The 72,089-nt window shown below is 34.9% G+C and overlaps 4 protein-coding genes across 7 annotated transcripts; 2 read left to right on the top strand and 2 right to left on the bottom strand.

The window, feature by feature from the left end:
• Positions 1-7,558: 7,558 nt before the first annotated feature.
• LOC112281921 (root phototropism protein 3) lies at positions 7,559-12,329 on the top strand. The gene is made up of 5 exons (XM_024518956.3): positions 7,559-8,070; positions 8,163-9,122; positions 9,258-9,875; positions 9,973-10,101; positions 10,272-12,329. Exons 1-5 carry the CDS (start codon positions 7,780-7,782, stop codon positions 11,964-11,966), a joined length of 3,693 nt encoding a protein of 1,230 aa, XP_024374724.1. The 5' UTR covers positions 7,559-7,779; the 3' UTR covers positions 11,967-12,329.
• A 134-nt stretch (positions 12,330-12,463) lies between these two features.
• On the bottom strand, positions 12,464-13,769 carry LOC112281922 (uncharacterized). The gene is made up of 2 exons (XM_024518957.3): positions 13,637-13,769; positions 12,464-12,976 (listed from the first exon to the last, which is right to left on the bottom strand). The coding sequence occupies exons 1-2, from the start codon at positions 13,637-13,639 to the stop codon at positions 12,572-12,574; spliced, it is 408 nt and encodes a 135-aa protein (XP_024374725.1). The 5' UTR covers positions 13,640-13,769; the 3' UTR covers positions 12,464-12,571.
• A 45,018-nt stretch (positions 13,770-58,787) lies between these two features.
• LOC112280906 (uncharacterized) lies at positions 58,788-61,798 on the bottom strand. 2 transcript variants are annotated; one of them, XM_024516846.3, is made up of 8 exons: positions 61,514-61,624; positions 60,845-61,230; positions 60,573-60,710; positions 60,196-60,381; positions 59,937-60,023; positions 59,677-59,817; positions 59,314-59,418; positions 58,788-59,212 (listed from the first exon to the last, which is right to left on the bottom strand). In XM_024516846.3, the coding sequence occupies exons 3-8, from the start codon at positions 60,673-60,675 to the stop codon at positions 59,127-59,129; spliced, it is 708 nt and encodes a 235-aa protein (XP_024372614.1). In that variant the 5' UTR covers positions 60,676-60,710; positions 60,845-61,230; positions 61,514-61,624; the 3' UTR covers positions 58,788-59,126. The 2 variants fall into 2 exon arrangements, with proteins under 2 accessions (XP_024372614.1, XP_073389240.1); XM_073533139.1 differs by lacking the exon at positions 60,845-61,230 and having other exon boundaries at positions 61,514-61,798.
• Positions 61,799-64,416: 2,618 nt separating this feature from the next.
• LOC112280963 (uncharacterized) lies at positions 64,417-66,385 on the top strand. 3 transcript variants are annotated; one of them, XM_024516958.3, is made up of 4 exons: positions 64,417-64,557; positions 65,006-65,203; positions 65,326-65,746; positions 65,884-66,385. In XM_024516958.3, the coding sequence occupies exons 2-4, from the start codon at positions 65,123-65,125 to the stop codon at positions 66,045-66,047; spliced, it is 666 nt and encodes a 221-aa protein (XP_024372726.1). In that variant the 5' UTR covers positions 64,417-64,557; positions 65,006-65,122; the 3' UTR covers positions 66,048-66,385. The 3 variants fall into 3 exon arrangements, with proteins under 3 accessions (XP_024372726.1, XP_024372725.1, XP_073389807.1); XM_024516957.3 differs by having other exon boundaries at positions 64,464-64,604; XM_073533706.2 differs by lacking the exon at positions 64,417-64,557 and adding an exon at positions 64,656-64,731.
• Positions 66,386-72,089: the final 5,704 nt, after the last annotated feature.

Genomic DNA, 72,089 nt, shown 5'->3' on the forward strand with positions numbered 1-72,089 from the left:
AGATCACTCAACTTTTTCAATTTGTAATACTCACATCATGCAAGAAAAAACGATTTAAAGGATAACTAATTATCTTATTAATCTAAGAATGATTATCTATGAAAACTTCTAAAAGACCACACAAGTTACTTAAAGATTGTCTAAGTTTTCAAAAGACTCTTAAACCAAAATAGCATTAGAAGGTTAAAAATAGATTATTATACACAAATACACATGCACAAAAAAATATAAAGTTTTAAAATTCTAAAAAAAATTAAAAATTAAAAATTAAAAAAATTAAAAGTTTTAAAGGTTTGAAGGATTTAAAGATTTTGTGAAAGATTGTAGATGTACCTAAAAGTTTTTGAAGAGTTCTTTTAGTTTCAGCTTATTTGTGTGTCCATGGTAAAGAATTTTAAGTTCCATAAAATTGATTAAATTGCAGAATTACTAATGCTAAAGAGATATTTAACTATTTATAAATAAATAAGTTATATGTAATTATTCTTTAAACTTATTTTCCATATTTGAAGATTGTTATTAATAATCTAATATGCATAAAATCAATAACAATAATAATAATAAAATATGACTTTAATAATTAAAATAATTGATTTAAATTATAAAAATAATTATGGTTTATAAACAGATTTAGCAATATGATTTTTAAAATGCAAATTTGCGTAATTTTGGCAATAAGAATTTTTTTGTTGAATCTTGACTCCAACATATTATAGTCTATTAAAAAAAATTAAACAGCTTTTTCAAATATCTAAAATATATATATTTTTTTAACTTTTAAAAAAATTATTGTTAAGATTAAAAAAAATGAGACTATTAAGAAATTGAAAGAAGAAAAAAATCTCCAATATTTATAAAGTAAGTATATTAAACTGTTTTAATAACTCTTGTTAGTATATATATAAAAATATATATATACACATGTGTGTGTAATAGATTTGATTAAACTTTAAAAGATTTAGTTTATTCATAAAAAAATCATTTTAAACATTTCAATAATTACTAATTCAAATTATAAAAATATTTTTTTTTTACAAAATTTAAATTGCCTCGACTATGACTATAGACTTTATTACTACAACCACTTGTATTATTACTTTGGTAACAAACATACATTTAGAATTTGATAAAACAATACATAATATCATTATGATGGTCTACTTACTTATAGTGGCTTCTTCTCATACTTTTTTGTTCAATCTTCATATGATAATTTGAAATTATAATATATTATAATACTAATTCATTTCTATCTAATTGATATCTTTAAGTCATTTACTATTGCAACACTCAACTTGGTCTTTATCAAGCATATGTTAATGGTTGTTATCAAGTTGATGACCATAATATTTAAATCATTGAACAAATAATTTCTATGAGTGATAACAATAAACTATAATAAGATACTTTATCCACACATTGAGAAAAGAATATATTTCTTAAGAACTTAATGCCATCAAAGTCTATCATACTTTCTTTCTTTGTCATTGATAGTCATGTCTACAAAGGCATGTCTTGATATCTAACTTCTAGTTGTTAGGTGTTCATGTAACTATTTAGCTTTAGAAGAAAATATTTCCTAACCAATTAGCAAAACAAAGCTTGTTTGACTTCCAATCAGCAATACAGATTACTAGAACATGGACTTGCCTATGAAAGTTTTAGAAGGGTAGGAGTTTAAAGCGGTGGCCCTAGTTGCTAGCACTTATTGGAGAATTTTATCTCTTCATAGTTGGCATGGCTTTGATATTTAATATTGTACAATCCATTTGCAAGTGCCACAAACCTTGTCCTTTATTTTCATTTGTAGTAGTACAATATACTCAAATGTAGATAAAACTTGACAAGTAAAAAACTCCACATAAGTAAAGATTTTTGTAGGTGGTTTTCTAAATTTGGGCTCTAACAACACTCAAGGCATTTATTGAGACATATGGTACAAATTTTTGGCTACACTTTCTTGTTTATGATTTGAGAGTTAGCAAAGTTAGTATGAACATGCTCTAATGATATATATGGAGCTCATGAAGTATTTTTTATTTGCTTAGAAAGAAGTAGAGTTTGAGGAACAAGATATTCTTAATCCACTATCATATTATATAAAATCTAGCTTGAGAATGCACTATACATTTGGTTGTAGAAGGAATTTATTTAAATTCTTAAGTCTTCTCATAATCTAAAAATAAATAAGGTGTTAGAAATATGGATAAAAATAGAATAGGGCCATACATCCTACAAGATCTATTTGTATCTCCAAAATAAATTAAGTGTCTAAAATTTTGGATTTAGATACAACAAATTAGTACCTTGGTCTTCCTATAAATTTTGCAAGATTTATATATATATATATATATATATTTATATATAACTTAAATTTTTATTAGTAGTAGTTAGTTCTACAATATAAAATTATTCCAACCTAAAAAAATTATAAAAACTTTATCAACTAACTAGTATCCAATTTAATTTTAACGTTTTTATTATTTATTTTTAAGGTGCAAAACTAGTCAATATATAATACAGTAACTAATTTTAAAGATAAAAAACAACAATGTTTTTTTAAGATTCATATTCTTAGTATATATAGATAAATTATTTAGATTGGTTTATTTATTAAATATATATATATATATATATATATATATATATACATAGTAGATTTTTTTTTCATATTCAAATATTAGAAATATGTTTTATTAATCATAATAAAAAATTAATAATTAATTCAATAAATCCATTTCAATTGTAAAATGTGATAATCATATAGATTGGTTCTTTGGTCTAAGGTTCTTGCTTTAGTATAAACATGTCATAGATTGAACTTAGATTATTTAATAGAAACCAAATATAGTAATGTGTTAGGATTTTAGATTGTTTTTTTATTCTTATAAAGTGCTGACATGTTAATAAGTAGTACTTTTAATTTTATCATTATCAGCAATATTTGTGTGTAATAATAATAAAAAAATTGAATAAAAATTTAAATTTTAAAGATCAAAGATCTAGTAATTTTTTTAATAAAAATTTAAATTTTATTAATTTTTATTTCAAGAATTAATATAATATTGATAAAAATTCAATTTATTGTAGTAGCTCAAAGATTAAACATTTTAACAGTTTATAAATTTATTATTTGATATGTTTAATGAATAGTCTAAAACTTATTGTTTGTTCTAAAGTAAATTATTGTTTTAAGTTTTTGGAAGCTTTTAGTTTTTTAAAGTCATAACTATTACCAATTTTTAAATCAATTATTAGAAATACATGAAGTTAAAAATGCAATGATTGGTTCTTTAAAATTAATTGTGGTGTCAAAATATTATTTGATTTATTTCTTTCTTTCATAATTTATTATAATGTGCTTTCAGCATTTTATTTTTATCATCAGCTTCATTTTGTAGCTAATTTGAATATTTATATCTGTGTTGCTAACTCAAAATTCGCTTTAGTATATTTTATTTCTGTAAAGGAAAACTCGTGTTTAGCACTGCTTCTTGAGCGCAAATTGTTAAGTTCTTTAACACTTTAGGATTTTTTTGTTTTTAGAATATTAATGTTATAACTAAAATATCAAATTAAAATCAACAAAGATGCCGTTGTATGATACTATAATTTCTTCATAAATTTACAAAAATTAGAATATGAATTTTATCCAAATATTATTTAAAAAATCAACTGAATGTCGTCCTACTTCCTTAAACACAAGAAAATTATCATTTCTAGATTGTACCTCAAATCTTAAACTATAAAAAGGCACCTCAGTCACCTTACTAAAAATATAAATATAAATAAGGATGAAAATATTTTAAAGACTGTTTTGAGGGAGTTGATATACCCACATATTCACTCCCTAAACTTTTAATTTTATTAACTAGAATATTTTTATTCTTATTTTTAAGCAACAGTATGGATTAGAGTATACATGGGGTTCAGAGGAGATTTATTCAAAATGAGAAATAAATTGGAATTCTTAGTAACAAAATTTCTTCATTATCACATGAATTTTTGCTACTAATGTAACAAGAAATTAAGATGGCTATAATGAGTAGAATTTTATCAGATCTCCTCTAAACCCCCATGTAAACTCTAGTCAATACTCTTGTTCCAAAAATAGAAAAGTAAAAAAACTTGTAAAAAAATTATCTGATATCATATTTGATAATTTAAAAGAACATTGATTGAGAGAGTAACTGTATAAAAAAATGGGAGTGGATATACCTCATTAATGATTATGATTATTATTATTATGTTTTTTTTTATGATGAATAGATTCTGACATTGATGAAGAGTGGAGTTCGTTAGAAAACAGCTTACCAAATCCCCAAAGCGAATAAATTTTAATTTTAATCATTCTTCGCATTAAAAAATATCCATAAGTGGTAACAGAACGATGTTGGTGCGCCAGAGGCAAAAATTTACACTTTAAAGTAGCCCAACACTTTATGGGGGACTGGGAAAAGGTCACGTAAAGGTGAAGCAGCATGTGCAATAATGGCGCGAGAAAAAGCGCGCCCCCAATGCGCCAGCTAGGCAGGAAAATGCTGACTGGGCTTTGTAAACGCGGGAAACGATGAAAGGAGGGCGGGCGAGCTCGGGGTCTGAGCAGCCCTGAGAATCCAACTGCGAGCTTAATGAGTTCCTGGCACTCTCTGACCTCGATCCACCACTGCTCCCATACAACACCTTCGGAGGATGTGCACTCAGTCATTGGTTACTAGAATCCACACCCAAGTTGCATGAATGCCCCACTTGCTTGTCCACATAGTAGCTCAAGCTTGCACGCACAAATTGTTCGGTAATCTACCCACAGGTGGTATTCGTTTCATTCTGGTTTGTGCACCCTGGCCCTGGAGGGTGCTGTGTTACATCAGGTGCATCCACCAGTTCATTTAGAAAGGGCTGGATTTGGCTTGCTGTGGAACGAGCTGCTGCCTTGGCACACCTTTAACATATCCCAACGGTTAAAGATAAGATGCCAATATTGTGTAGGACTCTTACTCCCTTGGGTCCTAAAACTGGGAAGCGAGCATTACATGTTGCCATTTGGAGGAAAAGAGTTGCGGTGGTGCTGCGGGATTGGGGTGGGCGCCGGGCTGCTCGTTACCTGGCTCACAGCCGTGGCCATGGCTCCGTAGAGAAAGGAGGGCAGATTTAGATCTCTGAAGAACTCTCTGGTGCTTCAGGGATTAGTGGTTTGCTGAAGGGACGGATTTGTGAACTGTGGAAGGCATGGCGTCTGACGATTCAACCCTATTCCTCCTATGGGTCCACCAAAAATCCGGCTGCATTGGGGTTTCATTGCCAGTGTCATTATGAAAGTTCGCATAAAAATAACAGAGTGAGTGGTTTAAGCCAAGACTGCGGACAATTGATCACGTGGATGCAAGATGCGCTAATGGATGAACGGCTCTGCATGCTCGGAAATACCTCGAAAGTCATACCGTTTTTTTACTGAGAAGGTGGAATGACTGTGCCGCCTTTGAAATTTACGCATGTTCGTGTTCCACTGCAGGTAATTGGAATCGAATAGGCCACATCCAGCGTTTCAAGTCGTTTTCATGCCTTTTTGTGCAACAAACTGTGGAATCTATGAGAACATGTTTGTTGCAGTGAATTGGTGAGGTTATAGACGGCGCCAGGTTACAGATAACTATGAACTTACTCGTCGTGCATATCCGGGTTTCCAACGACCATTTTAGTATATCCAAGGTGAAGGTGGGCTGATGAAATCCATTCACATTTAGTTACCAGAAGGAATAGCAAGGCTAAGCTGGAGGGCTAATGTTGGCCCGCAGGTATGCTGGCAAAGCATTACAGAGCACTGAGCTTGTGTTTCCATCAGATGGTGCAATTCTTCGAGCCACTTTCAACCCCTCCTCCAATCTCTTTTGCCAAACTGACCAAACTGACCAGTTTCCAACACATATTCTCAGCTCATATCTTGCCTTTCCTATTGTTAGTGATCAAGTGGATATACATTTCGCTGACTCCACGAGTTCTGCGGATTCACCGTCGTGGTTATTAATTAAAAAGAAAGGTCCAGTTTTCAATTTTAGTGCTTATGAGACAAGTGCATATACAATCTGGGTGTAATCTTGCAACCAGCTTAATTTATTTAGCAATGTCTGAAATTAATAAGGTGGTATACCAGAAATACGTGCTTAAAAATACGTACAGTGTTTAGAGTTGCTTATGTTTCATGTTGATGTGGTAGAAAACTAATTACACAACGATCTGCAGAGTTTCGTTAATTCGACCATTCAAAGGAAACAAAAAAGTTTGAACGATCGCATAGTCCAATTGATGAAAATTTGTGGTGGATGCACAGGGTCGGAACACAGCTTCAGCTTTCCTTCTAAGAATTAATTCCCCTTTTAGTGATACTACTTTTCCTGTTGCAACAGGTAATTTATATTACCTTAAAATATTCTCCTCTCCGCACCAATGCTTCATCACCACTAATAGCGAAGAGAAGGATGTAGCAACAGCTTCGCGCTGCAGCACATCATAACGTACCTATGGAAAAATATATGCATCATCTCCAGCAACCTATGTCGTCAGAAAATGTAAGCAGTATCTTCAACCCGATGTAAATGAAAAGTACCACTCAAATGCGGCAGCTTACCCCTTGGTCTGGTCTGACCTTCTTCATGAGTATCAGGAATTGAATACAGTTGAAGTTCATGTATCATATGACTGAGGCCAGGACCAATGAATCTATCAACGATAGACCCCGCCGCGGGACAGTTTTGGGCTCCACCTCTTTCAATGTCTGTTTTCGCTCTATGTAAGTCTGCTGAAGGTAGCCGAGATCAAAGCTCCATACCTTTATCCTGCCCTCTGCCCCACAAGGCATCAAATTACTAAAAAGGATTGCAAAGATTCAGATAACGAAAAGGGCCCGAAACGTTTCCGAAAACAATAAAGGGACCGAAAATTTTCAGAAAACAAAAAGGATCTGAAAGTAACATAAAACGAAAATTACAGGCTTAGCACAAAACTGCCCAGGGGCGGGCTCCACCGCTGGCACTGACAGGATGCATTATAGCCCTGGCCTATGAATGAATATCACCGCCTGTAATGCCCCTTTAGAACGCGAGAGCTAAGGCTGCATGCTGGAAGAAATTCGACGGAGTGCGTCGGGACAAGGAAAATTTCATCGTATGAACGAGATGCATAAATGGTGTGATTACGTGTCTGTAAGCAATCTCGAATTCCAGATCCATCCACATAATGGCAATGGAATTGCCAGAATTAGGACGAGACTAAAATGAAAATGAAAAGCCAGATGAGAAGGGACCGTGGCGTCCTGTGAACCCACTTTAACCTCAGGAAATCCAACAGCTCTATTCCATGCTTGGGAAAGAAAACAGCGAAGTTCCGGCTCGGACAGACATATTGTAGTCAACTTGGAGTACCACTCTAGGAACCCGGCAGATTCCGCCAGACCCTCTACCACTTTGGCATGTAGTGCTTTGGACGGCGGTGTCATATTTTGCGATGCTTGCAAACCTTTAAGTCTCCGCATAGTCTTGATACATCGAGCATTTACATCAGCAGTAGTTGATGAGATCAATCCGGCCCCAGTCAGAAACTCAGAACACCTAGGTCAACACAAACAAACAGTCCAACGCTGACATCAAAACATTCACGGTTGCAGTCCTCCTTTACACTCACTCAACCAACCCGTGTGGTTGAGGATTCGTGCTGCTGTACGTATTGTAACTATACATGGATTGTGAGGACAGCAGGAGAGAAATTGAGAGCTAGTGAAGTGAGATGATTAGAGAGAGCAGAGAATTAGCAATGCCACCCAGTCAGAGTAGAAGTAGCAAGTCTGCCGAGGATTCGAATTCGGGCGGTAGAGCGAGTAGCGCAAGCGCCAAGTACATAGACATAGACATCGACAACGACATGGTTGTCAAAGCGCTCATAGAGAAGCGATCTTCCCACTCCCGTAACGGACGCCAAGCGCCTCCAGTCGGCGTAGTGCACACCTGGGGTGGCGCGACGGACTTGCATATTAATCTGCAGATTGAAGTGGGAGACCGCAACTTTCTCCTTCACAAGGTTTGTGGGCGATTCGTGCTGGAATTTGAGATTTTTCTGAGTCGGTTTGTTTAAATGAGGAGGTCTTGATGAGTGGATTGTTTTCTTAACAGTTTCCGCTGTTGTCGAGGAGTGGGAAACTCAACCGTCTAGTGTTTGAGTCACGCGATACGGAGAAGGATCGCATAGCACTGTCGGACATTCCAGGGGGAGCCGAGGCCTTTGAATTAATCGCTAGTTTTTTATATGGCGGGAGGCTCGAGCTTAACCCATCCAATGTCGCGACTGTCCGCTGCGCTGCGGAGTATCTCGAAATGTTGGACAATGTCGGAGACGGCAACTTGGTTACGAAGACGGAGAACTACATGAATTATGTCGTGATGGGGTCATGGCGGGACTCCATCGCCGTGCTTAAGACATGCTCTAGCCTTAAGCCCTGGGCTGATGATCTGGAGATTGTGAGGCGGTGTAGCGAATCAATCGCTTGGAAATGTAGCACTGATCCTCAGGGAACCCGGTGGTCATTTAACACCAAAGCGGGCGCCAGGGAGGCGCCGCGCGACTGGTGGTTTGACGATGTCTGCTCGCTGGATATTGATACGTTCAGTAAGGTGATTCATGGCGTGATTTTGAAGGGGATGAACCAGGCACTGGTGGGGGCAGCTATTGAGTACTACGCCGAGAAATGGCTGCAGCTAACCAAGGGCTCAGACATGTCCACAACGTTGAAGCGAAAGGAGGAGTTACAAGCCAGTTTCATGGCATTCACAGGGTTCAATCAGGATATTATTGCCAAGGATGCTAAGCAAGCGCAAACAAAGAATCGAGCCATTGTTCAAGGCATTGTTAACTTGATACCCTCTCAGCCGGATTCTACTTCGGTCAAATTTCTGCTCAAGCTGCTTCGCGTCGCGTGCTTGGTGAACGCTGGGTCCTTCTGCAGGACTGACCTGGCGAAACGGATCGGTTCTCAGCTGGAAAAAGTTTCGTTGGATGACCTGCTCATTCCAGCCTGCGGAGAATCCACTTACGACGTTGACATTGTTCAGCAGATTGTAGAATTCTATTTACAGGCAGGCTCTCGATCCTTAAATTTGAATCGGACAACAGTAATATATCTAGCTAAGGCGATTTCGTATGCTTCTTCTGCATTACATGCATCCGTAAAAACCGCACTGACCTTTTGATGATATTGTAAATGAATGCAGGACCAGAGCTACGGAAACTCTCCACCATTCAGTCCTAGAAGCGTTTTCGGCACCACTAGCACTACAAGCTTGAGTTCAAGCCTCCGAAGCTTATCAAGTGTCTCAACCAGCGACTCGAGTGGCTCCAGCGTGACAACTGAAATTAGCACGAGTTCTCGCAGCATTTCTGGCTCCAGCGCCTCCGATTCGAGCAGCGTCAGGACCAGCGACACAGGCTCTAGCACCAACGGAACCAGCTCAAGTTTGTCATCACGACGCAGCAGCTTAAGTTTCGTAAGTTCATCATCTGAGACGTCTAGCACTTCCACTCGAAGTGATCACAGTCGAACGAGTTCCATTGCATCCAGTGAGACCAGCTCATCAGCACTTTCCAGTGACGAAAGTGTGAAGCTGGAAAAGAAGTTTTATGTCACAGAAGGACCCACCGGTCGTAGATTTCAACTGCCTCTTACCACCATGAATTTCAAAGTGGCTCAACTTTTGGAGACATACCTCGAAGAGGTTGCGAAAGACTCCAGCATTCCACTTGGCAGATTTATCTCGCTCGCTGATCTAGTCGCAGAATTTCCACGCGACTCAGATGACGCTCTTTATAAAGCTATCGACACATTTCTTAGGGTATCCCCTAAACCATATACTATGAGATGTTTTTTTGTTTCAAAATGGTTCAGTGTCTTGAGTTATGATCTAATCCGTTTTTCATTGTGAATGTTAGTCTCACCCGACGCTAACAGAGTTGGAGCGGAAGAAGCTTTGCCGTGTGATCGACACGGGAAATCTCTCGCTAGCGGCGTCTGTGCATGCTGCTTCAAACGAACGACTACCGCTGCGCGTCATCGTCCAGGTAGGACACCCAACCTGCACTCTGAGTTCCGGTCACAAGTTCCAACTTCTGAATCAGTTACTCCCCTCGTTCTTATCGAGAGCTCTGCTTACCAAGAGTTTATGGTTTCTGTCAATCAACTTCTGCAAAGAAGCGCCTTATCTTATCCACAAAAACATTTCTGGATGTAGGTGCTCTTTAGCGAGCAAATCAAGCTACGAAATGCGATGACAGGAAACGATGTGGTCAACGACAAAGAATTGGACAACGGTCTCTCCAGCTTCTCCTCCACAACTTCAAGAACGGAATCTTCCATTGATCCGACCAGCAGTACGAACTCCAGCTCCAGTGTCCCCACAAAATCGCGTTGCAACAGTATTTCCAGTGCTAGCGGATTGAATCTTGGCATTGCAAGTCCAAGCGTCGCCAGTACAGTTAGTTCTCAGTTGCTGGGCGGGTTGTCAATAAAGGAGACGCTGAGGTTTGTACTTGCCGAGGTAGAGTCTTTGCGGAAATCAATTCTAGACATTGAAACTGTTAAGAGCCGCCTCAATGTCATAGATGCGCTTCGAATGGACATGGAAAACCTCTCTTTGAGATTCCACGAAATGTCACACGACTACACTGGGATGACACAGCAGGTGGAGGAGCTTACGCGAGGCTCGAAGTCAAAGTCAGGATGGAGCTCCGGATGGAAGAAAGTGACAAAATCTTTTCAATCGAAGGATCATCATGACAACACTGTGAAGGCAGTAGCAGAGCAACACAAGATAGAGCCACCGCTCCTGCCTCGAATCAAGGTAAGCGAACCCACGGATGGGTCTGGTCTTCCTGCTTTAAAGACATCAAAATCTGATGCTCTGCTCTCGAAGACGCCGAGAGCGGACACAACTCTTCTTTCCAAGACCTCGGGGGCGGATCCCCTCTCAGCTCCCAAGACACCTAAAGCAGCTGACCTCAAGTTACAACTTCCGAAGACGCCGATATCAGATTCCAAACCGACGACGGGGGTTGTAACTCCCAGCGTACCCGTGAAGATCGAAGTGATCGAGACTCTACCACAAAAACACTTGTCGAAGGTGGCTCCGGAAACTCTGAAGGAAGAAGCGCCATTGGTGCCCACCACGCGACCTGAGAAAGATGTAGCACCAGAGACGAATTGCACCAGAGATGGAAGTTACGAGGATCGTCGTAAAGAGGAGTGTGCCATCACTATCCATCGCAGACGAATGAGCCGATCGTTGTCTCTCGATCACGTCCACCCTCGTCGTCGCAACAAGGAATTGGACTCAGTCTCAGTCACTAGCACAAGCTCTCACACTACGACATCAACGACGATAAGCAGTCACAGCGACTACCGACACCGACAATACAGAGATTATTCAGAGGATCGTCATGACAAGATCGCAGGTCACAGAGATTCTTCTCTCAATAGACATCGCTCTCGTCACCACAAAAGTAGTGTCCATAGATCTGAACAGAGCTCAGGGCACGGACGGCATGGGCGGCGAGACGGGTCGGAAGAGCATTCTCGTCGTAATAACCACCATAGCCCGGAGCACTCCCACCGAAAACATCGTCAAAAAGAAGGTCCAGGGCATTACTACGTAGGTCAGAATGGCCACAATCACAAGGACCAACACTCCGTGGATTCCCATCCTCGGCAAAGCAGTAAAGACGCTCCCTCTCCCTCTCCTGTCCATCATAGCAGCCACCCACGTTACAAGGAAACTCCAGATAATCGTTCCAGCCATCGTAGGAGCCACCGCAAGGAATCGAGCAAACACTCGAGCCAGCACCATCGTCACCGCAGACACCGTCCTAAGGAGGTATTCACTGATTCAGATTCTAGCACCGACTCAGGAACTAGGAGAAGACATCGTTGACGTGGTTCTGGATAATTGTTCTCGGATAGAGTCGTTTGTAAGTAGATTCCTGAAGACTCGAGCACAGAATATGATTTGCAAAATGGTAATACCTTGTACATTCTTCTTGTTTGGAGTGCACAACTATTGGGAAGTAGGAAATTAGAGATCAGATTAGTTGAATTCCCGAACTAGGTGCTGACTCTGCGATAACTAGGAGAAGTACCTTTACCATTATTTTGTTCATACAATTGGTTTCATGATTTTAGCGTCGTGATTGATAGTACCCTTGCAGAACATCCAATACTAGATTTTTTACTCCATGACGGGTTTCATCTTCCAATAACATTGTCGATACGAGCTACGACATCATTTACCTTCACCTGTTATTTTTCGTTGAGAATCTTGCATTACTTGCAACTGAATGAGTGTGACTGCTCAGATGCCGGTACAGGCATTGAGGTGGCTAAATCAGACCTAATCTTGTCACACTCAAAGCTTTAGCCCTAGACATCATGTGGAGTGCCTAATAACGTGAACATCTGCATTAGGAAAGTCAGATAGCCATTACATCAATAGAAGGAAATCTCTTTTCAACATAATTTCTTGAAAGGAGGGAGCTAGGTTCACACTCCAGCTAGTGAACAGTAAGGTACACCATCTAGAGGTTTGCCGCTCCTTCCGCAATCTGTTCCAGCTCCCCAATCTGTAACTCCTGATCTTTGAGCACCAACAGTCAAACAAGCTGCGTGCCTCATGCTAGCACTAGCAGGAGCTGTGTCATGTGGTTGATCTTCCTCTAACCCAACCGGAATTCCATGCATATCATTAAAGATCTGAGTGACCCCGCCAGGGTTTTTAAGCAAGGGATCAAGAATCGACTTCTGTGTTGCCGATGCTGTCTCTTCACACTTGTTCTGCCTTGGACCCACGACAGGGTCGTCCGCCATGCAGTCTTGAGCCTTTCCTTCTACCTCCAACTCAACAGGATCAAGGACCTTCACATCGTCATCTGCTGGCCCCAAATTAGCCTGCCATATTTAACAAATAACTTGTAAATGGGGAGCTCCTCTAAAGACATTCGGAGCCAAAAGACGCATAGTGAGTTGCAGAGGCTTTGCACTCTTCCCGTGCATTACATCTCTTTGCGTTTGCATTCCTGAGCACACAGTGTAGCATTTGGGTCCGATGTTATGAACTCTCGGTCTCGCTCGATTCATCAACAAACGTCTCGCCAGAAGTAGGAAAAAGTAACACACACGGCCACACACATATGCACACAGAGAGACACATCTCCTAATAGATGACACAAAATTGAATATCGGTTAAGATGGTTTGAGCGGCCATTTAGTATTTCATCAGTCTAACGAGCAAGTGTAATTCTTCTCCTCATGTTTTCGTTACTTTACAAGCGACCATACTTGGCATCGTCTAGTTTATCTGTGCCAACCCAAATCACTCTATAAAATTTCACGCTGATCTTCTCTGTTCAGATTTCGAGTCCACTGGAGAAAGCGAACCCACAAAATTTCAGATTCTGATAATTCTGTAACATCCAGAGCATAGCAAATGTCACCAGACGTGTTGCACTTCTCCATAATTGGATGCCCACGCTTCTAAAGACAGCAAAACACAACACAACATAACAAAGCAAAATACCAACATTCTGTTACAGCAAGACACCCGCTCACCATAGCCTACCAGCGTTGAACTCCAACTCTTCAGACTCCTCTCACGCTTTACTGCAACTGAAAAAACACTCACAATGACGATCTCCAGCAATCACAATTACAAGTGGATCACACACGGCGACTACAAACAAAAGGCCACGCTGTTGTTCGTTCAAGCTTTCTGCCATGCAGGGTCTTCAGGCTCTGCTTCCTCGTTTCTTCCCGGGCATAATTCCCTAGCGGGCTACGTGTCATCATCTATGTGGCATCATCCACGTGGCATCCCAAAGAAGTACTTGTTAGGGATCGGTGTGGTTTTCTACAAGAAAGTCGCATCGGCTACAAATATTAGAATGTATTTTCAAGATTTTCATGCATAGGCATTACAACATTAAATCTTTAAAAAATTAAATTTATATTTTGTTTGACATTAAAATCTTTTTGGTAAGACAAAAATTGATACATAAGTTTTTAATCTAGAATTGTTGTTACCATAGATATTAAGGTCATTAATATGACTTTGATATTTATCATAGAAATCATGAGGTAGTAATTTATAAATAAACAATACATGCACATCTACAACATTTAATGTATATTGTACTTAATATCACAATACATGTAATCCTTACAAAAATCAAAACTTTTATTTTAATAATCTTAATCAAAGTTTAATATTAGCTCTAATAAATAAGAGAAATTTGATAAAAGTATTATGTATTATTTTAATGTTTTTTAATAATTAGTAGAAATAGAAGAATTTTTTTTCTTTCTTAATAAATATTAATATAAAAAATAGATTATTTAAACACATAGGAATAAATTAAGTAAATAATACCTACATTCAAAAATGTCAAGAAAAATTTTAAGACATGGAATTGGATATTTGTATGTTTTTAGATAAACCATGTAGTTATTTAAACTTCTACTTGAAGTTTTGTACATTTAAAAGCAAGTATTGAAGTATTTTACAATTGAGACACTTTATTTTTGTACTTTAAAAAATTCCACATGGTTTACTTATTAGATAATATATATAAAAAGAAAACCAGGCCATTTTTAATGTTTTCATTGTCTTTTCATTTTTTTGTCTTAATGTAAAACTCTCTAGTCTTTTGCAGATAGCAATAGCAACTTTAGGACCATCTTTTGAAGATTTAGTTATTATTGATATTTTTTTTTGAGTTAAATATAAATAAACTTTCTTTTGATCATTTTTTAGATTTAAATTTGTGACACATACTCGTTATTTAAAAAGAATTTAAATTATATACTATAGCTTAAATTCAATTTATTTTTTCTCTTTTATCAAGTATTATAATTGTACCATATTTTATTACTTTTGTGTAATAATATTTATTAATAAATAACTGAAATTTTGAAATTTTGAAAATAAAAAATAAAGATAAAATAAATATTATGTATAAAATATAATATTATATCTTAAATAAAATAAAAATTAGAGGATTAAAAATATTTTTTATTTTATTTTATAATTATAATTATATTAAAAATTAAAGATTAATTTCTAAATATAATATAAATAAAATATCTTATAGAAGATAAAATTGATATAAAACATGTATTACACATATGCTTTATTTTTTATTTTACTTGAAGATAATATCTATTAAAAATAATTTTTTTGTTAATATTTAAAAATCTTATTATATATATATATATATATATATATATATATATATATATATATATACACATACATACATACATATTTACATATATATATTAAACTTTATAATACAAGTGATTGATAAATTTTTATTTTTAAAATATAAAAAGATATTTTATATTTTGTTAATATTATTTTACCTAAACTACCTATATAGTGTAAAGAAGTGTTAATCTTAGAATAAATACTGCAACATAATTATCTAAAGATTATACTATACAAGTAGACAATTAAATATCATATTGTAATTAAAAAAATAAATTAAGTATATTTATATAACTTTTTTTAGATTTTTAAAAATATAATTGATATTTATGAGTCTTTTAAAAAATATTAATCCAAATGATAAATTTTAGTTTTTATTTGACTAATCTAAAAGTTTTTAGACTAAAACTTCTTATTATTGTAATATTTTTTCAATCATATCCTTATGATATAATTTTTTATAATTTAATTCCAAAGTTATGAATATTACTAATATTAGTGCTAGAAAATGAAGGTTCTATCAATTAATAAGACTAAAAAAAACTTATAAAATTATTTATAAGTTTAATGAATCCAATCTAATAATTTAATTTGAAGTATGGGACAATAATGAATTTATCATGCTTTTAGAATATTAGCCTAGAAATATTTTTTATTTTCTTTTAAATGATGTTAAAAAAAAAAAAAAAATTAATTTATTTTAAAATAATCTAATTATATGTAGAACATACTTAAATATTTTTGAAGACAATTAGCTATAGATTTCATAGAAGATTTGTTTTTAGATGATACTATTTAAAAAACATGAGATAACATATGATTTTATTTTTTTTGTTGTATATGCAATATTTTAATCCACTCTAAAAATACAAAAGATCATGAATTTCATCTTTGTTGTATATTACAAAAAATTAAAGATTTAATACTATACATCAAGATAGAAAAGTACTTATTTCATACAACTTATGTTGACTTCTTAGGATACATCATTTCAAATGATAGCCTTTTAATAGATCTTGAGAATGTTCAAAATATCATGGATTAGAAGGATCCAAAAATAATAAGAAATTATCAAGGACAAGAATTCAAAGAAGATATGTAAACAGTTGAAATAAGAATTAAAAAGAGATGAAAAAATAATAATAAAAAGTATATATATTCAAGAAGAAAATTGAATGGCCATTGCTAAAGACTAGAATTCTAAAGACTCTTGAAACTAGACTAGAAGCAAAAAAGTAATTAACAAGAGTGAAGAAAGTTTTATTCTTGCTCTCAAATATACTATCTAAATAAGAACTAAATGGCAACATTTTATAGGATCTATAATACTTATCTAATTTGCAAGACTTGTATTTTAATTTGCAAGGTAAGTTTTCTATACATGTGCCATATAGTTAGCTTATACCACAAGCTATCAATACGTGCAACACGTGGCTAACTTGTTGGCTAAGTATTTAATCTATTAATCACCTATCAGCATATATAAAAATAAAAACATTTCTATGAAGCTTTTAAAAAGCTTTTCTATAAAATATTATCAAATTAATCTATTTTTATTTATTTTTTATTTATTTTTATTATTTAAATATTTTTATAATAAATATATAAATCTATGATATTATCCCTCTTTTAAGGGACAAGTTTCACAAGGAGCAAGAATCACATGTTAATAAAGTCTAAGAAGCAACAAATTGTATTTGCTACATATTCTAATCTTTATTTCTTTTAAAGGTAGTTGATAGGTTTTATTAATTATTGATAATGTTTCATTTTAAGACGGAAAGACCACCCTAATATTTGATCACTATTGAGGCCTTTCAAATTTTTTTCAATCAAAACATATATAATACTATTAAGAATAGTTCTTACGTCTAATAAAATTAGCCAACATTGAAAATCTCTTCAAAGATTAAAATATCAAATGCGTTATCTTTTGCCATATATTCATGGAAGAAAATGCCATTCTTGAAGGTCTTCATTTTTATTGTGTCAACTTGAAGGTTGTGACAATCACAATGTCTTATTTAATAAGTCAGCAAATGATAACTCTTAAGTTGAATCTGTTGGCTATTGGCTTTCATCTTCTACGTTGTCATGTTGTAACACGAGTATACCGTGAAAATATAAAGAAAGGTGACATTTATTAATGTTCTGTTACCTCGAATATTGGGAGCAACGACCAAGTCCAGTGCAAATACTGAGTGGCCAGGTTCAATCACCCCGTTACAGTCAGCCGGGGCATACTAAAATGCTCCGTTCGATTCCAATAACGAGAGTCAGCAGGAAGAGAAAGGACCAATTCACACGACGGGTGAGCTTGGTTCGAAGAGCTAATTGGATCTAATTTCAAGAATCCAATCTGGGTCCTCTTATCCAATATGAGACTTGAATTGGCCGGGCAACCCAATGTAGTCTAATTACGGGACAATCTAGGTCTTATTACGGGCCTCAGCGAATCTGACGCGAAGGACCAATTTGATCCAATTACGGGGACATCCGGGTCTTACTACTGGACTCTTAGCCAATATGAGACATGAATTGGTCGGGCAACTCAATGTGGTCCCGATTATGGGGTTTCGATTCTATTTCAAGCTGTCCTGTTTTCTGTGCCGTTTCAGGGAACGTTGTTTTCGATAAAAAGATCTCTTAAAGGTAAAAACGGGGGAGAAAGCTCTGACGGCGAGAGCCAATTTCGGATCCAAGCTCTGATGGTGAGAGCCAATTCCGGATCCAAGACGGAAGATTGAAAAAATTCAGAGGATAAGCTTAGGGGAGAGAATAAGTTTTTGGGGAGTTTTTTTTGGAAGAAGGGGAGAGCTAGCTTCATGCTTCGGGCAGAGAAAGAAGACAGAGAATTGGGGTTTTTTTTTTTTTTTTTCTTCATAGGGTTTTGAGAAGACTGAGACAATCGTTGCTGAAGTCAGTGTTGTAATGGTGAATCGGGATTTTTAATGAAGTGAGTTTGATTACTCTTGACTGTTTTGTGAAATCGAGTTACGTTTGTGATGAAGAGTTAAAAGGATGTCTATAGGATTGAGTATGTGGAGTGAATGAAATTTATTGGGTTAATCTAACAAGACAGTCAGTGGATACAAGATCGTGAGTATAAAGCGGTATCGAAGATTAGCAGTTTGGGTTGTTCGGGGTTCTCTGTAACGTCTAGAGATCTACCGGCTGGGACAAAAAGGACTTCGGCGAGCAGTCGAAGGGCATCCGTATATATTTATGGTGTATTCTTGCAATCGTTTATATTCCAACAGTCAAAAATTGATAGACTGCTTGACTATTGGCGAATCTCCATACTACCTTCTACAGCCATACGCCCGGCGCGTTCTCGAGCAGGAAAGCACGTAATACGACAAAAGTGGTGAATCCGACGTGAAAGCTTGAGGTAGAAGGTATTAGATTTCGGTTGATTTTATCTTTATTTTATGAAAAACGAAAATAAAAATTTTGAAGGATTTTTGGGAGGAGTTTCTGCTGGGGAGTCTTCTAAAGGACAAGGTATGCACATGGATCTGTCTATTGCTAGTATGTTTCAAGCCTTCTCATTATCAATGCAACAACAGCAAAGCAATGATCGAAAGAAAGCTTTGGCAACCAAAGCATTGCAAGCAGTGGTCAATAAAATTGATCAATTTGATGGGAGGAATATTTCAAGGTATTTAAGATGTTATGTTCGTGAAATGGAATTAAATCGGGTTTCTCAGAAGAAAATGGTCGAATTATTTGAACTTGCCACGATACCGGAGATAAGAGACAACATTACATCAATTATGGATCGTTATGGGAATTCATGGGAGGATTTTTCACATGCATTGAAAGACGAATATTTCTTGAAAGATGCTGATCGCATTACTAAGAAGCTGTTTCTGGAATGGATTGAACGGCCCAATAAGAATTTGTAAGCAACAGAGCTACTAAGGGAATTTGAGAGGCAGTACTCCCAATTATCGAAGGTAGAAAAATTGACATTGAAGCCAAACAAAGTTGATCTATTTCTTCAAGCTGCTGATGGAGAATTGCATGGGAAATTAGAACTCCTTCTTGAAGACAAAGAAGAAGATGAAGGATTGACAACGAAGTGGAAGAACGTTGAAGATGCGGTGGGGTTGCTTACAAAAAGAGAAAAGAGGAAGGATAGGATCAATATTCCGAAAACAGTTCAAGCACCCAAAGCTCCAGTACGTACAACACCACCAACAATGCCTACAGTTCAACCTTCGACATTCTTATCAAAGAAAGCAGATATGGGGATGGAAGAAATTATACGAGGAATGCGAGATCTTCAAATCAAATTGGCAAGACTTGAAGAGAATACTTCTATAAACAATTCAAAGAATGTTTCAAAACAAGAATATGTACAAAGATGCATTTGGTGTGATGACGCTTCACACACAAGAAAAGATTGCAATGAATTTAATAATATGATACGGCAGGGAATTATTTGCTGGAAAGATGGAAAGATAGCATTGAAAGATAGGGAGGATCTTCTTCAAACCAATTTTAGCAAGGGAGGAATGAGAGCATTGGTTCAATATTATCTAAAAGAGCATGAAACAGCAGCACGAGAAAGTGCAAGTTATGGTGCTAGAGTAGATGATGAAATTGGTGGAAGTACGGAAACTAGTGAGTTTTGGACTTCTGCCGTTTCTATAATGCAAGAAGGGAAATTACCTCGAGAAGTGCTATTGAGGACTGCAGCTACAATACAAGGTAGAACAGGTTGGGAGGATCCTGTTGAGTCTCTTTCAGTTCATGCATATATTGCTAAGAGCCAACATGAAGCTTTGATGGAAGAAAAGAGACGAGGAAATTTTGATGATAATAGAGAAGGAAATTCTTTTAAGAGGCAAACTCGAGGAGACAAGGCTCGGGAGGCAGCTTCACAAGAATTGCCTGTAAAGGTTACCTCAGCATCATTGGGAGAAAAAACAAAGGAGACAAAAGTTAAAGGCAAATCAATTGCTTATAAGCTACTTTCTGACATTGAAGCGGCAACAAATTTGAAAGGGGTGTTGGAAGAACGTATATTAAATGCTAAGGTGGAATTCACATTGAAAGAAGTCTTGGGAATCGCAAAGAAGGAGTTTCATGATGTTATCATTGACAGTATTAAGCGAAAGAGGTAATTAATGGGCGAAACTGGAATGAGTCATGCTATTGATGCAAGAATATGTAGAGATGAAGAAGAGGTTGATATTGGTTACAAGCAACCAACAAATGAAAAGAATGGGTATAATCAGCGAGTATGTTTCGAAGATTCTAGTGACAAGGAAATGGAAACTTTGAGCCATTATACTCGAAAGCATTGGGCAAGGGCAACTACTGAGGTATTGGTGAAGGTAGGAGATATAGAAGAACCAATAGTTGCTTTGGTCGACCATGGTTCTGAAATAAATCTCATGTCTAAAGATCTTTATAAGAAGCAAAAATGGCCAATTGATATGGAACATGGATGGGCAATTCGAGCAGCTAATAACACACGGGGCGAATTATATGGAGCTTGTCCAGATGTCAAAATTCAGATTGGGGATGTTGCTACGGAGCAACATTTCTTTGTTCAAGATATAACGTCTTATCCGTTGATTTTTGGACAACCTTATATCACGGCAACATGGATGGAAACAAAAGTACTTGACGATGGTTCTGCTTATGCAAGGGTACGGAGCGAAGATGGGAGGAAAGCTGTACAATTTCTAACAGTACCTCCTAACCATGAACGGAATCGAGATAGGTTGAGGGAGAAACCATTGCCAAAGATTGTTGAAGGATTTAAGGATTTTGGGGAGGTACCACTGTAAAGCGAGATTATGGAGGTACAAAAGAAGAGGTACTCTCGCGAGATGAAGGTGCCTTTGATGCGAGTTTTATTGGTATATTGGAGAATGGAAATATTATGTATAAGAAAGTTGATGATTTTAAAAGAAAAGAAAGAAAAAGATTATATAATATTGAAGGACAATTACGCATGATAGGTACATTGCAAGATGATGAGAGGATTTTGGGTGTTTATGAAGAAAATGGGCTGGAAGATTCATTGAAATTGATTACATCTATTGGGTTAGGGGATAATGATAAGATTGTTGAGATTCATTCAAGAGAGGTTTATACCATGCTTGAATCTTTTCAAGCACCAGAAGTCATAGTAGAGACGAGATATAAAACGACAGATAAGAAGGTAAAGCATGTTGCCGGACCATTACTAGAAGATTCTAAAGAACAAATGGGAGAAGCATCAAAAGAAGCAAGTTTAAGAGATCCAATGAGTATTGGACATCAGTTTACTAAAGAGACTTTTGAAGAATTGAAGATTGATTCTGATGGTTCTTTATTGCCGGAGGAAATTACTTGCTTCAAAAAGATGTTGGCTAAACAAGGTAGATCGTTTGCCTTTGAATCTCATGAAATTGGGTGTGTGGATCCAAATATTATAACACCTATGGTTATCTTCACTGTACCGCATGTGCCTTAGAATCTAAGATCGATTCCAGTACCGAGGGCACATTTACCTAAATTGGTTGAGCTATTAAAAGAAAAGATAAAGATAAAAATATTGGAACCCTCGTTTGCGCCGTATTCTAGTCGATGGTTTATGGTACCTAAGAAGAATGGGTCACTATGGTTTATTCAAGATATGCAACCGGTGAATGCAGTAACTGTAAGGAATGTAGGAATTGAACCTATTGTGGATGAATTTGCTGAGGCATTTGCTGGAAGGGCGATCTATTCAAGGGGTGATTTGTATTCAGGTTATGATCAATTTCAACTTGCCAAAGGAAGTAGAGATATGACAACGATGAGGACACCACTTGGATTGATTAGAATGTGCACTCTTCCTCAAGGCGCGACCAACTCAGTTGCGCATATGATGAATGAGATGAATAAGGTATTGAGAGATTTTATTCCGAAAAAGACTATGCCTTTTCTGGATGATGTTCCTATAAAAGGGTGCAACGAAGGAGACAAGGATGAAACTTTAGATACGAGGGGGTGTCGCAGATATGTTGTTGATCATATACAAGATTGTGAAAAGATTTTAACTCGGCTTGGAGAAATTCATCTTACATTATCGGGTATGAAGTCCGTATTTAGAGCACGAGAGGTTGTAATTGTTGGACATTTATGTGGATCTTACGGAAGAAAACCAGATCCGACTAAAGTTGATGCAATTGGAAGGATGAAAGAGGATTGTGATTCTTTAACAGAGGTTCGCAGGTTTTTGGGTGCATGTATATTTTATCGAATCTGGATCCCTCATTTTGCTCACATAGCGGATCTATTATATGAACTGTTACGCAAGGGTTACCGATTTAAATGGGAAGAAAGGCATATTCAGGCAATGCAAAGATTGAAGAAATTATTGATGTCACCTCCAATATTGAAAAAGGTTGATTATAAGTGTAATTGTCAAGGACAAAGACTCGATGAGGGAAAATATACACCAAAAGGCTATCTCGATATAATAAGTCGAAATATAAACAAGTAGGTATATTAAAAGGAAACTGGAATGGCTATTGCCACAAGACAAGAAACTAAAGACTCTTGAACCTGGACTAGAAGCAAGAAAGGAGTTGATAAGAGTGAAGAAGCCTTCACTCTTGTCTCTATATATACTATCTAACTAGGGGCTACGTGGCGACGTTCTATAGGACCTCCAATATGTGTTGACTTTGTAGGACACATGCCTTGACTTACAAGGCAAGTTTTTCTACATGTGGGCCACATAGTTAGCTTGATATTCAAGCTAACAACATGTGTGGCACATGGCCAACTTGTTGACCACGTTTCTAATCCAAAAAGTCAATTAAAGACACCTATGAAGTCAAAGCAACGTCTAGGAAGTTTCTAAGAAGCTTCTATATTAAATATTATAGAATTAACTTACTTTTATCTACTTTTACTTACTTCTACCTATTTCTATATGTAATTATTAGCTTACATGATTATGGCCGTGACATTACCCCCCCTTCTAGAGACGAGTTCCACGAGGAGCGGTCATCATATGTTGAAGAAATCTATGATGCGACGAATTATATTCACCACATACTCTGATCTCTGTTCTCTTCGAAGATGATTGATAGGGCCTCTCAACCATCGGTAGTGTCCCATACCAGGGCGGGAAGACCACCCAATTATTTGATCTTTGTTGAGGCCTTCGTAACTTCCTTCGAATAGAATATTCGGAACACCATCAGGAGTTGTTCCTACCTCTAGCAAAATCACCAAACATCGAGAGTCCTTTCCCAAATTGTGATACCAAACACATTGTATCTCACCATCTGTTCGAGGAAGAACATGTAGTTCTTGAAGATCTTCATCTCGATTGCGTCGTCTTGAAGGTTGTGACAATCGTAATGTCTCGTCCGACAGGTCAGCAAACGAAGGTTCTTGAGTTGAATCTGCTAGTTGTTGGCTCTCCATCTAATTAGCGTCACAAATGCAAAGAAGTTACAAACAAGGATAAGAAATTGAATGTTATCTTGCCTCAATCTTGTCTCTTTTATAAGAGAGATATTCATCTTGGTTTTGATGGATGTCGTTGATGAAAAACTTTGACTTTAGCTGATGCATTTCCTAGATTCCTGGATGGCTCCCATGTGCGTTCACTAATATCATATCCGCGCCAATGAACAAGATATTCCAGCTTATTTCGGCACCGCCTTGAGTCTAATATCTCTTCCACCTCAAATTCTTCATTATTATCTACTTCTATAGGAGGCGATGGCATTTGTCTTCTTCCTTGTATATCCACTGTCTTATATGGTTCAAGAAGAGACACGTGAAATACAGGATGGATCTTCATTGACTCCGGTAGATGTAACCGATATGCAACTGGGTTGATCTGTTCAGAAACAGAAAAGAAGCCAAGCCTACGATAGTCCAATTTGTCACAAGGTCGAGTAGTCTTGATATTGCGACGAAGTAGCCATACCTTATCACCCACGTTGATTTGTGGTTGCTCCTTACGATATAGATCTGCATTTATCTTTTGTCGTTCTTGAGCTTCCTTCAATTGCGTCTTCATTATTGCATGTAACTCTGACAACCGATTTGCCATATCTTCTGCTGCAGGATTATCAACTTTTGAAAAATCAAAAGTATCAAGTCATGGATGATAGCCATAATTGGCAAAGAAAGGTGTTTGTTGCGTGGAAGAATGTACCGTATTATTATAAGCAAACTCTGCCAATGGCAGAAGGGTTGTCCAATCATCTTGTTGGTAGTTGATAGTACACCTTAAATATTGCTCCAAGACTTGGTTTACGCGCTCTGTTTGTCCATCAGTTTGAAGATGGAAAGCCGAAGATAGCTTTATGTCCACTTTTAAAATCTTGAAAAGGGTCCTCCAAAATCTTGACACAAATTGAGTTCCCCTATCTGATATGATATCTTTAGGTAATCCATGATAGCGATAGATATTATCAATGAAAAGCTTAGCTGTTTCTTCACCTGTGATAGATTTTGTACATGGCACAAAATGTGCCATCTTGGTGAAACGATCTACTATCACAAATATAGAATCATAAGATCTTGAGCTTGGAAGATCTGTGATGAAATCCATAGAAACAGAAGACCATGGTTGTTCTGGTATAGGTAATGGCTGAAGAAGTCCGTAAGGTCGATGACGAGGAATTTTTGATCTTGAACAAATATCACATGATTGTACAAAGTCTTTGACTGACTTCCACATTTGTGGCCACCAAAAATCTCTTGATATGAGTTCCAAAGTCTTATTATATCCAAAGTGCCCTGCTGCTGGAAAGTCATGACGTACTTGAAGAACACGTAAATGTGCTTCTCCTTCTGGAACATATAGGCGTCCTTCAAAATATAATAGATTATTCTTGAACTCGAACTTAGAAGGATCATGAGACTTGGAAGAATTATTCTCGATATTATAAACAAGAGGGTCTGAGGACATACTGGACTGGATTTACTTGAGAAAAGTTGAATCAACAGTCAATGTTGATTTCATTGCTCGGAGATGAAATTGCTTCGGTTTCAAGAGGACCGTTCTTTGTTGCTCAAAAGCTGCATCTCCTTCTTTTGGTACAAAATAAGAACGTCTAGATAGGGCATCAGACAAACCTTGTTGTTTTTCTGGCCGATAAGTGATAATGAACTCGAATCTTGACAAAGACATACTCCAACGAGCTTGACGACGATTCAACACGCGTGCTGACATGAAATACTCGAGGTTCTTGTGATCTGTATACATAGTGACTAGACTAGAAGCGCCTTCTAGATAATGACGCCATTCTTGAAAGGAATCCACGATCGCAAGAAGTTCTTTATCGTGGATCTCATAATTGATCTCGGCTGCTGAGAATTTTCTTGAATGAAAAGCTATCGGATGAAGTTTGTCATCTGTTCCCATTTGTGATAAAACTGCACCCAAGGCAAAATCTGATGCATCTGTTTCCATAAAAAATGCCTTGGAAAAATCAACACGATATAAGACTGGTGCAGAGACAAACGATGTCTTCAAGGCTTCAAATGCTGCTTCCGCTTCTTGATTCCATTGGAATTTATCTTTACTAGTCAAGCGTGTAAGTGGAGCTGCAACTCGTGAGAAATCTTTGATGAAGATCCGATAGTAATTGGCAAATCCCAAGAAACATTGGACATCTCTTACTGTCCTTGGAATCTTCCAATCCATGATTGTTCGGACTTTCTTAGAATCCATCATGAGACCATCATTTGAAATGATGTATCCTAAAAATCAACTTGAGTAGTGTGAAATACACACTTTTTCATCTTGGCGTACAATCCTGCATCTCTAAGTTTTTGTAATACTTGACGAACATGTATTTCATGTTCTTCGACGTTCTTAGAATAGATCAGGATATCGTCTAGATAGCAGACGACAAAATTGTCTAAGAATTCACGAAATACATCATTCATGAGATGTTGAAAAGCAGCTGGTGCATTCGTGAGTCCAAAGGGCATAACATTATATTCGAAATGTCAAACATGGTTCGAAACGCAGTCTTCCATTCATCTCCTTCTTTGATCCGTACTAGATTATATGCTCCTCTAAGATCTATTTTTGTATAGATCTTAGCTTGATTCAACTGGTCAAGGAGTCCTGATATCAAAGGTAATGGATACCTATTCTTGATTGTGATCTTGTTGAGTCCTCGATAATCAACACACATTCGTAAAGATCCATCTTTTTTCTTTACGAATAGAATTGGAGCTCCTGCTGGAGATTTTGAATGGCATATAAAATTCTTCGCTAAATTCTCATCAATATATGTCTTGAGTTCAGCCATCTCATCTTACGATAAACTGTAAATTGGTCCAAATGGTGGCTGAGTTCCTTCCTTGAGGTCGATTGAACAATCATATGGACGATGCTCAGGAAGAATATCTGCATTCTTTTTGTCAAAAACGTCTTGATACTTCTGATATTGACTTGGAATGCCAATTGAAGTCTTTACGTTTTCAGAAATAGGTGCAGCATAAATAGCAAAAGTTGATCCTTCTTTTGTTGCGTGTATAAATACTTTTGCACCTATCAGTACGGGTTTTACTATACTAGACTTATAATTTTTTACTTGGTTGGTAGAACTATTAATAACGCTTTGGGAAAAGTCAAGTTTACGCAAATTCCAATCTATTTGAGGGTTATATTTTTCTAGCCAGGATAAACCTAAAATAACTGGATTGGACGGGGATTTAATTATGTTAAAAGCTATGTAGCTATCATGACCGTCTATTGTTACTTTTATAGGATGAGTTTCATGAGTGACATCTCCAGAAGACAAGGGACGACCATCTATGACTTCTACATGTACTGGTTTAGGTTTCTGTACAAAAGGTATTTTACGACTTTTAACAAATTGTTCATCTAAAAAACATGCTGAGGCTCCCGAATCTAATAAAGCAGAGGCTTTGTAATTCTTAGGTCCTAAATATAAGTCTATTATAAAACAAGGAGAGGGTTCTGAGGAGAGGATAGGACCTTCATTAGGAATTGTACAAGGTTCCAGCTGCACGGTCCCTATTGTAGCTGGACGAATCCGTTTTCCGACATGTTGTCTTCTTTGACCGTCGTACCCCTCATTTTATAGTTGCGTCGTTTCTTTGGACAATGTTGAGCAGTGTGCTTAGGTTCTCCGCAATATAAACATAATCCTTCTTGACGACGACGAATCTTTTCTTGCTCAGTTAGGGGTTTAAAACGTACCGCGTCAATTTGCATGTCTTCTACTTCTGAATATACGTTTGGCAAAGATGTTGATGTTGCCATTGAATAATAACGTTGAGGTTCCCGTGAATGATTCTCGGATCAAAATTCGAAAAGTCGATTATCACATTTTACCGCAAAATCGATTGCTTGACTCAAAGTTTGAGGATTAGGTAAGTTGAGTATCAATTTCTTTACTTCGTATTGCAATCCATAAAGAAATTGACTGATGAGTGCAGCATCATCCCACTTGATGTCAATTGCAAGTTGTCAAAATTGTGAAGCATATACTGTTACTGAGCGATTTTCTTGTCGCAAAATTTGGATCTTATTTGTTACAACACGAGTTGCATCGTGTTCACCATACATAGATCGAAACTCCGCCAAAAAAGCTTCCAAATTGTTCAATATTGGATTTCGTTGTTCAAGAAAAGACGAAAACCACGATAATGCAGAACCAGAAAGTAGAGTGCCAATAAACCTGACTTGTGATCCTGGAGTTGGATAGCTTTGCGGTTGAAGTTCAATTGCCAATTGTACTTGATTGATGAACCCTCGAAACTTTGATCTCGTACCATCAAATTTCTCAGGTAAGGCAATTCTTGGTTCTCTAGTGCTTATAGGGTGTTGTACAATTGGAGAAGAAACGTGATTTGTTGTAGATGTTGAAGCAGCTCCGATCAACTCTATATCTCCACTTTCTGCTATTCTTGTTCTTTCCTGTGTTGGTGAATTGAGTTGATGCATCGCAAGCATTAACTCCCTCATTTGCTCTTGCATTTGTGCCATTGCACTCTTCATTTCAACAAGCTCTGCCATAATGACACTAAGAAGAAAAATTTGTTTGATATTGCTCAAGACAAAAGAAAAGAAAGACTTGATAACAAAGAAGATACTAAGAACAATATCAGTTTAGAAGTGGGTAATCCGCAAACTTCTAATACGCTTATGTCTTGTCAAGAGAAAGGGGTAATCCACTCTTACTCAAGAAAAAACAAAGCTCTGATATTGTAAGTGTACTCTTGTCAATCTTTCAAGGACAAAGACTCGATGAGGGAAAATATACACCAAAAGGCTATCTCGATATAATAAGTCAAAATATAAACAAGTAAGTATATTAAAAGGAAACTAGAATGGCTATTGCCACAAGACAAGAAACTAAAGACTCTTGAACCTGGACTAGAAGCAAGAAAGGAGTTGACAAGAGTGAAGAAGCCTTCACTCTTGTCTCTATATATACTATCTAACTAGGGGCTACGTGGTGACGTTCTATAGGACCTCCAATATGTGTTGACTTTGTAGGACACATGCCTTGACTTACAAGGCAAGTTTTTCTACGTGTGGGCCACATAGTTAGCTTAATCTTCAAGCTAACAACATGTGTGGCACATGGCCAACTTGTTGACCACGTTTCTAATCCAAAAAGTCAATTAAAGACACCTATGAAGTCAAAGTAGCATCTAGGAAGTTTCTAGGAAGCTTCTATATTAAATATTATAGAATTAACTTACTTTTATCTACTTTTACTTACTTCTACCTATTTCTATATGTAATTATTAGCTTACATGATTATAGCCGTGACAGCAGTAGACTAGTGATCCTTACTGTTGACGCTAGTCCAATTGCCGTTGGATGGGCTGTGGGTCAAGATCATTCAAATGGGAGTAGATTTGCAGTTCGATTTGGAGCTAAAGTTTTAAGTATTCGTCAGCGTGCATATTTGCAAGTCAAAAGAGAACTTTGAGAAGTTGTTTCGGCTATGAAAGCTGAAAGGGATTATTTGATTGGGGCAGTAGTAGTAATTGAAACAGATTGCTTGCCATTGCTTGGAATGATTATTAACTGTTCAACGCCAGATATTGCAATGTTGAGATGGATTGCTTATATTAAGTCACTAAATCCAGAATTTAAGCATATCACTGGGAAGGATAATTTTGTAGCAGACATGCTATCTCGAGCAAGATACAAGAGGGAGGACGAAATGGTTGAAGACATTGATGATGTGGGATTGAAATTCTATTCAATATCAAATTTCAATTGAGAAGACAAGCTATTTCTTGAAGAATCTTATGAAGGAGAATTATTGGATATTGGTCATTATTTGAATACCTTGACTAAGCAGAGGAATTGGTCTACAGAAAAATTCAAACAAATAAGAAAAAAAGCATATGGATTTTTACTTTGAGATGGATTCTTATGGAAGAGACCGAAGAAAAGAATTGGGATGCCACAACGAGTGATAGGCAAAAGGGAAGAAAAACTAAAATTATTAAAAGAGTTTCATGATAGTTTATGGGCAGGGCATATAGGAATCTGGGCTACTTTTGCTAAACTCAAGGAACGATATTGGTGGAAAAATATGTATCGAGATGTGCTCTCATTTGTAGAGTCATGTGAAATCTGTCAATCGTATTCTAATATCCGACATCGAGATGGTCTTCATCCTACGTATCCTCTGGCTATTCATTTTAAATGGGTTGTTGATTTGGTTATTATGCCGGTTGGGTTATGGCAGATGAAATATTTGGTTTTAGCTCGTGAAGATTTATCAAATCAAGTAGAAGGAAGAGCATTGAGGACAAAATCTACAGAGGGGATTTGTAGGTTTTTGCTTGAAGATGTCATTTGCCGCTACGGATGCGTAGGAAAAATCACTGCAGATCGTGGAGAATCAAATACACAAGAAGCTCGTAAGTTCTTTGAAAGATGTGGAGTTAAACTATCACTGACTACTGCTTATAATCCAGAAGGGAATGCAAAAAGCGGACGCGGTCATCCACCGATTGTGAAAGCATTGGTTAAAGCTTGTAATAGGAAAGTTAAAGATTGGCCACGGCTTTTGTCATTTGCATTATGGGCTGATCGAACAACACATAGTTCGGTGAAAGGATATATGCCAGTAGAACTTATGACAGGTCGAAAATCAATTATGCCGATTGAAGAAAAGGTACTTACTTGGAGTATGCTACCAAGGGAAGATGGATTGACAAGAGAAGAACTTCTGGCTATTAGGATTCGAGAATTGGAGCATAGAACGGAAGATGTCCAGATAGCATTGGGAAGATTAAAAAGAGCAAGGTTACAAAACAAGGCGCGATTCGATAAGCAACATTGATTGAGACCAAAAGCAATCGAGGAAGGTGACTGGGTACTTGTTTATGACAATAGTCGAGATAATCAACATAGTACTTTGCGGAAATTTTTAAAACGTTGGTTTGGACCATATGTAGTAAGAACTGTTCATGATAATACGACTCACTAATTACGGGGGTTAGATGGTACAAAATTGAAAATACCAATTGCAGGGAAGCGAGTAAAAATATTTAAACGAAGACACGCGGAGATGAATATGGAAGACCTTAATGAAGGTATAGAGATTCCGTAGCTAGAGATTGAAAGTGATTTGGATAATGAAGGTGACGAAGACGAACTGGACAAAGACTTAGAGGATATTTTCTAAATCAAACAGCAATTGGATAAATTGGTGCATACCGGAGGATGCACTGGTTCAGAGGGGGTGGATGTTGTGTTGTAACACGAGTATACCGTGAAAATATAAAGAAAGGTGACTTTTATTAATGTTCAGTTACCTCAAATATTGGGAGCAACGACCAACTCCAGTGCAAATACTGAGTGGTCAGGTTGAGTCACCCCATTACAGTCAGCCGGCGCATATTAAAATGCTCCGTTCGATTCCAATAACGAGAGTCAGCAGGAAGAGAAAGGACCAATTCTCACGACGGGTGAGCTTGGTTCGAAGAGCCAATTGGATCTAATTTCAAGAATCCAATCTGGGTCCTCTTACCCAATATGAGACCTGAATTGGCCGGGCAACCCAATGCAGTTTAATTACGGGACAATCCAGGTCTTACTACGGGCCTCAACCAATCTGACATGAAGGACCAATTTGATCCAATTACGGGGACATCCGGGTTTTACTACTGGACTCTTAGCCAATATGAGACTTGAATTGGTCGGGCGACTCAATGTGGTCTCGATTATGGAGTTTTGATTCTATTTCTGGCTGTCCTGTTCTCTGTGCCGTTTCAGGGAACGTTGTTTTCGGTAAAAAGATCTCTTAAAGGTAAAAACGGGGGAGAAAGCTCTGACGGCGAGAGCCAATTTCGGATCCAAGCTCTGACGGTGGGAGCCAATTCTAGATCCAAGACGGAAGATTGAAGAAATTCAGAGGATAAGGTTAGGGGGGAGTTTTTTTTTTTTTTTTTTTTTTTTTTTTTTTTTTTTTTTTTTTTTTTTGTTTTGGAAGAAGGGGAGAGCTAGCTTCATGCTTTGGGCGGGGAAAGAAGACAGAGAATTGGGGTTTTTTTCTTTTTCTTCATTGGGTTTTGGGAAGACTGAGGCAATCGTTGCTGAAGTCAGTGTTGTAATGGTGAATTGGGATTTTTAATGAAGTGGGTTTGATTACTCTTGACTGTTTTGTGAAATCGAGTTACGTCTGTGATAAAGAATTAAAAGGGTGTCTATAGGATTGAGTATGCGGAGTGAATGAAATTTATTGGGTTAATCTAACAAGACAGTCAGTGGATACAAGATCGTGAATATAAAGCGATATCGAAGATTAGCAGATTGGGTTGTTCGGGGTTCTCTGTAACGTCTAGAGAACTACCGGCTGGGGCAAAAAGGACTTCTACAAGCAGTCGAAGGGCATCCGTATAGATTTATGGTGTATTCTTGCAGTCGTTTATATTCCAGCTGTCAAAAACTGATAGACTGCTTGACTATTAGTAAATCTCCATACTACCTTCTACAGCCAGACGTCCAACGTATTCTCGAGCAAGAAAGCACGTTATACGACAACGGCTTTTGTCATTTGTATTATGGGCTGATCGAACAACACATAGTTTGGTGACAGGATATATGGCAGTAGAACTTATGACAGGTCAAAAACCAATTATGTCGATTGAAGAAAAGATATTTACTTGGAGTATGCTACCATGGGAAGATGGATTGACAAGAGAAGAACTTCTGGCTATTAGGATTTGAGAATTGGAGCAAAGATCGAAAGATGTGTAGATAACATTGAAAAGGTTAAAAAGAGCAAGGTTACGAAACAAGGCGTGATTCGACAAGCAACATCGATTGAGACCTAAAGCAATCGAAGAAGATGATTGGGTACTTGTTTATGACAATAGTCGAGATAATCAACATAGTACTTTGCGGAAATTTTTAAAACGTTGGTTTGGACCATATGTAGTAACAACTGATCATGATAATGCGACTTACTCATTACGGGAGTTAGATGGTACAAAATTGAAAATACCAATTGCAGGGAAGCGAGTAAAAATATTTAAACAAAGACACGCGGAGATGAATATGGAAGACCTTAATGAAGGTATAGAGATTCCGCACCTAGAGATTGAAAGTGATTTGGATAATGAAGGTGACGAAGACGAACTGGACAAAGACTTAGAGGATATTTTCTAAATCAAACAGCAATTGGATAAATTGGTGCATACCGGAGGATGCACTGGTTCAGAGGGGGTGGATGTCGTGTTGTAACACGAGTATACCATGAAAATATAAAGAAAGGTGACTTTTATTAATGTTCAGTTACCTCGAATATTGGGAGCAACGACCAACTCCAGTGCAAATACTGAGTGGTCAGGTTGAGTCACCCCGTTACAGTCAGCCGGGGCATACTAAAATGCTCCTTTCGATTCCAATAACGAGAGTCAGCAGGAAGAGAAAGGACCAATTCACACGACAGGTGAGCTTGGTTCGAAGAGCCAATTGGATCTAATTTCAAGAATCCAATCTGGGTCCTCTTACCCAATATGAGACCTGAATTGGCCGGGCAACCCAATGCAGTTTAATTACGGGACAATCCAGGTCTTACTACGGGCCTCAACCAATCTGACATGAAGGACCAATTTGATCCAATTACGGGGACATCCAAGTCTTACTACTGGACTCTTAGCCAATATGAGACCTGAATTGGTCGGGCGACTCAATGTGGTCTCGATTATGGGGTTTTGATTCTATTTATTTCAGGGAACGTTGTTTTCAGTAAAAAGATCTCTTAAAGGTAAAAACGGGGGAGAAAGCTCTGACGGTAAGAGCCAATTTCGGATCCAAGCTCTGATGGTGGGAGCCAATTCTGGATCCAAGATGGAAGATTGAAGAAATTCAGAGGATAAGGTTAGGGGAGAGAATAAGTTTTTGGGGAGTTTTTTTTGAAGAATCAGAGAGCTAGCTTCATACTTCGGGCGGGAAAAGAAGACAGAGAATTGGATTTTTTTTTCTTCATAGGGTTTTGGGAAGACTGAGGCAATCGTTGCTGAAGTCAGTGTTGTAATGGTGAATTGGGATTTTTAATGAAGTGGGTTTGATTACTCTTGTCTGTTTTGTGAAATCGAGTTGCGTCTGTGATGATGAGTTATAAGGGTGTCTATAGGATTGAGTATGCGGAGTGAATGAAATTTATTGGGTTAATCTAATAAGACAGTTAGTGGATACAAGATCGTGAGTATAAAGCGATATCGAAGATTAGCAGTTTGGGTTGTTCGGGGTTCTCTGTAATGTCTAGAGACCTACCGGCCGGGACAAAAAGGACTTTGGCGAGCAATCGAAGGGCATCTGTATATATTTACGGTATATTCTTGCAGTCATTTATATTCCAACAGTCAAAAACCGATAGACTGCTTGACTATTGGTGAATCTCCATACTACCTTCTATAGCCAGATGCCCGGCGCGTTCTCGAGCAGGAAAGCACGTAATACGACAACGTGCCACTAATATAAAATATTACAATGAAATATAAAAAATATAATACAACCTTCATTGAATATCTTTTTTTTATAGCAAAGATTTGCTCGCTTCTTCATCTTGGTTTTGATGGATATTATTAATGAAAATCTTTGACCTTCATTATTGTATTTATAAGATTTTTTGTTACCTCCTATGTCCATTTACTAATATCATATCCATATCTATAAACAAGATATTCTAACCTATTTCAGTATTGCTTTTAAATTTGACTCCTTCTACCTTGAATTCTTAATTATTGTCTATTTTTATACGAGACAATGGCATTTGTCTTTTTTTTGAGATATTCATTGTCTTTTATGGTTTAAAAAGAAATGTATAATATACAAGATGGATAATTATAGATTGTGGTAGATATAATTAATAAGAAACTTGATTGATATGTTTACATATAGAAATAGACCAAATCTATAACAATCCAACTTATTATAAATATGAATAGTCTTGATATTACAATAAAGTAATCATACCTTGTTGCCAAAGTAGAATTGAGATTGTTCCTTACTATTGTAGGATTATCAACATTTGAAAGGTCAAAAAGATTAAGTAATAGATAAAAATCACAATTAGCATAAAAAAGTATTTATTGAGTTGAAGAATGTATTGTATTATTTTAAAAAAAAACTCTACTAATAATAAAAGAATTGTCTAATCATCTTTTTGATAATTGATGGTATACCTCAAATTTTGCTTCAAAACTTAATTCACCTATTCTATTTGTCTATTAATTTAAAGATAGAATGCCAAAGAGAGTTTAAAGTCTATTTTTAGAATCTTAAAAAGAATCTTCCAAAAACTTGATATAAATTATATACATCTATTCAATATAATATCCTTAGACAGTCCATAATAGCAATAGATGTTGTCAAAGAAAAGCTTAGTTGTTTCTTCATAAATGATAGATTTGATACATAGAAACAAAAGACCATGGTTGTTCTAAAATAGGTAATGATTGAAGAAATTCATAAGATTTATGATAAAGAATTTTTGAACTTAAAAAAATATTATACGATTATACAAAGCCTTAGACTATCTTTTACATCTGAAGCCACCAAAAATATTTTAGAATTAATTCTAAGGTCTTATTAAATTCAAAATATCATGCTGCTAAAAAGTTATGATGAGCTTAAAGAATTCATAATTATACTTCACATTTTGAAATATATAAGTATGCTTTGAAGTAGAATAGATTTTTATTTAATTCAAACTTAAAAGTATCATGAGATTTTGAAGAATTATTCTTAATAGTACAAACAAAAAAATCAAATGATATATCTGAATGAACTTGCTTATGGAAATTTGAATTAGTAGTTAGTATTGATTTCATTGTTTAAAAATAAAATTGCTCTAATTTTAAGATTTTTTTTAATCAAAAGCTACATCACTTTCTTTTAGTGCAAGATAAGATTGTCTAGAATAGACATTTGACAAACCTTATTTTTTTTCTACTTGATAAGTAATCTTAAATTCAAATATTGACAAAAATATGTTCTAACAAGCTTGGCGACAATTCAAAACATATGCTAACATGAAATACTCAAGATTCATTTAATGCATATATATTGTGACAAGACTAGAAGTATCTTTTAGATAATGGCACTATTCTTGAAATGAATCCACAATTGCAAGTTCTTTGTTGTAGATCTCATAATTAATCTCAGCTGCTAAAACTTTATTTGAATATATTTTTTTAAATGAAGTTAATTATTTACTCTTATTTATGATAATATAATATTCAAAGCAAAGTTTTATGTATCTATTTCTATAAAAAATGGCTTTGAGAAATTGATACAATATAAGATGAATATAACAATAAAAATTATTTCTAAAGCTTCAAATATTGCTATTTCTTTTTTATTTCACTCAAGTCTATCTTTACAAGGTAGATGTGTAAATAGAGTTGCAACTTGAGAAAAGTTCTTCATAAAGATTTGATAATAATTGGAAAATTTCAAAAAAAAAATTAAACATTTTTTATTATTTTTGAAATCTCTCAATCTATAATAGCTTGAATTTTCTTAGGATCCATCATGAACCTATCATTTGAAATGATATATCTTAAGAAGTCAACTTGAATAATATGAAATACAAACTTTTTTATCTTAATATAGAATTTTTCATCTTTTAGTTTTTGTAACATACAACAAATATGAAGTTCATGTTTTTATATATACTTAAAATAGATTAAGATATTATTTAAAAAATAGACAATAAAATTATCTTTAAACTTTTAAAAAATATTATTCATTAAATTTTACAAAGCTACAAGTACATTTGTAAGTCTAAAAGGTATAATATTGTATTTAATATCTTCATATTTGATTTACAATGCAATCTTTCATTCATCTCTTCCTTTGATGTCTATCACATTGTATGCTCTTTATAGATTTATTTTTCTATAGATTTTAATTTTATTTAGTTAATCAAGAAGTCTAGAAATCAAAAGTAGAAGCTATCTATTCTTGATGGTAATCTTGTTAAGTCTTCAATGATTTATACACAACCATAAGGATCCATTTTTTTTCTTCAAAAATAAGATTGGAGCTCATATTAGAGATTTTGAATTCGAATATAAAGTTTTTGGCTAAGTTCTCATTAATGTATTCTTTAAATTCAATCAACTCATTTTGTGATAAACTATAGATTGATCTAAATGGCAACTAAGCTTTCTCATGAAGATCAATTGAATAATTATAGAGGCGATGCTTTAAAAGAATATGTGTATTCTTCTTCTCAAAAATATCTTAAAAATCTTAATATTGCCTTGAAATATTACTCAAAGACTTTCTACTATAAAAAATAGATGTGGTATAAATAACACAAGATGATCCTTTTTTTGCAACATGCAAGTAAGCTTTTGCACTTAGAAATATGGATTTGGTTGTATTAAATTTATGATTTTTTACTTTATTAAAAATATTCTTAGTTATATTCTCAAAAAAATCAAGACTACAATTAATCCAATCCGTGTGATGGTTTTTAAGGACATATACTAGGAAGTTGTAGAAGATTTTAGAAGGTACTAAAGAAGCTTTGTAGTTTATAGAAACTACTTGAGAAGTTTTTAAGCTCGTGGAAGTTGCTTGAAAAGTTTCCTAGCTTGTAGAAGCTGCTTGAGAAGCTTCCTAATTCGTAGAAGCTACTTGAGAAGCTTCCTAGCTTGTAATATATATAGGAGCTGAGACTGAGGGGATCCTCAGTCTCAACAACACACCTCTTGGAGCTCTAGCTCACTTCTCTAGTGTTGTTTTTGTACTCATCTGACTAATTTAGTTCTTGCCGATTCTTCTTGAGCTTCTTGTTTAGATTTTCAGTCAGTATTTTAAATTTATGACAGTTTGTCGAGACTACACTCATCTTTTATATGAAAGCTAGTTCTTTCTTGTTAGAGTGTGGATTACCCCTCTGCTTGAAGGTGCTGGCATTTTAGAGGTTGTGGACTACCCTCCTCTAAACTAATATTTCTTCAATTATTATATTGGAGTCTTATCTTTCTTGAAGAGAGTGGATTATCCTTCTTCTTGAAGGTTTTAAGGCGTTTTAGAGGTTGCGGAGTACCCTCCTCTAAACCAATACTACCTTCTTATAGAGTCATTTCTTTCTTTCTCTTAGAATAGCCGGAGGTCAAGATATTAGTATGATTGAAAGTTCGGAGTCCAAGTTGGATGCCATTATGAATGTTCTTGCTACATTATCACAGAGAACTGCAGAGATTGAAGAAATCATTACAAGACTTCATAATGATGGAGCATCCAAGATGGCACAATCAAAGATTCATCAGCCTCAAGCTTCAATAGCAAGAGAAACAGCTTTGCCTCTAGTTCAACAAGGACCGTTGGTCTTATAACAAAAAGAACCTCGAATTAGCCTTCTAGATAAGTTCAATGGTACTCGTTCCAAGTTTCAAGGTTTTGTCAATCAAATTAGATTGATAATAACTTTACAACCCAAATGCTATCCAACAGAGGAGTCACGTATTAGACTAGTTGGAACTTTGCTCACGGGGCAAGCTCTATTAAGATTTGCTCCTTTGTTTGAGAAAAGAACTTCAATTTTGAACAACTTTGAAACTTTTTTGGAAGTGTTTGCAAAAATATTTGGTGAACATGACAAGGTGCAATGGGCTACAACAAAGATCCGGTCGCTACGACAAGAGGCACGCTCTGCGTCAGTCTTTGTATTATATTTCAGACAATTAGCGTTTGAAATCAATTGGGACGAGGAAGCATTGATGAGTCAATTTTATTGGGGCTTGAGGGACGATGTGAAGGATTTATTATTATCTCTTCTCGATTCACAAATGCTCAACAAAGCCATTAGCTAAGCTATGAAGTGTAATAATCGCCTGTTCCAACATCGCCAAGACCAATGCTCAAGACAACATACGGCTCACCATGCTCCAACTATGTTAATAAGTAGCATGAATTTACATTCACAGGTGGAAGACATGCAAATTGAATTGATACGTATCAAAATCCTAACTCTAGAAGAAAAAAAATAGCGTATGGAGGAAGGACTATGCTTATATTGCGGTGAAGAAGGCTATAGAGCTGGAAACTGCTCCAAGAAGCAAAATTGATGCATTGTCAAGACCAGAGGCGTGTTTGTTTAGGAAAACAAAGATGTCCAACCACAATAGGGACCATGTGGCTGAACAATTCAATACCACAACAATGATCAGGTTCCTCTCTTTCCGCTCAACCTACCCATTGCTTTACCATTCTTCTAACTTTTGGTCCTCGGAAAATTAAAACCTTAGTATTGTTAGATTCAAGACCATTTGTTTGCTTTTTAGATAAAGAATTTGTTAAGCATCACGAGATTCTTCTAGTACAAAAACCTAAACCTGTTTACATAGAAGTAATAGATGGATGACCTTTATTGCCTGATAGTGTCATCCATGAATTAGAACCTATAGAGGTGACGTTTAAAGACCATAGTAGTTATATTATTTTTAATATTATTAGAACCCCGTCAAACCTTGTTATTCTTGGTCTTTCTTGGTTAGAAATACATAACCCATCCATAGATTGGAGGTTACGAAGGATAACATTTTCTATAGAACATTTCGAGAGTAAGCATGTTAGAAGATCCTGAATCAAAAAACTCTTATTTATTGGAGGAAGAGTATTTGTAACATCGTCCAAGGAAGGGACACTGTTTATCATTTATGTGACTCCAACTAGGAGAGAGGAGATTTTGACAGCAAATATAGTGGAGCAATATAAAGATTTTGAAGACATGTTTCAAAAGAAGAATGCCGACATGCTACCTAAGCATCGACCATACGATTGTGCCATAGACTTACAGGAAGGAGCACAACCACCTTTTGGCCCAACCTACAATTTGTCACAGACGGAGTTAGCGGAGTTACAAAAGTACATTGATAGGAATCTAGCCAAGAACTTAATTCATCATTTGAAGTCGCCAACTAGGGCACCAATCTTATTTGTGAAGAAGAAAGATAACTCGCTACAGATGTGCATGGATTATCGAGGTCTCAACAAGGTGATAAAAGAGAATTGTTATCCATTACTCTTGATATTAAGTCTTCTAGAGCAACTTAGGCGTGCAAGGATCTTTACAAAGATTGATCTAATGGAACAGGTGAATCAAACTTTGAAACAATATTTACGATGCAGCATCAACTATAAGCAAGATGATTGAATTGTACATCTATTTTTAGCCAAGTTTGTATATAATAACATCTTTCATGCATCGACTCAACAAACACCATTCTTTTTTAACTATGGCTTTCATCTGAAGCTTGATTTATTGAGACCATCAATCAATAACAACCTAGCAGTTGGAGGATTTGTGAAACAACTATTGGAGCTTCAAACTATGTTGAAGCTTCAATTGCAAGAAGCTTACAAGGCATCCGCAGATAAATTTTGAAATCAGACACCTACTTTCAAAATTGGAGATAAAGTATGGCTACTTCGACGGAATATCAAAACGAAGCGGCCATGTGATAGGTTGGACTACCAGAGATTGGGACCATTTGTCATCTAGAAGCAAATCAATCAAGTGGTGTACCGTCTAGGATTACTGGCTGCTATGAAGGTATACCCAGTCTTTCATGTTTTTTTATTAGAGCCTTATTGAGAGTCGTCATTTCCTAGAAGAGTGCAATGTCCGGCACCTAGTATTAAAATTCAAAACCATGAGGAATATGAAGTAGAAAAGGTACTAAATTTGCGGTATAAGTGGGGGAAATTGGAGTACCTAATGCATTGGAGCGGCTATAATATCAATGAGCGCACATAAGAACCAGCAAAAAATCTTATCAATGCATCGCAAAAGGTACAGGAGTTTCATCGATACTATCCTCAAAAACCTAAGCACTTTCAATGAAAGTTTTTCAGTGAAGTCCCTTCTCCTTGAAGTTTCTTAATCCTCAACCTTACAAAGAAAGGGGAGAAAGAACCTCTAAAAGACATAGTTAGAGACTATAAATTTGTAACCTGAGCCCATTCTTCTATGTTTAGTGCTTGTTTTTTTGGTTTGATATGGATAGTCAAGAGATAAATACCATACTAGTCATATCCTCTCAATCAAATATCTCACGAAAACAACCCCGAGATGAAGAACCGCATGTACCACGAAGACGACAAAGCATATCTAATAACAGGTCGCTAGTGATTGTGTTTAAGGTAGAACCTGTCTATGTGTCAAGGATAAGAATTCAATGAAAAAGCAATTCAAATAAGTAAGCCTTCACTCTAAGAAAGGTAACAAAATATAAATAAACAAGTATGTATATTGAAAGAGAAATTGGAATGGCTATTGCCAAAGACTAGAAAACATGAAGATCCTTGAAACTAGATTAGAAGCAAGAAAGGAGTTGATAAGCGTGAAGAAGGCTTTACTCTTGTTTCTATATATACTATCTAATTAGGGACTACATGGCGACGTTCTATAAGACCTCTAATATGTGTTGACTTTATAGAACACATGTCTTGACTTACAAGGTAAGTTTTTCTATGTGTGGGCCACATTCTTAGCTTGGTCTTCAAGCTAACAACATGTGTGGCACATGGCCAACTTGTTGACCATGTTTTTAATTCCAAAAAGTCAATTAAAGACACCTATAGAGTCAAAGCAGTATCTATAAAGCTTCTAAAAGCTTCTATACTAAATACTATAGAATTAACTTATTTTTAGCTACTTTTACTTACTTCTATCTATTTATATATGTAATTATTAGCTTACATGAGTAGGTCCATGACACTATAGTAATCTTCCCGAAGGAGTATTTACAAGGTATTTTCACAATGAAGACACAAAAATTCATGCCTGATCAAAAATCAAAGGCATAGGACACTATCATTGGTTACAAGGACTAATGAACTACTTACCGTATGAACAAAAATTGGAATATATTGCACACACTATGTGATAAATTTTCAACTTCTTACGTTGGTATTAACTCGCAATAGGAGTACTTCTCAGAGACCTCGAAGCTAAAGGGGGGATGATGTCAAGGACATACACTAGGAAGTTGTAGAAGATTCTAGAAAGTACTAAAGGAGCTTTGTAGTTTATAGAAACTACTTGAGAAGTTTTCAAGCTCGTGGAAGCTGCTTGAGAAGTTTCATAGCTTGTGAAAGCTGCTTGAGAAGCTTCCTAACTCGTAGAAGCTACTCGAGAAGCTTCTTAGCTTGTAGTATATATAGGAGCTGAGACTAAGGGGATCCTTAATCTCGATAATACACCTCTTGAAGCTCTAGCTCACCTTTCTAATGTTGTTCTTATACTCATCAGACTAACTTAATTCTTACCGATTCTTCTAGAGCTTCTTAATTAGATTTCCAGTCAATATTCTAAATTCGTGACAATGGTTTTAATTTTTTAGCAATAATAAACTTAAAATGACTAGACTAGAAAGAGATTTAATAATATTATATATCACAAAACTACTATGATCTTTAATTGTTACTTTTAAAAGAATGATATAATAAATAACATCTCTAGAAGACAAAAAATAATCATCTTTGACTTTATATGAACATATTCAATTTTCTTTATTAATGGTATGTTATATCTTTTAATAAACTTTTTATCTAAAAAAAAAACTAAGATTCTTTAATCTAGGAAGCAGGAGGCTTTGTGATGTTTAGGTCCTAAATTAACATCTATTATAAAATTCACAAAAGGATTTAAAGAGATAATAGGACCTTTACTAGGTATTGTATAAGGTTCCAATTGCATGATGTTGTATAATAATACAACCATATGGTGAAAAATAAAAACATGGATATTGTTATAGAAGAGCCTTGTAGAAGAATTTGAAGATTAGTGAGTATTTTTAAGATCTTTTGTAATCTGTTGATTGAATTGAAGTAAATTTTTTTTTGTATAAAAATTAGACTTGATTTTCTATAGTTTAAGTATATGTTGAAGATAATTCAATAGTTCAAGGAAGAGATACTGGCACTAGAAGTTCAATATTCAGATTGGAGTAGGAGGCCAACCAATACTCAAATGGAATTTAGGTTTGATCTCCTATTTGATAAATTTGATCTTTTTCAAATTTTATGTGCTTGTTGCCAACTTAGTTTTTGAAAGGTGTATAAAATCTTAAGTAAGATAAATGATATAATTAATAGATATTGAGGTTCTAAATTATCCAAGGTTAGGTTAGTTTGATTAGGATTTGATTTAGGATTTAGAAATTAATTAGGATTTAGGATTTATTTAAGATTTAATTAGAAGTGGACTTAGGATTTAAGAAAGGACTACTAGAATTTTAATTAGGATTAAATTAAGATTTGGTTGGAATTTATATAAGATATATTTTAAATTTTATTTTAATACTTTTTTTGAATTTCTTTAGGATTTTTGTTTACTTCTTTCATAATTATTTTGAAGTTTTTTTGGATTTGATTAAAGCTTGATTAATATATTTAAGATTTAATTGGATTTATTTAGGATTCTATTAGAATTAAAATCTTATTGTTGCAATTTTCCTTCTACCTTCTACAATTATGTACTTAGTGCATTCTCAAGCAAGGCTTTATATAATATAACAATGGTTATTATTATAATTGGACAAACTCATTTTTTTTCATATTGTCTTCTTTGATAGCCATATTCTTCATTTTGTGGTTGCATTGATTCTTTGAATAATATTGAGAAATATATTTAGATTCTCCTTAATATAAGCATAATTTTTTTTAACAATGACAAGTCTTTTCTTATTCAATAGGAAGTTTAAAACATATTGCATTAATTTACATAATATCTATGTTCAAATGTATGTATTGAAAAGATGTTGGTATTATCATTGAATTGTAATAACATTGAAGCTCAATTGTATGTGTAATAGAGTATGGATAAGATAATTATATTATTAATGTGTAGAAATAGGTAATTGGAGCTATTTTTGGAAAGTTTTTAAAAAATTTAAGAATTGAGGCTGGATTAGTGGTTTAGGTGGGATCAACCATAAAACATCCTAGAAGAACTAAGGGCGGTTATCTAGGTAGAGTTCACCTCTATATCTTCTAAAAAAGTAGTTACCAAAGTGAAGCCCACCTCTAAAATCTTTTAGAATGGCAATTATTTTAGTGGGATCTATCATTATGAATATTCTAAAAAGTTCTATGATAATTGGACAAAGTATAAATAGGATTGACAGAGGCCATTTGGAGCATTTGATGATGTGTGGCTTTAATCCCTTTCTCTCAATAAAGTTTGATTGGTATTTTTTATTCAATTTTGTCATATTTCTTTTTGCTCTATTTTCTCTTTGATATTTTATTCTGTTTAATTTTATTTAGTTTTGTTCTATTTTATTTTTTCCTGCTTTGTAATAGAATTTATCTTGCTATAGATTAGAAGGATTTTAGATCTTTAAAAGAATTCAATCCTGTTTCATTGATATTAGAGCAAATATTAGTCTATTCTTTGATAATGTATTAATAGCCATTGTTTAGTTAGAGGTTAGTTGTTGTGGTCACACTGGTTACTATTTTGGAGCTACTACAAACTACTTTTAAGAAGTCAATTGAAAGAATAGAAGGCATTATGGTAGCAAAATTTGGTAAAGAAATTGCAGGATAAAAGATATGGAGAAGCCATCTTGGATGGAGGATTAGGTGCAAAACCTCCTAGATTACATAGCTACTCTACAAGGATAAATGAAAGCTTTTAGGACAAAAAAATTGACATCTACTTGGCTAAAATTAAGTAATCTCAAAACATATTCTTGAACTTCAAGGTAAGAAGATTTATGCCAATGGCTCTTCACCTTATGAGAATACCTCCAAATATCTAGAATAAGCACCACTCAAAGAATTATGTATGTAGCTAGCTATTTAAGAGGTGTGGCAGGCTTTTTGTAATAACATTGAGCTCAAAACTGCAGAACTCAAGGTAGATTTTATAACTAAGTAGAATTTAAAACTGAATTTAGGAATTAATTTCAACCCATCAAAGCAAAGAATTTAGTAAAAAATTAATTGACTAATCTTATATAATCGAAATCAGTGCAAGATTATATCTTTCAATTCAAATTCCTATATTTCAAATTGACAATGTTTTAGAGATAGAGGAGATGATAGAACAGTTTACATAAGAATTGAAATCTATATTTGAACAAGAAGTAGAATTAAGGAATCTAAAAATATTTGATAAAGCAATTAAGATTGTAGAAAGAGCTACTGCTATAGATTTTAGAAATCGTGGAGCACGACCTATAGAAAAAAATTCTATACCACTATCCAATACTATGATAAAACAACCAATGCCAATGGAGATTGACATCTTGCAATGACTATTGACATGACAAAGATGAAAAATATTGATTTAGAAGGAATTATATTATTATTATTAGGAGTTAAACTATGAAATCAAAGATTGTTCAAAGCGTCAAAATTTAGGTACTAATAAATCAAGGTGGATTCACAATCTTAAGGCTCACAAAGATAATAAAGAATTAGAGTAGAGAAACGGGGCTCCTTAATTAAGGCACCAAGGACTAATACTAAAGATAGCTATTACTTCTTAGAGAGAAATAGGATGACCTCAAACAACTATTAGAAGAATTGACTAATATATCTAGTAGGTCCACAAAGAGGATAGCCATATTGAATTTTTTTTATTGTAGCTCTACAAAAAATTGCATCTTGACTAAGATTACTGATCAACTTGGGATTAAAACTAAAGTGATCAAAGAAAGAAGTATATACCTAGCTGATGACTAAAAAACATATTAAGTGAGACATATGAAGGAGAAATCTTGAGGTTGAATGATACTTATGCCTTGAAAGAAAATTTCAAGGTATTAAAGCTCAAATATGGCATTATCCTTGATATGCCATAGCTATAGATAGAAAATAAGTAAATTAATTGGCTAACAAGGATGATTTCTTTCAAAGATAATAGATGTAAGGTGATTCTTTATATCTTTACATCAAGTGAGGTAACAAAAAAAATTTAAAGCTAAAAGCTTATTTATAGGAATGGCCTTTATGAAGAAGCAAATACAACATAAGCAATCAGTATATATGGTAGTTCCAAATCTTGTTTTAATGTTGGAAAAAGACAACTAAAAGAATAATACAAATAAAACAACTTCTATGTGAATATTGGAATGTTTTTTTAATTAACTTACCTAGTAGTATACCACTTGATTGAAGTATCTTCTTTCAAATAGAATTATTATTTAAAACCAAATTGGCAAGTCAAACAATTTATCGCCTAGCACCAAATAAACTTAAAGTACTATAAAAGACATTAAAGGAATTCTTGAAGAACGAACTTATTTAAAAAAAATACATTGTCATAAGAAATACTTGTATTTTTTGTATCCAAAAAGGATGGTAGAATTTGATTTCGCATCGACTATCAAGGCTTCAATAAGCACATTATTAAGAATGCATGTCCATTGCTATACGTAGATGATCTTCTTGACTAGCTTTGAGATGTATCTATCTTTAGTAAATTAGACCTTCATAGTGACTATTGATAGATATCTATTATAAAAGAAGATATAAAAAAGATGATATTTTGTATGTACTATTTATATTTTGAATGGCTTATTTTATCTTTTGGTCCTATCAATGCTCTAGCTTCTTTTATGAATCGCATGAACAAATTGATTTGGGAGCTTTTGGAAAATTATGTAGTTGTACTCATCAATGATATCGTAATCTATAATAAAACTCTTAAAGAGCATGAGCAATACCTATGGAAAGTATTGCATTAGATATGAGATAGTTGCTTGTATTACAAGCAATTAAAGTATGAAGTCAAGAAGTCAAAGGTCACTTTTATAATATCTTTTAAGGATATACACATGGAACAGGATAAGATGAAAGCAATGGAAGATTGGCCGATTTTCAAGGATGTTTTTGAAGTTTGCTCATTTTTAGGCCTTATTCGATATTATTGCCATTTTATTTGGTAATTTTTACATATTATTGCTTCATTGACAAATCTATTGAAAAAATATGCCCTATTTGAATGGAAACTCGAATAACAAAGTATCTTTAATAGGTTGAAGGAGGCACTCATTACTGCTCCACTATTGCAATTGTGTGATCTCAATCTTCTTTGTATACTTGATATTGATGCTTTCAACTTTGCTATTGGAGTAGTCTTTCAACAAGATTTTAGTAGGGGCCTTCAATTCTTGGTATATAAATCATTCAAATTAAAAAAGATAGAGCACAATTACTTTGCATGTGATCGAGAGTAATTAATGATTGTATATATAACACAAAAGTGTGGCAATACTATTTGTTGGAAGAGCTAGTGATTGTTTGGACTGACTATTGACCTCTACTACATAATTTACATTTGAAAAGTTTGAAATCACAACATTATTATGAAAAAGAACAATTACAACTTTTTAACATTCAGCTTGTATACAAACAAGGGCAACAACATGTACCAAACAACTTATTACAAAGACCAAACTTGAAGGCCAAATCAAAAAATAAAGCAAAAGTCGCTACCATTTGTAGTATCATTTCAAACCTAACCAAAGGGGTAGAATGGAAAGAAGCTACACATCAAGATGCTTATTTTAAGCTGATTAATGAACAATTGAAGGTGGGCAATGTATAGTATCAAGATTATAGTTTTAGTAATGGCTTACTCTATTTTAAGAAGTAGATTTATATACCTAACGATACTATACTCCAAATACACATATTTTAAGAGAGATACAACATTCTAATATTTAGATATTTAAAGTATGAAAAGACTTTAGGACAAATCTTAAGGATATAGTTTTAGGTAGATTTGGACCATGATATTTGAACTTTTGTGCACTCTTATGAGTTATATTAATATAAAAAAGCACACAACAAGACATCTCCTAGATTATTGCATTCAATTCTACTATCTACAGTATATTAGGAACAAGTAACCATGGACCTCATTATGTATTTGTTGCAAATATTTCATAATCACATTATAGTTGCTATTTTTGTAGATTGATCTTTGAAGCAACTTCACTTAGCTATAATGTGACCTGATATTGATGCCTTACCACTTGCATGGATCTTCTTTGATACTATCTTTTGTTACCATAGATTATATTGTGTCATTGTTTCAAATGGAAATCCATGCTTTATAGGGATTTTTTAGCAAACCTTATTTAAGCTATTAGACACATGACTTGCCATGTCCACAATCTTTTATTCTCAAATGGATGGACAAATGAAGTGTGTAAATCAAACCTTGGAGGATATGCTATACCCATTTGTGGCCGTTCATCATAATAAGTAGGATGAATATTTGATACCCTTGGAATTCATTTTCAATGATAGTATTCAAATAATGATTGTCCATGTTTCATAGCTCAAGGAGTTTCATATTGAATGAAGACACTTCTCAAATTGAAACCAACCACCACAACTATTGGTTGTGATTGATGACCAATAAAAAATGAAGTAGACAACATTTTGAAGCATCGCTACTCTTGTCATGGCAATAGATGTCTGTAATTTTAATAGAAGATCTTCTATAAAGGCTATTTTATCTACAATGCAATATGAAATTTTGTATAGAACCTCATCTATTAGCAAGAAAAAATCTAGATGTACCATTGATAGCAAATTAAAGAAGTTTTGCATAAGTGGATGAGAATTAATTGTAATGGAGTATAGTTAAGTTAACTATATTATTAACGCATAGAAATATGTAATTGAAGCCGTTTTCGATAAGTTTTTAGAATTTTTAGAATTAAGGCTAGGTTGGTGGTCCATGTAGGATCCATTATAGAGCATCCTAGAAGAACTAAGGATTGTTACCTAGATAGGGCCTACCTCTAGAATCTTCAAGAAGGACAATTATCTTAGTGAGGTCCACCATTAGAGACATTCTAGAAAGTTACAAGATGATTGGATAAAGTATAAATAGGATTGATTAAGGCTATTTGAAACATTCAATCAAATATAGCTTTGGTCTTTTTTTCTTAGTAAAGTTTGATTTGTATTTTTTGTTTTGTTCTATTTTATTCTATTTCTTTTTGCTTTATTTTGTCTTTCATGTTCTATTCTATTTGATTCTATTTAGTTTTATTGTAGCCTATTTTTTCCTACTTTGTAATAGGATTTATATTGCTATATATTAGAAGGATTTTAGATTTTTAAAAGAATTCAATCTTGTTTCAAAAATACAAGATAATTCAATCAGGTGTTGAACAGCCTCCTACTCCAACTTGAATGTTGAATACCAATACTTCTAACACCAATACTTTCTTCTTAAACTATTGAATTGCTCTCAAATTTCATATAAATATTTGAAAGTGAATTTGATATCAAAATATATATATATATATATATATATATATATATATATATATATATAATTTAATCTAATCATTAAATTGCTAAAGATCATAGAAACACTCATTGATCGTCAAACTCCAATTTCTATGATCTCAACCCACAAAAACCTTCACACACTTTGATCCAACTGTTTGATTAACCTCAAAATTTGTACACACATTTATAACTATCATACCAATATAAAGTCCAAAATTTACTTCTATATATATATATATATATATATATATATATATATATATAATAAAACTTAAGAAATCTTTAAATTTGTAAACACATTTTTAATTTTAAAAATCTAAACCAACCAAAAATATCACTAAATTTAAAAATCCCTCAAAAAATTAATATTAATTTAATTGATATAAATCTAATGTTTAAAAATCCCTCTAAGTTTTTTCTTAAATTCTAATTTTTGATCTACCAAAGAACTCCAAAGTTGACATATAGATGTAATTTTATTCTTTAAAATCTGATTTTGACCCAAATTGACAACCAGTCTTTTTTTGGTATAAACTTTTAGTAATTTTACTTTATCTTATTATTAACTCTCTTTTTAACATGCTTATATCAATTTATTATTTTATTTACTTTAATTTGGCACATTTATGCATCTACAAAGTAAATAGAAGTCCTTTCTACAAAAAAGCAATATTAAGACTAAATCTTTTGCTATCTTTTTATCTTTTATCTTTATTTTTCTACTACATCTTTTTACTAGACTCTTCTATTATAACATCTATATTTTTATTTTTCACTATATAATTGTATTACCATAAGGCAATGTAGCTCCTAATTAATAGTATATATGGAGGCAAGAGTAAAGCCTTCTTCACTCTTGTCAAAGCCTTTTTAGTCCTTAATCATGTCTCAAGACTTTCTAAGTCTTCTTCTATTAGGCAATAGCCATTCTAATTTAATATTATATCATCTTTGAGTGATTTTCTAGTCTATTTAAGTGACACAAGAATATATTGACATTTTAATTCTTTGAGGTTTATATCCTTGATACCATTAGATCAAGTTCAAACTTATAACAAAAATTCAATACAACAATGACTATTCAATCATATAATTTTATCTATAGATTATCTACCAATCTCACAAAAAATCTCTTAAGTATAAATTCTTTATATTTTTCAAAAATCCAAAATCATTGAAAAACAATCCTAACTTTGTAAAGCCTTTACATAATCAATACAAACTCAAATCACTCAAAATTAACATTTTAGGAACCTTTTTTTAATCTTTTCTCAAATCCCATTCTTTAATGAATCAAAGAACCTTAGAATTGTCATAGATTATTGGTTTTTTTATTTTGGGATATGATTTCAATCTAGGTTCACAATTGATCCACTCTTACAATTAATTCTTGATTTCATTAGGTAATTTTTGCTACAAATTATTCTTAACTCCTTCCTAAAAAAGCATATTTTAATTATTTTTTCTGTATATATATATATATATATATATGTTTCGCTTCATTCGTTGCCATACAAAGTAAGTAGAAGCTTATTTTGCAACAAAGTAACATTAGTACGTACTAGTTTTACTACCTCCTTAATTGTTATCTATACTTCTAAGATGATTTGCCACAATATTTTTCAATTAAATTCTTCTATAATATTATCTTTTCTTTTTTTTCTTTTTTTTCAAACCTAATAGCAGTATTACAACACAACAATATATTGATTAGTAATGCAATACCCTACTATAATGCTTTCCAAGAATCCTATGAAGACCCTTCTTATAGCACTAGTTAAAATTGCTAAAGAGCATCAAATTTGGTATGTATGATAGGAGATTGAGAGATTTATTGTGATTGCAAATAGATTGTAGAAGATTGTGCAATGGAATATTTATTCCATGTTTTATTTAAATCATATACATGATTGTTATAGATCCATATTGTTGCTACATTCAAAGAAGCTGTGAAATTCAATTCATCTTAATGATATCTTTGCATAGAGACTTGAAACTCCTTTTTGGTTTGAAAGCACTTTTAGAGATGGTTAATAGATGAATGATTGTTACCTTGCTCTTTTCTATTTTTTTAGTTTTGGGGATGTAATAATTTCAGTTCTAAGCATTTTGATGATGCCTCTTATCACATGCACAATATCCTTGCAGTGATGCAATTTTTAAAATTCTTTTTACTGCCTACCCTCTCTATTCAACCTATTGACTTGTCATTATGTACCTACTATCAGCCTTATAATGTCAAGGACAAAGACTCGACTAGGGAAAATATACACCAAAAGGCTATCTCGATATAATAAGTCAAAATATAAACAAGTAGGTATATTAAAAGGAAACTGGAATGGCTATTGCCACAAGACAAGAAACTAAAGACTCTTGAACCTGGACTAGAAGCAAGAAAGGAGTTGACAAGAGTGAAGAAGCCTTCACTCTTGTCTCTATATATACTATCTAACTAGGGGCTACATGGCGACGTTCTATAGGACCTCCAATATGTGTTGACTTTGTAGGATACATGCCTTGACTTACAAGGCAAGTTTTTCTACGTGTGGGCCACATAATTAGCTTAATCTTCAAGCTAACAACATGTGTGGCACATGGCCAACTTGTTGACCACGTTTCTAATCCAAAAAGTCAATTAAAGACACCTATGAAGTCAAAGCAGCATCTAGGAAGTTTCTAGGAAGCTTCTATATTAAATATTATAGAATTAACTTACTTTTATCTACTTTTACTTACTTCTACCTATTTCTATATGTAATTATTAGCTTACATGATTATGGCCGTGACATTACCTCCCCTTCTAGAGACGAGTTCCACGAGGAGCGGTCATCATATGTTGAAGAAATCTATGATGCGACGAATTATATTCACCACATACTCTGATCTCTGTTCTCTTCGAAGATGATTGGTAGGGCCTCTCAACCATCGGTAGTGTCCCATACCAGGGCGGGAAGACCACCCAGTTATTTGATCATTGTTGAGGCCTTCGTAACTTCCTTCGAATAGAATATTCGGAACACCATCTGGAGTTGTTCCTACCTCTAGCAAAATCACCAAACATCAAGAGTCCCTTTCCAAATCGTGATACCAAACGCGTTGTATCTCACCATCTGTTCGAAGAAGAACATGTCATTCTTGAAGATCTTCATCTCGATTGCGTCGTCTTGAAGGTTGTGACAATCGTAATGTCTCGTCTGGCAGGTCAGCAAACGAAGGTTCTTGAGTTGAATCCACTGGTTGTTGGCTCTCCATCTAATTAGCGTCACAAATGCAAAGAAGTTACAAACAAGGATAGGAAATTGAATGTTATCTTGCCTCAATCTTGTCTCTTTTATAAGAGAGATTTTCATCTTGGTTTCGATGGATGTCGTTGATGAAAAACTTTGACTTTAGCTGATGCATTTGCTAGATTCCTGGATGGCTCCCATGTGCGTTCACTAATATCATATCCGCGCCAATGAACAAGATATTCCAGCTTATTTCGGCACCGCCTTGAGTCTAATATCTCTTCCACCTCAAATTCTTCATTATTATCTACTTCTATAGGAGGCGGTGGCATTTGTCTTCTTCCTTGTATATCCACTGTCTTATATGGTTCAAGAAGAGACACGTGAAATACAGGATGGATCTTCATTGACTCCGGTAGATGTAACCGATATGCAACTGGGTTGATCTGTTCAGAAACAGAAAAGAAGCCAAGCCTACGATAGTCCAATTTGTCACAAGGTCGAGTAGTCTTGATATTGCGACGAAGTAGCCATACCTTATCACCCACGTTGATTTGTGGTTGCTCCTTACGATATAGATCTGCATTTATCTTTTGTCGTTCTTGAGCTTCCTTCAATTGCGTCTTCATTATTGCATGTAACTCTGACAACCGATTTGCCATATCTTCTGCTGCAGGATTATCAACTTTTGAAAAATCAAAAGTATCAAGTCATGGATGATAGCCATAATTGGCAAAGAAAGGTGTTTGTTGCGTGGAAGAATGTACCGTATTATTATAAGCAAACTCTGCCAATGGCAGAAGGGTTGTCCAATCATCTTGTTGGTAGTTGATAGTACACCTTAAATATTGCTCCAAGACTTGGTTTACGCGCTCTGTTTGTCCATCAGTTTGAAGATGGAAAGCCGAAGATAGCTTTATGTCCACTTTTAAAATCTTGAAAAGGGTCCTCCAAAATCTTGACACAAATTGAGTTCCCCTATCTGATATGATATCTTTAGGTAATCCATGATAGCGATAGATATTATCAATGAAAAGCTTAGCTGTTTCTTCACCTGTGATAGATTTTGTACATGGCACAAAATGTGCCATCTTGGTGAAACGATCTACTATCACAAATATAGAATCATAAGATCTTGAGCTTGGAAGATCTGTGATGAAATCCATAGAAACAGAAGACCATGGTTGTTCTGGTATAGGTAATGGCTGAAGAAGTCCGTAAGGTCGATGACGAGGAATTTTTGATCTTGAACAAATATCACATGATTGTACAAAGTCTTTGACTGACTTCCACATTTGTGGCCACCAAAAATCTCTTGATATGAGTTCCAAAGTCTTATTATATCCAAAGTGCCCTGCTGCTGGAAAGTCATGACGTACTTGAAGAACACGTAAATGTGCTTCTCCTTCTGGAACATATAGGCGTCCTTCAAAATATAATAGATTATTCTTGAACTCGAACTTAGAAGGATCATGAGACTTGGAAGAATTATTCTCGATATTATAAACAAGAGGGTCTGAGGACATACTGGACTGGATTTACTTGAGAAAAGTTGAATCAACAGTCAATGTTGATTTCATTGCTCGGAGATGAAATTGCTTCGGTTTCAAGAGGACCGTTCTTTGTTGCTCAAAAGCTGCATCTCCTTCTTTTGGTACAAAATAAGAACGTCTAGATAGGGCATCAGACAAACCTTGTTGTTTTTCTGGCCGATAAGTGATAATGAACTCGAATCTTGACAAAGACATACTCCAACGAGCTTGACGACGATTCAACACGCGTGCTGACATGAAATACTCGAGGTTCTTGTGATCTGTATACATAGTGACTAGACTAGAAGCGCCTTCTAGATAATGACGCCATTCTTGAAAGGAATCCACGATCGCAAGAAGTTCTTTATCGTGGATCTCATAATTGATCTCGGCTGCTGAGAATTTTCTTGAATGAAAAGCTATCGGATGAAGTTTGTCATCTGTTCCCATTTGTGATAAAACTGCACCCAAGGCAAAATCTGATGCATCTGTTTCCATAAAAAATGCCTTGGAAAAATCAACACGATATAAGACTGGTGCAGAGACAAACGATGTCTTCAAGGCTTCAAATGCTGCTTCCGCTTCTTGATTCCATTGGAATTTATCTTTACTAGTCAAGCGTGTAAGTGGAGCTGCAACTCGTGAGAAATCTTTGATGAAGATCCGATAGTAATTGGCAAATCCCAAGAAACATTGGACATCTCTTACTGTCCTTGGAATCTTCCAATCCATGATTGTTCGGACTTTCTTAGAATCCATCATGAGACCATCATTTGAAATGATGTATCCTAAAAATCAACTTGAGTAGTGTGAAATACACACTTTTCCATCTTGGCGTACAATCCTGCATCTCTAAGTTTTTGTAATACTTGACGAACATGTATTTCATGTTCTTCGACGTTCTTAGAATAGATCAGGATATCGTCTAGATAGCAGACGACAAAATTGTCTAAGAATTCACGAAATACATCATTCATGAGATGTTGAAAAGCAGCTGGTGCATTCGTGAGTCCAAAGGGCATGACATTATATTCGAAATGTCCATACATGGTTCGAAACGCAGTCTTCCATTCATCTCCTTCTTTGATCCGTACTAGATTATATACTCCTCTTAGATCTATTTTTGTATAGATCTTAGCTTGATTCAACTGGTCAAGGAGTCCTGATATCAAAGGTAATGGATACCTATTCTTGATTGTGATCTTGTTGAGTCCTCGATAATCAACACACATTCGTAAAGATCCATCTTTTTTCTTTACGAATAGAATTGGAGCTCCTGCTGGAGATTTTGAATGGCATATAAAATTCTTCGCTAAATTCTCGTCAATATATGTCTTGAGTTCAGCCATCTCATCTTACGATAAACTGTAAATTGGTCCAAATGGTGGCTGAGTTCCTTCCTTGAGGTCGATTGAACAATCATATGGGCGATGCTCAGGAAGAATATCTGCATTCTTTTTCTCAAAAACGTCTTGATACTCCTGATATTGACTTGGAATGCCAATTGAAGTCTTTACGTTTTCAGAAATAGGTGCAGCATAAATAGCAAAAGTTGATCCTTCTTTTGTTGCGTGTATAAATACTTTTGCACCTATCAGTACGGGTTTTACTATACTAGACTTATAATTTTTTACTTGGTTGGTAGAACTATTAATAACGCTTTGGGAAAAGTCAAGTTTACGCAAATTCCAATCTATTTGAGGGTTATATTTTTCTAGCCAGGATAAACCTAAAATAACTGGATTGGACGGGGATTTAATTATGTTAAAAGCTATGTAGCTATCATGACCGTCTATTGTTACTTTTATAGGATGAGTTTCATGAGTGACATCTCCAGAAGACAAGGGACGACCATCTATGACTTCTACATGTACTGGTTTAGGTTTCTGTACAAAAGGTATTTTACGACTTTTAACAAATTGTTCATCTAAAAAACATGCTGAGGCTCCCGAATCTAATAAAGCAGAGGCTTTGTAATTCTTAGGTCCTAAATATAAGTCTATTATAAAACAAGGAGAGGGTTCTGAGGAGAGGATAGGACCTTCATTAGGAATTGTACAAGGTTCCAGCTGCACGGTCCCTATTGTAGCTGGACGAATCCGTTTTCCGACATGTTGTCTTCTTTGACCGTCGTACCCCTCATTTTATAGTTGCGTCGTTTCTTTGGACAATGTTGAGCAGTGTGCTTAGGTTCTCCGCAATATAAACATAATCCTTCTTGACGACGACGAATCTTTTCTTGCTCAGTTAGGGGTTTAAAACGTACCGCGTCAATTTGCATGTCTTCTACTTCTGAATGTACGTTTGGCAAAGATGTTGATGTTGCCATTGAATAATAACGTTGAGGTTCCCGTGAATGATTCTCGGATCGAAATTCGAAAAGTCGATTATCACATTTTACCGCAAAATCGATTGCTTGACTCAAAGTTTGAGGATTAGATAAGTTGAGTATCAATTTCTTTACTTCGTATTGCAATCCATAAAGAAATTGACTGATGAGTGCAGCATCATCCCACTTGATGTCAATTGCAAGTTGTCAAAATTGTGAAGCATATACTGTTACTGAGCGATTTTCTTGTCGCAAAATTTGGATCTTATTTGTTACAACACGAGTTGCATCGTGTTCACCATACATAGATCGAAACTCCGCCAAAAAAGCTTCCAAATTGTTCAATATTGGATTTCGTTGTTCAAGAAAAGACGAAAACCACGATAATGCAGAACCAGAAAGTAGAGTGCCAATAAACCTGACTTGTGATCCTGGAGTTGGATAGCTTTGCGGTTGAAGTTCAATTGCCAATTGTACTTGATTGATGAACCCTCGAAACTTTGATCTCGTACCATCAAATTTCTCAGGTAAGGCAATTCTTGGTTCTCTAGTGCTTATAGGGTGTTGTACAATTGGAGAAGAAACGTGATTTGTTGTAGATGTTGAAGCAGCTCCGATCAACTCTATATCTCCACTTTCTGCTATTCTTGTTCTTTCCTGTGTTGGTGAATTGAGTTGATGCATCGCAAGCATTAACTCCCTCATTTGCTCTTGCATTTGTGCCATTGCACTCTTCATTTCAACAAGCTCTGCCATAATGACACTAAGAAGAAAAATTTGTTTGATATTGCTCAAGACAAAAGAAAAGAAAGACTTGATAACAAAGAAGATACTAAGAACAATATCAGTTTAGAAGTGGGTAATCCGCAAACTTCTAATACGCTTATGTCTTGTCAAGAGAAAGGGGTAATCCACTCTTACTCAAGAAAAAACAAAGCTCTGATATTGTAAGTGTACTCTTGTCAATCTTTCAAGGACAAAGACTCGATGAGGGAAAATATACACCAAAAGGCTATCTCGATATAATAAGTCAAAATATAAACAAGTAAGTATATTAAAAGGAAACTAGAATGGCTATTGCCACAAGACAAGAAACTAAAGACTCTTGAACCTGGACTAGAAGCAAGAAAGGAGTTGACAAGAGTGAAGAAGCCTTCACTCTTGTCTCTATATATACTATCTAACTAGGGGCTACGTGGTGACGTTCTATAGGACCTCCAATATGTGTTGACTTTGTAGGACACATGCCTTGACTTACAAGGCAAGTTTTTCTACGTGTGGGCCACATAGTTAGCTTAATCTTCAAGCTAACAACATGTGTGGCACATGGCCAACTTGTTGACCACGTTTCTAATCCAAAAAGTCAATTAAAGACACCTATGAAGTCAAAGTAGCATCTAGGAAGTTTCTAGGAAGCTTCTATATTAAATATTATAGAATTAACTTACTTTTATCTACTTTTACTTACTTCTACCTATTTCTATATGTAATTATTAGCTTACATGATTATGGCCGTGACATATAAAGTAATAAGGAAATTATTCAAAACAATTGATTAAATTAATATTCCTTGTAGATCCAGCACAATAGAAGAGATTTTCAAAAAAACTCTAATTGTCATATACGTCAAAGAAGATATAAAGAGTGAAAACAAAGAATGCAAACAAAAGAAACCTTTAAGTTTTGAACAAAGCTGCAATCATTTTTTGAGCAAGCTTTGAGGGATAAGGACATCTTAAAATTTAGTATATGATTGATTTTGTTAAGACCTTGTGAATCAGCCAGTTAAATTAAGTTTAATGAAAATGATGATTGAAAAATCCAATCAATTAAAAGGCCATTTTGTCTCCTTAGTTTATCCTTATGATTTATAACCCCTCATATATGTTATAATAGAGATACAAGATATAAGGTTGGATTTACTTACACATATTCATATACTAGTTTGATTTATAATAAATCCACTTAACCTTCTTAAATTTTTTGCAAATAGTAATTACCATTATTGTTGTGAGCTAATATTTTATTTTTTCAAACTACGCCAAAATAAATAAATAAATAAATAAACCTATCTTAACTTCCTTATACAATTATATATATTTTTTAAAATTATTGTTTTCTTAAATGCATCATTAAAAAGAAATTAGAACAAAAATATTCAAAATTGATAAAGATTTTAACAACTTATAACTTTAAAAGAAACAAAATCATTTGTTGTAGGAATAGGTGTTAAAATATGTGGCCAAAACACATCAAAAGTGAGCCAAAAAGAAGGCATGTCACTTAATTTGTCTATTTAGACACATAACACTTTTGGTGAATTTGATTCATATAAATTATACATCAAAACGTAAAATATACAATAAAGAATTGCTACAAATTGATCCAACATGAAACAAACTGTAGGATTAAAACAGCACTCATTAAAAAGAAATAAAAGAGCGATTAATAAGTTGAAGCCAATAACAAAACATGCAAAAATTACTATCCTTAGACAGGTCGTTAAACTTAAGAAACCCATTTGAAAGATTTACACTTGGGCATCACACGCAGGGTGTTGAGCAAAGCTGGGAGTTTTAGGGTTTCGATCCCGTCAATTTTTGTTCTTCCCGCAGAATGTAGAAACGTAAAGCGGGGTTGGAATTTCTTGAAAAATGCATAAACGCTTTTGTTATGATAATAATACAACCAAACCGTAACCCAGAACGGCCAGTATACTAGTTTCTTACGGTGATAATATAGGTGTGAATCACCAGCTGAGAGTAACCACTACACGACGATCTAGATGTTACAACTTTCTGCTGGTTTGTGATAAGATAAAAAAACAGAATGTCTCATCAGAGCCGCATCGACAAAACCTACACTGCCGACGTCGACAATGGTTAGAATTGAGAAGTTGCCTACAGAATTTCACGTCCAGTTCTGAATCAGTGCCCTAGTAGTACGTTGTTGAAACTTAAGGCAAAAGCGATGAATCGGAGCTTAGGAGAGGTTGCTCAAGATTGACCACCCCACAGCGACAGCTGCGGCGATGTAAGATCTATCATAAGGTTGTAAACTCCTGCAACCTGAATGCGTCGAAGGAAATCAGATAGAGAAGTAGTCTGTGCAGTGCTTTATTCCACAGGGAAGACTGAGGCAAATGGGGTGGGTTCTAAGATTGCCATACCTGCGTTAGTAGTTTGATTTGCTGATGCTGGCGATGGTTGAGACGTTGGCGGGCTCAAACCAGGCACTGTGAGGTTAAGGCTTGAGCACTCTCCGCTTATTTCACCTGCAGTATCATCAACATCATCCCATAAGCAAATCATGCTAAAAAGGAAGTTCTAGCATTGGTGAGGAAACCTAGAAAGGCGAATCACGCTTGTGATTCAACACACTGGCTCTCATGATGCAGTTGTGCAGTGACGGTCTCCAGGATGTAGAATATCAGCCAGTGTCATCCGACCGGGCAAAATATACCACCCAACTCATTCACAGAGTTCGATAAAAAAGAGAAGACCCAGAGCTTGTATGATTTTCGATAACTTACAATCATTCACGCAGTATCCACCCGTCATATTGCCCACATTAGCGTAACCAGAGTCGCACGTACACTTGAATGTCGACGCATTGTTCTCGTTCTTGATCTCACTACATGTTCCGTGTCCGCAAATTCTGGGCAGTGAGCATGCTGCAACAAGTATACCAAATCAGGGGGAGGAGCTTCTAAAGCACTGACTGACTGCGAATCCACTCCCTGAGAATCGTTCACATTGTTCCAAAGGTCGGAATAAGAATCAATCAACTTACCGCTTAGGTTGGCGTACGATGGTACTGAGCTGGGGCTTGCAGGAGCCAGCGTGGTAGAGTCTCCAGAGCATGAGGAATTAAAGGTGCCTGTCACAGGAACGGCAGCTTGCACCGTAAGATTCCGATGATGTTCTCTCGGACGCAAGCATTTGAAAACCATCAAAACCAGATTTCGCACACAAAGTACACGTAAGGGTTCTTCACTTTTTTGTCATTTTTGTTTTTTAGAATGTTTTAGAGGGTGAATAAGTTTACTCACAATTCGGAACGTTGCAGGGAAGTGATGGTATATTGGGAAGCGAGGGGACAAATTTCTCAATAGTAGCCCACCCAGGATAGCATTGGCACTCGTAGGGAAACAAAAGGCTAACTAAGGTGTTGGAAGTCGGGACACACGTCCCCTGCTGACAATCGACATTCGCGCAAGATTCGTTTGAGGAGGAGCCTGATGGCAATCGAAATGCAAATTCTGTTAGATTACCTCAGCCAGATTACGATCTACGATGGTGACTCGCATTGCAACCCAATACAGATGCCTCAGAATTGCAGATTCGTATACAGAAGCTACACACCTCACACCTCCCAACTTAACATGTCCTCGAGAGTTAGGTGTTTAAGGAATGGTGAGAATCATACCGAGCGTGAATCGATGAATTCCTAGGGGGCCCTGCGCAGCAACAAGCACGAACGAAGCCCAGAAAGCCAATAGTACTGACGAAACACTTGGTTGGCTCCCCATATCTTCAGAAGCCGTCAATCCTCCCGCAGGATTTTCTGAAAGAAGCGGGAGGAACAAATGGTCATTCAGCAACAAGTATCAGATGTCTGCTTGACAAAAAGAGCACAAATGCGACCTAAACAAATTTGTGCGAAGACGGAGGCATTGGATCCGTAGGCACGGGGAAAACCTTGCTGGTTCTTGCAACTCCACCATAACCCCCACCAAAGAATACTAACTCCGCATCTGTTTGATGGGGAACTAAATTACGCAGTGGATGTTGCCAACAGTCGCGATTTGTACACCACATTGGATCTTTCCAATGAGTAAGCGTCCTCCCATTAACCTAACACGTCCGATTTCCTACATTCGAACCTTTATCCCCTGCTCCAACCCTTATGATCCCGCGCCTTTACCTCAAGGATAAATTTCTTAAAATAGTTCGCACTGTATTGGGGGCCTTCGGCGCTGCTGGTTACTGGTGTGTGAGATTCGTACAGTTCATTGACCATAACGAGCGCGTAATGCTGAGCTGTGTAGCTCAATTTTGGCCTTCCAGTTCGGACCTGCCGAAACCTGAGCACAATCAAACGTCGTGGCTGACAGTGTGATGTTAATGACGTCGACATTCTAAATTAGAACTCTGCGCTCACGCTGAATCTGCGTAGTTTTAAAACCATGCTGCCTAGGCTTAAAGCACCTTGATGGATGCTTTGACGCTATGAAGACCCATCCCGAGAATGTCCGATTCAGATACCTCGATGCCGATCGCAACCTTGCGATCATCTTCCGCACAGAACACTAGAAACCAAAAGGCTCATTCCAACAATGATACATCGTTACTAAGCAGTTCACGCACCTCCAACACCACACTCGTAATCGACTACGACACTGGTTTCCAATAACAGACATTCACTGCCACGCTCGACGGACCGCACTCCGTGTTTTCAAACACCATCTGAACGATGCAGTCCAAATGTACAAAATCTTGTTCACCCACCATGAAATCAAACCTCACGGCAGAGAAAACTAATATAGAACAAGAAATGGATTAAAATTTTCTAGGAGGCATTAACGGCGAGGTAGAGTTGAGTACGCCAGCCGGCATCTGAAGCCATAAATGCGACCTTCTCACTCCTCCCATCAATTGAAAACCCTGTGTCCACCATAAATGATCAACCCTTTCCACACCAACTCCGCTGCGTATACACACATTCGTCAACTACTCGGATTTGCTTTTTCGATCCATGCACCACCGTCGTTGCAGTCTGCCTCCACGTTGTCGGTGGTTTTGGATTTGCATGGTGCTGGGTGTACCGACCCTGTGCCAGATATTCCTCATGTGCTTTAAGATGCAATACCCTCTGAACCACCCTCCCAAGGCAGGTCGCTCCTGAGACCTTTTGTTGGAGTAAAAGCAGTGTGTGCTGAATTTCTACACTGCAACCACCGAGAGTTGGTGAATCTGGGACCAGGTGGGTGGGTACTGTGAAGGACTGGGTGCAGAGACTCGGGACATTCCTTCCCCCTTCAATGCCGAAGAGAGATTCTTAGCCGCGTGATCTCGCTTTCATCGATTCCTGCAAGCAATTGCTTCTGCACTGGGCCATGAATATATCCTCGCTTTCGGACCCATGAAGTCAAATCACACGGTGACTGTGTGACCGTCTTTGCTTGCCTACCCCATTGTTCTGTTCCCATCACTGTCCCAGACCTCGGGAGAAGACCGATGCGTAGTGCATTTTTCCAGAAGAAAATGTTGTAACGATGTGTATTTGGAACTCCCATTCAGAAAGTAATGCTTTTGCGGTAAGGTTTTGCTTTTCCTGTGGACAAAAGCCCTTGGAGCTGCTTTTCAGTGCACAAATACTACATGGCAACCAGCCCACCTGTGTCTTTCATGTACAAAAGTGACAAATTTATTTATTTATTTATTTATTTATTTATATTGTATGTCTCCTCTGACAGTTTGCTAGCCATGGAGGTGGCCAGCAGCCATGAAGTGTGAACGTTGACATCCATTTTGCAAAGCATGGCACCATTTCTATCATCTTCCACCTCCCTATGCAATGCTTTTGTGTGAACAATGTGATTCTTTTCTATGACTTCACTAGTCTGTTTGCGTTTTGTTTGGCTTCCTTGCTGCAATTTTAGACAAAACATGGTGTGTATAGTACGTTTCAATCACAGGAGAAATGTTCTGTGTATATGAACTCATTCATTTATTGTTGTGAGGGTGTTTAATTCATGTGTTTCATTTTTATTTTTATTTTTAGTTGAATTAGAAAGTTCCATCTGTTTTTGGTATGAAATAAAAAATTAAAAATTATTTAAATCTTGGGATACAAAAGAACCAAGAAACACCTTGCATAAAAATACATTTTAAAATTAATGTGTGTTTTCTTTATTGAAGAAAAAAAATCATATATATATTTGAAGTTTATTTTTGAATATTTTACTTCTTTTCTTCCATGAGTTTACTCTACACAAACTGTGTAAAATTATTTAGAGTACAGCCTCATTGTTTAGGAGTGCTAAACCTGTGAAAGCATAGTAGTAGTAGTAGTATTAAGGTTAATAATAATAAATATTCTTGAAAAATAATGCAACATCATCCTTCCATCAAAACTTACAAACACATGATTATGCATGTTTTGGTTCAAGATGAGTGATTACAACAACCATTACAATATACAGTCCCTAATGGACTATTTTTACATGTTATGGATCATTGTTGTTAAATGACATAATTTGACAAGGTTCCCATCTATAACATTTCATGGTTTATGCAAGATAGGGTTTTAAAATGATCTGATACATTTCTTGTTTCATCCTATCAACAGTTTGAAAAAGTGACCTAAATGACAACCATCCAGACACATACTCCAAAGCACTTCAGTACACCAGTACACTTCAGAAATAAAAAAAATCCAACAACTCTTACTCATCTGTTTTAATACATGCATATACACATGCACATTCACACCCAGCTATGAAATCTTCACCTCTTCCAGTGAACACTAGCACAAGACTCTCCAGGTTGTTTTAGAAATGCAGATGGGTAGGTGACATCAACACTAATGCTGTAAATGTGTGTGAACATATAATATATACATGTGCACACACTCAGACTGGTAGGTGAGGAGATTGAGAGAACAATAAATGAAAGAACAAAACAGAAAGGGGCTTACTTACTTGCTGTGAGACTGCTGTCGCAGACTTAAGTACATGTGTACAGAGATCTGAGTGTTAGGCACAAATGTCTGATCTCAGGTCATCCATACAGTATTCATTCGATGATGAAGTAGGGATGGATGTTCCAATAGAGATTTAGTTCAACGTGGATATATATATATATATATATATATATTTAAATACACAGAATAAAGGGGAGTAATAGTGAATGTTGTGATCCCTGAGTGGATGAGTGGAAGAGGAGCTGGTGCAGGCAGCGCTGGGAAGTGGGCAGCAATGGACAGCAACACTGCAGCTTCCACCCTCGCACAGTCCGTATGCATCACTTCCTCCTGTTTCTCCTGCTCCTCCTCCACCGTCTCACACATACTCGTCTTGAGTCAGACAGGCACCGCATTCATTCAATGCTGCCCTAACATTCTTCTTTCTGCTGGGATCTGCTGCTGCTGCTGTCAGAATCTCGTCCGACATTCCCACAAAGCTGCAAGGTGTTTCCAGCTTCCCCTTCCAGCTCATCACGTTGGTTCCACTCTGGGCAGTGACTGTCATTGCCCTACTGCGTGCACTCCACGACTTGTTGCAACGAAAGCAGGGTGGTCAGCTTGGAGTGAGCTCATTGGAGATGGTGGGTGAGAAAGGGCTGGTGATGAGATGTGCTTAATGCGTGTGTAGGGTCCGGTTTCTGGGGAAGTTTCAGCTGACGCACTGGTGAGTTTTGGCCCATGAACTGCGGCGGCAGAGAGCGACTCGCGACTGTGAGTGTACTTCCAAGGCTTGACTGTGCAGTTTAGGGGTGGCCGTGACTTTGTGTCATTAGGTTGTGTCTGTCTGGTAACAAGTGTGTCTCCAGCTCGAGTGCTGTTATAATGCTGCTGTTCAAAGGTGTTTTTTTTTAGTAGTGTGGTTTGTCCAGGAAATGCAATAGATGCGTTGGTGTTGGAGAAAAGATTAGGCTTGCAGACATTCATCATTGAGTCTCTGCATCTTCATTTAACTTCGAGACATGGTTGACCTGGAAAGTTCTTGAGTTTTTGGGATGGCTGCGCGCGTGTTAGGGCGTTGGAAACCCGCATCAGGATTTTTAGCTCAATCTCGTGGGTGACAGGAATGTAACCCTTACCATCACTCGCACTGAGCTGGGACTATTTTTGTGCAGAAAACTGCAGAATTTGCAAGATTCAATGTGACAAGGAGCTGGAGATTGCCGGTGAACTGGAGTTGTTTGCAGGAAGAGCTGCACTTTTGGGATTCAAAAGGTTACGACCGAATAGTCATGGAACATAAGGCGGAAAAGGACATGGAGAAGGAGAGGATTGTAGATGTAAAGTCAGCTCCAGAAGATGCTGAAGTCAAGGTCAGTAAGGGTATCACGACTCTTTTCCTCTAACCGCTAGTAGCCAGTTTGATTCAGCCTGTTAGCCCAACTTAGTACGAGGTTGCACAAGTATCTGACATTGTCTTTGATGGTTGTGGCAGGCCAGTAAGCCTTTGTACAGACGCTGGAAATTCCGGTTATGTTGCGGACTCGGAGTCGGATTTGTCTTTCTGGTTGGCATCCTCTTCATCATCCTTTTCTTTACAGTGTTCAAGGCAAGGGATCCGATCATTTGGATCAATGGCGTGAGACTCGCTGACCTCAACATCACTTACGGAACCTTTATACCTCATGTTCAATTGAAGCTGGACATGAACCTCACGGTTCATAACCCTAATAGAGCAGATTACAAGTATAGCAACAGCTCAACGATTGTGTTCTACCAGCAGATTCAAGTTGGCCATGCTGACATACCTGCTGGCCAACTCGGCGCTGGCAAAACGAAAACCCAGATTGTGACGTTGAATGTGCAAGCAGACAAGTTCCTTGAAGGCTCAAATTTCACGAAAGACTTCGTTTCAGGTGATTAAAATCCATCACAAGTTTGACCTGACGAGATTATGTGGACAATTGCTGCCGATGCATGAACTGAGCTATGCATCACTGTAGGTCAAGTTGAATCTCTTGGTTTAGGTTCTGAATTTTCTTCTCCTGAGCAGGTATAATTCCTGTATCCGCCACGACGAGAGTAAGGGGGGAAGTGAACGTGCTCAACATATACAAGGGCCATGGTGTGTCCTACTCCTGGTGTAACATGTCTGTTTTCATAGTAAATCAAACGCTTGCCAGTTTCCACTGTAGTTACGCTCTTCATCACGGGTAAATCCCAATGATCTGAAGCTTATGGGGCGAGTTTTTGAGATTTTGCCAAATACCGTAATTAGATGTCATGACGGGAAACAGCAGGGGAGGCTTTGATAGTTGCTTGGATCTACGCATGTTACCGAATGTCTTTTCGGTGTGATGAAAGCGGTGGATTCACATCTTTTCCACGATCATCTTAAGTTTTGATCTAAAAGAGAGCTAGTCACGATGAATATGTACAGGATCTTATACTGTCTATAGCGGTGAAAACCACGATCTCATGGGACCATGTGTCGGTGTTATGTCAAAACTTTGAGGGACTGCTTTATAATATCCACGAGGAAGAGTTATACTAAAGCCTCCTTTCCTATGCACAATTTGTTGAGTATGTACTTGACATATCTGCTAAGCACTCCGGTTTGACACAAATGCATGGAGACACAAGATTGGCACGATATTTTTAGACCATATTGCATAAGTATGAATGCTTAAAGAGCTTGAAAAGGATTGTGATGGATCTGATGAGCACAGTAGAAGTCGATAAAGAGCTTGACACCGTTGCAATTGGGTCAGTGGCTGTGACGTTGGAATCATCAACATAAAATCTCTTGGTTTTGATTGACCTTCATCTACTATTACTGCTCTGGACGTGCTCATGCTTCGTGAATGTTAGAGATGCCAAACAGCTCATGCCTTCATATATGAACGGAGAAAAGTTCTAAAAGATAGAGCTAAGCCATACTCACAACAGCAGAATGTGTCGGTGGTAAACAAGTTCCAGGTAGAATGGTATTTTGGTTTGATACAATTTTGAGTACAGGAAAAAAAACAAGGTAAAACAAAATGATACGTCATCTTACTCTTGACTTCTTTTTCTCCGGGTCAGTGTTGGTTTGATAATTTCTTAGGTGCAATGACCATCTGAAGTTTTTTAGTGTTTACAACATGATTTGCCACAATGGAAACTTTTGAGGTAAGATTAACTAAGGTATGTGCATTAAATCATCGTAAGTTTCCTTTTTTTTAATCAAAAATTACAAAATTAATATGTATAAATACCTATAGGGCGTTGCTATTGCCACCACAACTTATCATCTACTACATGCTATTATAGTTTCTTGACTAAAAACTATGAGACTAAAATATATGAATATCTATAGGATATTGTTATTGCTAGTATAATTTGCCAACTACCACATATTACTATGGTTTTTGCTAATGCCACCATAAATTGCTCTAAACTTGAGTTGTAGACAACAAGACACTTTCTCAATGATTCGTATTGTTATCAAAACTAATTTTATTAGCATGACACTCTTAATTATTCATATTAATTGCCTCAAAAAAGAGAAGGGTGGATGGGTCATCTACATTAAGAACATATGAGAGAAATGACAATAGCAATATTTGAAAGATTATATCAAATCATGAAAGACCATATATTAACCACATAGAGTTATTGCAGTTAACCAAAATGTGCCAAAAATAATAATAAATTTTCAATCAATTGCAACTTATGTACCTATAAGCATTTAATAAAAAAAAAATGAAGAAATTCATGTAAAAACTAACTATAGGTTCAAATAGACTAGTCTTAAATTTATTATTTAATTATTTTTTGGAAAGCCTTATTGTAAATAAAATATCAAGATTTTGTAGAGAAATAAAACTCTACATGGTCAATATACATTCTCTCATGATTTGACATAATGTTTTAAATATTGTTATTTTCATTTCTCACATATATTCTTAACATAAGTTATCAATGTACCCATTTATTCATAAGCATTCTTTAAGATGAGTAATTAAGAGTCATGTCTTAATAAAATTAGATTTATTAACAACTCGAGTGGTTAAAAAAGAGCCTTATGGTCTACAACTTAAGTTTAGGCCGTCTTATAGTAGCAATAGCAAAAACTAGGATAGCATGTGATAAATGACAAATTATGGTGGCAATAGAAAAAATTGGGATGATAATAGCAATATTATATATATATATATATATATATATATATGTATAGAAAGAAAGAAAGAAAGAAAGAAAGAGATTTTTTTAGTTCTTTTAACATAAAATATATTTTGATATTAATAAATATAGATTATTAATTATTTTAGTAAGATATATACTTAAAAAAATATTAATTATATATAAATATAAATTTTTATTATAAATTTAAAAAAATTAATTTTGATATTGCATAAAATATATTTATAACATATAAGATGTATTTTTTATGTCATATATGCTTAATAATATTAAATTAATAGTATAAAAATTGTATAATTTTATATATTTAGTTTTTATTATACAAGAATGTAGACTAGCTTTTGTCACTAGGATTTTGGTTTGATATTCTAATTTAAATTACTTATTTTATTATTTTTATCTTCTCATTTTAGCATTACAAATTTACAAAATTTGATTGTTATATGTTCTTTAAAATATAAAACTACAACTTATATTAGGATTCTATTAAGACATTAGGATTTATGTATTTTTTAAATTATTTCACATTCAATATTTAATTTAGATAGCTTAGAAGACCTTTGAAAATCTTACCAAAAATAATGTACATCTACCTTTCATATTGATAGCAAAGATTCTAATACTATTGATTCTTGTTTCATTAAATATTCTACATAATCATATTATAAAGTATCAAATTATACTGAAAACAAAAGAAGATATAAATATAGATGATGTGACATAGGAATCAAGATTATAGAGCATTAACAAGTAAAATATAAGTTAGACAGAAGTTTTATAACTATAATTGTTTCATAATTTTAGAATTATTTTTTATCTATAATCTAAACCTTCTTATTAAAGTTGATAAAAATATTATTAAATAAGAAATTAATTACTTATATAAAATTATTATAATTATTATTTTCATAGGAGAAAAGAAAGAAGGAAGGAAGAAGAAGAAAGAGGAGAGAGGGAGAAAAAATATATTGTGAGTCTACCCGATAGAATTTAATTGTTAAATTTTTTAAAAATAAGATGTTAAATTATTTAGATAAAAAATATTAATATTAGAGATTTACATCTTTAGAATTATAATAGAGATTTAATATATATATATATATATATATATATATATTTCAAGAATTTTAGAGAATATTTTGAAGACTTTAGTAAAAATGGTTTTATCATCTTGGAAGGCCATTATGAAGAATTCAAGCAAGATTTGAAGGCCTTGCAAGGTGCTTTGATAAATTGGATATTTTTTTAATACATTGATTAAGTAAAAATATAATTTTTTTATTAATAAGAAATAGAAAGATTAACATTAAGTGTATTGCTTATAAGAAGGAAGGTACACATTTTCCATATTGATTGTAGTACCTTAGATGTAGGTAGAAGGATAAGACTAAGGCCTTGTGGCCCTTCTAAAATACTTAGTCATACTACTTGAGGGTAAATTCTTTATAGAAAATTTGTTTGTTTGCTTATCGTTAAAAAGACTTGTACTTGAAGATGTTTATATATTTTTATTTATGTAATTGATAGCACCAAATTTGTTAAGAAACTTCAAACTTTGAATCCATTCAAATAAATCTATTGCATCTACACATTTGAAGAATAAAATGTTAAATTTTGATTTCTTTGTACTTGTAGAGTAATAAGATTCTTTGCTAATATATATATATATATATATATATATATCACATTAAAAAAATTACTACAAGAGTATTGAGCTATCATCAAGAAATTAACAAAGATTTTCAAAATTAACAATGATTATAAAAACAAAAGAAACTTATAAAATTTTGATCATTTTTTTAATATTGCAATTAATTACAAAAGATGATTGAAAACATCTCTATGTATTAAATATTTTATCAAAAATAAAAAAACTAATAATTATATAAACTTTTTTCACAATTCAATCTTGTTATTGTATTGATAGCAATTATGATATAAAAGAATATCTACCTTTAGGTCTTTCTAGATAATTTCAACCAAATATAAATGCCACCTTTAAAATAAATAAATATACAAGAAAAAATTCAACTTATGTCTACAAGCAAGAGTTTTGAACAATAAAGAATAATTCAAATGCAAAAAAAAGTGCATAAAAAAAATCACAAAATCTAATTTCTGCATATTTGACAAGTTTGAAAGATAATAGAGTCTAATAGAAATTTAGGATATATATTAATAGAAGAGAAAAAACAGAATAAAATATAAAAATACTTAATAATGGCCAATACTACCTATACTAATATATATTTATAATACAATTAATACATAATATTTCCTCTATAAAATCCTTCTATAGTAGAGGTAATAATATATTTTTATTAGATTATGAGAAGTTTCTAAAAGAACTTTCTTATGCACCAATACAAGGTTTAGACTTATAATATGTGTCAAACTAAAGAACATTTGAGGTTTCTATAAAAAGAAATATCTTTTGACTTTAAAGTAGTTGATGATATAGATACCATCCTAACCAATTTAGCTACAATAGAAAATAATAAATTGCAACAATGTCAACTTTGACACAAATCACATCTAAACATTTCAAACAAATCTTAGAAAGAAATCTTCATGTATTGCAAAACAAAGTATTACTACAACAACAATTAATTCTAATATGACACAAATATTTTAAGTTCTTTGAAAAGAATTCTACTAACAAACATTAAGATTAAATCTACTCCAATAAGAATTTAGTGCACTAAAATTGAAAAAATGCCAATAGATTTTTATACAATATTTTTTTAATCACTAAAAATTAATAAAAAAAATTTAAATAATCACAATTTTTTTTTTCTTTTTTTTCTTTTTTTACATAATGCTACAATTGCAGCAATAGACATTTACATATTTTAAGTTTCAAAGGGATGATATAAATAACATACATTTGAAATTTTAAAAATTTAAATTTAGCTTTTTTATTTGTAATGTTTTTGTCTATGATTTTTTTTTTTTTTTTTTTTTTTTTTTTTTTTTTTTTTAAATAATCTAACTAGAAAATTTTACTTAAAATTTTAATCATGGCTTTGCAAAATAAGCTAGGTATTCCCTTTATACTAAAAAATTTATATAATAAAAAATATTATGTTTTAATTTTTTTATTTTAAAAACATATCAATATCTTGGATATTTTATACATATAGCTATAATTAGAATAAATTAAAAAAGATATAAGATTTATGAGTTAAAATATAAAAATAAAAAATCTAATTTTATTATTTATTTTATTTTTATTATTTATTTTTTGCATGATCTTTATACATGGTTTTGATCTTCAAATTGATTTTTGTAAATATAATTTATTTTATTTATCTTTTAATAAATGAGATAAAAGCCACCTTTGCATAATTTGTTATATATGATTACCAACATAAACATTTCTTTACTTGTGTCTAGGTAAAATTCATCCATTAATTCAAATTACAAGATGGCTTAAATTAAGAGTTGTTTGTAATTGGTTTAAAATGAGATAAGAAAATAATAAGAAAATAAAAATAATAAATAAAAAATAAGTGAAAAGAATATATTCAATTTATTACACACTCCAAAACTTAGACAGAGTTTCTTCATTAAATTTTCATCTAGTAAAAAATAAAAGTAAAAAAATTAAAAGTTTTATTTTTAGATAAGTATTTTTATTAACTTTTTAATGAAGTAAAAATTTGTAAATCCAATATATTATGAGTAAGTTATGAAGGTGTAAAGATAACAAGAATAATTAAACAAATTAAACAAATTAAACAAATTAAATTTTATTTTAAGGATAATTTGCTTATAGATTAAAGATTTGAGGCTCACAAAGGCTTATATGTAGTGTGTATGGATGACTTGGAGAGGCTTCGGGGCCTTAGACTTATACTCCTATCTATATCCAATGTATACAATCCATACATGACTTATATATATATATATATATATCCCTTCTTACAAGGACATTACTAGCTGTTGGTCTCTCTATTTCTTATTAGTAGCATTTATTTATTTATTTATTTATTTTATTTTTTTTCATTTTCATTTTTGATCTCATTACAATTTTTAAAAACATCCAATTAGCCAAACAACCTTGCATGGCCC

The sequence above is a fragment of the Physcomitrium patens genome, chromosome 4 (genome assembly GCF_059467195.1).
Source record: "Physcomitrium patens ecotype Gransden chromosome 4, ASM5946719v1, whole genome shotgun sequence".
In the NCBI taxonomy this organism is placed as follows: Eukaryota; Viridiplantae; Streptophyta; class Bryopsida; order Funariales; family Funariaceae; genus Physcomitrium; species Physcomitrium patens.

Bases quoted from the DNA above. Each gene is read 5' to 3' on its own strand.
- LOC112281921 (XM_024518956.3), top strand. From the start codon at position 7,780: ATGATTAGAGAGAGCAGAGAATTAGCAATGCCACCCAGTCAGAGTAGA. The intron at 9,123-9,257 runs GCAGGCTCTCGA...AAATGAATGCAG, and splicing joins TTGTAGAATTCTATTTACAG to GACCAGAGCTACGGAAACTC. The intron at 10,102-10,271 runs GTAGGACACCCA...TTCTGGATGTAG, and splicing joins CGCTGCGCGTCATCGTCCAG to GTGCTCTTTAGCGAGCAAAT.
- LOC112280906 (XM_073533139.1), bottom strand. From the start codon at position 60,675: ATGGGGAGCCAACCAAGTGTTTCGTCAGTACTATTGGCTTTCTGGGCT. The intron at 60,382-60,572 runs GTATGATTCTCA...GATTGCCATCAG, and splicing joins AATTCATCGATTCACGCTCG to GCTCCTCCTCAAACGAATCT. The intron at 59,818-59,936 runs GTAAGTTGATTG...TACTTGTTGCAG, and splicing joins ATCGTACGCCAACCTAAGCG to CATGCTCACTGCCCAGAATT.
- LOC112280963 (XM_024516957.3), top strand. From the start codon at position 64,572: ATGAACTGCGGCGGCAGAGAGCGACTCGCGACT. The intron at 64,605-65,005 runs GTGAGTGTACTT...ATTTTTGTGCAG, and splicing joins GCAGAGAGCGACTCGCGACT to AAAACTGCAGAATTTGCAAG. The intron at 65,747-65,883 runs GTGATTAAAATC...TCTCCTGAGCAG, and splicing joins CACGAAAGACTTCGTTTCAG to GTATAATTCCTGTATCCGCC.